This window comes from Cupressus sempervirens, chromosome 3 (genome assembly GCF_028749045.1).
Source record: "Cupressus sempervirens isolate cs-2001-9-10 chromosome 3, ASM2874904v1, whole genome shotgun sequence".
In the NCBI taxonomy this organism is placed as follows: domain Eukaryota; kingdom Viridiplantae; phylum Streptophyta; class Pinopsida; order Cupressales; family Cupressaceae; genus Cupressus; species Cupressus sempervirens.
The window spans coordinates 348895781-348967869 of NC_143120.1; the positions used below are offsets into that span (position 1 = coordinate 348895781).

General features: G+C 36.3%; 1 protein-coding gene across 1 annotated transcript; it reads left to right on the plus strand.

Annotated features, from left to right (window-relative positions):
- The first annotated feature begins 7819 nt into the window (after positions 1-7819).
- LOC149566421 (uncharacterized) lies at positions 7820-51346 on the plus strand. Its single transcript, XM_089819772.1, has 2 exons — positions 7820-8239; positions 50734-51346. The coding sequence occupies exons 1-2, from the start codon at positions 8090-8092 to the stop codon at positions 51112-51114; spliced, it is 531 nt and encodes a 176-aa protein (XP_089675898.1). The 5' UTR covers positions 7820-8089; the 3' UTR covers positions 51115-51346.
- Positions 51347-72089: the final 20743 nt, after the last annotated feature.

Here is a 72089-nt window from a genome sequence, read left to right on the forward strand (position 1 = left end):
ACGATTCCAAGATGAAATTCCAGATGGAAAAACCCATCAACAGGTCTAGAGTACTTAGGATCCTTTTAGAGTCATTTGCGTTAAGGTATTTCCTTCATAGCACTTTAGCCCATTTTCTGTGACCTTTATGAAAGATGCTCCAAACAAACTTGGCTCCCATGGCTAGGTTCATTTGATGCACCTTTCAAACCCATACATCTTTTGCATTGAAAGGTTTTCAATCTTTTCCTAAGAGAGAAAAGGGATCTTATTTTGGTCTTCAAACCCATTCTAGAAAATCTACACATGATGCTAACTATGTCCTCATCAACTACCACTAGGAGTTTGAAGCATACCATGGAATAAATGGGGATAGTAGAAAGGAATGACTTGATAAGGAGGATCTTACCAACTGAGGACAACCACTTCCCATTCCATAGTTCTAGTTTCCTTTTGTAATCTAAGATCAAGTTCTCCTAATACTCTACCTTATTGGTACCACAAATGAGGAAATTCCCAAGAATTTTCCTGGGATAGTTGTAATTCTAAGACCAAGAATCCTTGCAACATCTTGTTATAGATCAGGTTGTACAAATTAAGGAAGAAAAATATCATCATCACTAGTTGATTAGTTGTCTAGAGGCTTTGGAATAACTATCAAGTGAATTTGTGATGATTGTAGTCTCCCATCTACAAGCTTTTCCAAATAGGACCATGTCATCAACAAATTACTAGTGAGTGTAATTCTCAATCTTATGATAAGTTTGCATTCCTTTCCACTAGCCAATTGCCTTGCAAATTGGATAGACCTTTCCAAAGCCTTTGTCATGATAATTATGAAAAGGAAGTAGGAGATGAGATCTTCTTGGTGGATTCCTTTAGCGAATGTGAAAAGACCTTGAGGCACCCTATTGACTAAATTTGAGTATTTAGGATTTTCTATGTAAAATTTAATCCAATATATCCAATCCACACTAATTCCAAATCTTTGGAGGATACTAAAGAGGAAATTCTTAATAAGATTGTATTATTTGAGGATATCCAATTCAATAACCATGCTTGGTGCTCTAGCTTTCCTAGTTGAGTGAATTGCTTTATGTGTTATTATGGTACCTTTCACTATCGATCTCCCTGGTAAAAAGTTTTTTTGCTCCTTCAAAATGATTTTATTGAGAATTTTTTTAACCTATTGGAAATGATTTTGGTAATCACTTTGTAAATTGCATTACACAGGGAAATAGGCTGAAAATCTACCATTGTCTATGTGATCATTTTTAATTGTATGAGTGCAAGGAAAGTGTGATAGAAAACTCTCAAAAACACTTTATACTTTCTAGGTTCCTCAACTACTTTGTGGAGGTTCAAGCATATCAAATCCCAAATGGTCATTTGATAGAGGTGAGGAGGGAAATTATCTAGACTAGGAACTTTGTTTGTTCCTATCTAAAACACAACCTTCCTCGTTTCCTCTTGACTAATACTTCTATACAAGACTTCATTATTCACTAGGATGATCAAGTTGGGAATGTGTTTGATAAATTATTCTTTGTTTGCCTCATTGGTGACTAGGTTATGATTAAAAAGACCTTGAAAATATTCCACCATTGTGGAGTTGATTTTAAGAGTTGTGGATGCCTAAGATCCATCATCCATTATAATTGTGTTTATCCTATTATGATTATGCTTAGCCAATGTGGAACTTTGGTTATGTTTATACTATTATGGTTATGCTTATTCCCCTCCTACAACCATATTTCCCTTTATTTATATTGCTAGAAGATCAGCTCTTTATTGAGGATATCTATGATTTCTTCCTTGAGATTTTTTTCTAGGTTTAAATCCGTTGTATTCATCCCACGTGTGATAACTTTTCCATCAAGATGAACTAGCTCTTCTTCAAATTTGAATTTTTCTTTATTTTATTTTTTAAATTAGTTTCATTCCACTCTCTAAGGAAATTCTTAACATGTGTCAATTTCAATTTGAAATAAGCATCTTAAGTTTATCTTTGCACCTAACCTCATTCCATTATTCATTGATAAGGGATTTCAACACCTTATCCTTGAGCCATATATTTTTGAAGCGGAAAGGAGACCCTCTCTCTAGGATGTTTGTAGTCAAATTTAGCTGAACCAAATAATGATTAGATGTAGTATATGGGAGGATAGTGGCTTCAAAGGCATCCTAGAGATTGGACCAATCCCCACATAGGAAAAATCAGTCCATTTTTTTTGCAATGCTAGTAAAATCAGATTGGTGGTTGGTCTAGGTATATTTGTCATTCTTAATTTCCACATTACGCAAGTCACAAGAATGGGCCCAAGCTTGGAAATCCTATTGAAGTTGGGATGTGTGTAGTGTACCTCCTCTTTTCTCCAAAATATATAAGGTTGCATTGAAATTTCTTCCTAGGGATGTGGGGACATTTAGGCTCAGTGATAGCTACTCTCAAATATTTCCCTAGAGAATTATCTTCTCCAACTTTGAAGAAGGACCATAAATATTAGTAACCTAGAATTCCAAGTTGTTGGACAATTCCCTTCATTATGTTGCCATCCAAAGCTTACTCTTTTTAATAGAGAGTGGGAAATAGAGCAGTGATTTCAAAATAATGTTAGTACTGCCAAACGCACTCATTACCTTAGTCATAAAACCTTCCCATTACAACTATCCCTTTAAATTCTTGGAACCCTCTTGCTACTCCACATAGTTTCCTTGGGTAAAATAATGCCTAAATGACTCTGATCAAGTTGATACTTAATTAAGCACTATTTTCTAGGGACATTTGTACCATTAGAATTCCAAGTTATGATCCTCGTTGTTCCATGGGAAGGGTGTACTACTTCTCATTTCTTAATTTTCTTTGGCACTGTGCATTTGTAGCTAGGACTAGTCTTTATACATTAGATTTTTGTCTCTTCCTTTTGAGATTTGTGAATAAGGATTTCTTCCTTCTTGAGGTTTTTCTCCCAATTCCAAGCTCTATCAGAGGCAAGGATTGTTTTAGCTCGAACTTGTCTTCATCCTTTGATTCATCTTCCTCCTTTGACCATTCTTCAACAACATTATCCAATAGGGGTTGATATTGGTTCCCTCCATCCCTCATTGATTCTCCAAGTGTTCAATGAAGAGGTGAAGGGACATTTCAATACATGTGACTCCCACTAGTGGAACTGAAGGGCGTTGGAAGAGTGGGTCTCATATCAACCTCTATTTGGGATCAGATCATTTGTTATTTGTAGAATCATCGTGTCTAGTTGATCCTTGGTGGGATATGACATGATTAAGGGTTCTAAAAAATCCTTTTGTTGTGATAATTCCATGATGGGTGGATTGACATGTTCCTCCTATTGTGTTGGTATTGATAGAGCCAGGGTGTTCTCCATTTGAGATGGAGGTGAAGCTTGCTCATTAAGGGTTACTATTGTGGTGATGGGTAGGGACAATATCTTATTTTGTACAACATTGGATCTTGGAGGTGAGTTTTCTACTACTTCCATTATTATACATTGTTTCCAAGATCCTATGTCCGTTTAATTCTATAACCCTAGGAAGTTGGTCAAATGGTGAAATTTTGACATCGAATCTTTTGTAATTTCCAAATTATTCATCATTAATAATGTTTTCCAATTCTTGGAATTTCCCTAGACCACATTTAATGTCTTTGATGACCTCCTTTTCCAAATACTCGACTAGAAACTCATATAGTCTTATCCATACCACTTTCTCGTTGAATTCAAATTTCTATAGATTAAAGTTGGGTTCCCATTTGTCCATTAAAATTGAGTAGCCATTAACCTTCTAATTGCCTTGGTAGATGATGAAATCCCTAGCTTCACCTGATGGGAGTGTGTTCATGAAAAAAATATTTAGGAGCTTCCATATTTGATAGTCATAGTTCCACTTTGATTGAAGCCAGACAAGTAGACCCTTTGTCTCTTAAGAACCATCAATCCATTTCATTATGGTGTTGCAATCTCTAAATTTGTTGATGGATTTCTTTATGCCCCTACCTTAGATTAATGGAGATGCATGGTTTGTAATCCAAGTTACCTTGGGGAATGAAAATTTGGGAGTCTTCTTTAGTGTTGACTGAATTCCATGGATGACTTGTTCTATCATCTTTCTCAAATGAGTTTGATTTGCACTAGTTTTTTGAGGAGTCTACACTATGTTAGGATTAGAGAGACAAATAACAATTACATGCAAATAAAACCAATTACATAAAAGAATAAAGCACATAGAAGAGAACACAAGACACAAATGTTTAACGTAATTCATCCAATCCCTAGGCTATGTCCACGAAACAACGAGTACAATATTCTTATTATCCAGTGATTTCAACCTAATTACAATTTGCAATCCCTTGCAACTCAATACTATTGTAGGAAGCTACTAAATCACCATTACACATAATTTTTTTGAAACTCTAAGGTATTTTTATACAAGCTTTTTGCCACTTACAAATTAGGGCTACAATCAATTACAACATGTCAACTCCCTAAAAAAAAGCCATGTATCTGAACCTTGGCAATGATACATGGTGAGTGTACAATACTTACATGACCAGACACCACAAGCTAATAATATCTCACTTGGGGATTGATCAGGCTCTATAGCAATACTACTACCTCACAAGGCTTCCATTGGATCGAATCACCCTAGACTCAATTGTTCATTTATTATGTTTAGTCTAGAAGATCAACCAAAGCTGAAGATGAGATCAACTTCTCCCTTGTCACTACCTTTGTAAACATATGTGATGGATTATCATCTATATGTGTCTTGTACAACTTTAACTACCCATCATCCAAAATATACTAAATTAAAAGGTATCGCAAGTATATGCGTTTTGTCTTTTGAATGTGGGTCAGAATTATTAGAAAGATGAATGACACTTTGGCTATTTGTATACATATAATTATCCCTCTATGGATGCCCCAATTCTTACATTAAAATTGAATCCATATCATCACCTTGGCTACCTCTATAGTAGAAACATACTCTTACCTTTGTAATGGATAAAACATTCACCTTTTGTAACTAAACAATCTAAATCATTGCTATCTTACCAACAATAAATACATATCCTATAGTACTTTGCCCAATATCAAGATCCCCTACCAAATTTGAGTTAACATAGCCTTGTAAATTAGTAACAGAGCCCCCAAAATGTAAATACTCACTTGATGTACCTCTCAAATATTTGAGATTCCAATTGATTGTATTCCAATGCTCAATCCCAAGATGACTCATATACCTGCCAATGACTCCCACTACATGTGCAATATATGGCCTAGTACATACCATAGCTTACATTAAACTTCCTATAGCTAAAGCATAAGGTACCTTGTAAATTTTCTCCTCCTCTTTCTATGTCTTTGGACTTATCTCCTTAGTCAATTTCAAATGACTAGACAAAGGTGTGCTAACAACTTTGGCATTCTCCATATAGAAACATGCAACACCTTCTTAATATAATCAACCTGAGATAGAGTCAACTTCCTATTTTTCCTATCTCTATGAATTTTCATACCAAGAATTTTTTTTGCTGCCCCCAAATCCTTTATAGCAAATGGATGTGCTAACTATTGTTTCAATCCCTTTATGTGATCCATGTTAGACCCAACTACAAGCATATCGTCAACATATAAACATAAAATAATGTAGTTGTCATCATCCAACCTCTTAAAATAAACACAATGGTTTGAATGCCACCGAGTGTAACCATGCTCATTCATAAAATTGTATTTGTTATAACTACTCAACCATTACCAAGCCATTCCAAAAACATAATTATTCAACCATTACCAAGCCATTCCAACTTTCAGGCAAAAAATATAGAATGAAGAGAGCCCTAATTTCTTCATCAAAATTGACATTTATAGAAGATAACTGACTGGTAACCATATTAAACTCATTCAAATGATTAACAAAAAATCCACCTTCTTCCATCTTCATATTAAATAAATGCTTCATGAGAAATATCTTGTTTGAAGTAGAAGGCTTTTCATACAAATTTGTTGGGGTTTGCATCAACTCTTTAGTCATTTTTGCTTTCATAATATTAATTGCCACCGATTGTGTCAGACATAAATGGATACTTCCAAGTGTCTTCCTATCCAAAATATCCAAGTCCTCATCTATCATATTTGCATCTTTCTTGGTCTTTCCTCCTAATAGTCACCATAAATCCTTTTGATAAAGATAATACTCATTTACATTTTCCATAACTAAAAGTTTTTCCCATTAAACTTCTCAACTTTCAGCTTACCCTTGTCTATCATTGCTCCCACTTAATCATAAGACTCCCACTCAACTGTAAAAATTTTCTGTAGAGGATAATTTAAATAACCTTGCTCTGATACCACTTGTTAGGATTAAAGAGGTATAAATAACATTTACATGAAAGTATAACCAATATCAAAAAAGAATAAAGCACACATAAGAGAACACAAGACAAAGATTTAACATGGTTTATCCAATCCCTGGGCTATGTCCACCAAACAATGAGTCCAATATTCTTATTATTTCAACCTGATTACAATTCCCTTTCAACTCAATACCGCTACAAGAAGCTACTAAATCACCATCACAAATAAAAAATCACTAACTCTAAGCCATTTTTATACAAACATTTTGCTACTTACAAATTAGGGCTAGAGTTGATTCGAACATGTTGACCTCGAGAAAAATAGCCATGTGTCCGAACCTCGACGAGGATACATGGAAAGTGTACAGTTCTTACCTAATCAATCACCACAAGCTAACACATTTTGCTTGCATTTCTCATACCTATGTTGTTTCCATTAGCATGAGCTATGTCGCCATTGACCATTTCTATCCTTTGCTTGATGGAAGTGATGTGAGAAGGGTTTCTTCTGAGGTTATTGGAAAATGGGGTTAGGGTTTGAGTGTGGAGCTGAGAGTTATTTATATCCTTTATTGACCTGACATCCATGTTTGAATACCCACTATACATTAGGGTCCCCAATTTTATTGGACTAGTCAAAAGAAGCCCACCTCAAATTTACATGGTTATGAATTTTTTTGATTGGAAAACCTTGTCCACCTCATCACTCAATTACTCCTAGGTATTGCCTCTTCTATTGCCTAGCCTAGATCTACAACTATCATGTTCATCTAATCTAGGGCGTGCGTTAAAAAGAGTTGCTCGTTGCTATGCATTAATGCTTATGTGGGCCTCTATTCTTCAGTTGTTGCTTGCTCCTCGCTTGCCTACTCCTCGGTGTGCCATTTTTACCATATTTTGCTCCTTTGCTACCAACCCTTCTTGTTAACTATTATTACAATAATTGACATAAGTGGTTTTTTGAGTGGAGAGGAGGAATAAGTATATAAAATCCTCTCCTAACCCTGGTTTATGTTTTTGTTAAGCTTGTGGTGAGGACTGGTTGTTCTAGTTTCTTATTAGTAGTTGCCAGTGTATTGCAACTGTTTTTTAGTTGTTAATGTACTTTGAATGTTGGTCTATAGTTTATGTTGGAGATCTTGTTTGTAATTAGATTAACCCCTTCATTTTGACAGCTTATATTAAAAATAAATAAATAATATCAGCATTTAAATAATTTTTAAAAAAAACTTTCCTCATACAAAATATTTATTTTGGAAAAAAAAACTTCATTACTAAATTTATAAAAAAAACCTTATTACTAAATTTATAAAAAAAATCCTTATTACTAAATTTATTTAGAATTAAAGAAATCGTAATTTTTTTAAAATAAAAAAATTTTATCATATTTTTTAAAAACTAATAACTAAATTGAAGGATAATTTCATGTAAACCCCATAAATGCTATTTCAACTGCTTCTACTGAAGAAGGGAATTTTCTCAATCCTACCCATAGATTAGTCGGTCAGATTATTATTATTTTTTATTAATTTTTTTTCGAAAAGTTTAAAAATAGGCAGATGCAATTATTAACCAGTTTGTTACAATAAAAACATTCTAGGAAGGAAGAAAAATGTTGTTCATGGTTTGTCTTTGCAAGCCCACCAAATTTTGAGCAGTGAGCTCCTTTTTGAATGCAACTATCATATACATACTGGGATACACATACAACCAGTAGTAGGAGCAGATTCGAGGGCAATGGATATTGATGAAAATCCCTTAGACCAACAAAATCAAATGGAAAACAATCCCGTAAATCATCAAAATCAAGTGGAAAGCATTCAGTCCCTGCTTGCATTAGCCAGACAAAAGATCAGCGAAGAAAGTCCATCTCAAGCATTACAAGCTGTGAGTCTTTCTTTACACCCAACTAGGCCTTTCGGGCTTTCTTGGTAGCCAAATTCACGCCATGATTGTTTTTATGTTAAGCTTGTTAATTGTATGTTTTGGCTGTCAGATTTTATGTTATGCGGGCTTTGAGTATTATAATCTAGAGGTTTATGAAGTATTTCTTTTCAATAGTGTCATTTGGCAAAGTTGTTATTGGATGCAAATGCATGTTTCTGCTATGTTCAGCTCTGGAGATACTAAAATGAAAATAATTTTCAATTCCGTGTTTCGCCTTTAAAATATTCTAAAACTGTACCATTTGGAAGTAGAATACGTGATTCCATCATCGGTATTCTTCATATAATATAAATTCAAAGGATTTCTCAACTCCTTTCATGACTTCTTTAAGAGCTTCTTGGTTTAGGGTCCTCTTCATCGAGGTCAGCTGGATAGTTCATTATTATTTTCTTTATGGTAATTTTGTACAGCAGTTCTAGCGGTAAGTGTTAGATTGGATTGAAAGGGGCATTTTATGATTTTACTTATAATCGTTGTTATGTATCTCAAAATTAATTTTTAGGAAAAAAATCATAGTTCTTAGGAAAATCGTGTTCATGCCCATGGATTGGAACCCTGTTCTAGTATACATATCTCGCATCTCCTGATGATCATAATTTAATATAGCTGTACCCTGCTTTATATACCCACCTACCCTATTTCAAACTGCATGCATCCCCCCAAAGAACTGTATCTGACGTTGTGTATTTATTGCATATTTCATGGTCTGATTTTTACTTTTAAGTGGCGTAGCTTGAATTCGGCATTCATATGTGGAGAAATTCTCCAGGAGAGAAATATATTCTGCTTATTGCTGGATGTCAATTCCGTTGATGTGAGGATTATTGCTAATCACAAGTGAAATGAACCCAACCCTATGAATGTCAAATGTGCAATAGTTTCACCCTGCTTACATGTAGTGGATTATCTGATGCATTAAGATCAAATTTTTAATTAGCCGAGAGCATATGAGAATCGACCGTCATATCAATAATTCCTGAAATAAGCGGAGAAGCCAGGAGGATTAGTCATATTTTTCTGCTTTAGTGTAAACTATTAAGATAGGAATTGCCATTTTGAACCTCCTCTTATGCTAAATATTGCATAGATTTCATGTAGGCAACAGTACTACAGTAATATATTTTTGGGTAATTGATATTTTGAATTTTCAGTGGGTGAAAACAAAATTCTATATGGAAAACGATCAGATTTCAGCTCATTATTTCTCTTGATTACACTCTCATTCCACCTTCAGCTGAATTAATTTGAGTATATTGTTCAGCAATAATGACAGCCTTCAGTCTCACAACAAGAGTGCACTGCAGTATTATTACTACCTGTTTGGAAATGTCAACATGATTATCATGAGGTGATTCAGCTTTAGGCTCACATTATCAAGGCCACCTGCATATTCCTTTTATTATCTTGTTTGTAAATGACATATCACTTTTTAACATGTGGCCATTTTCGGTGGGTATGCGAGGAAGCAAATAACTCCACAACCATATATGATTTCTTCTGTTCATTGATAAGGCTCACATTAGTTGCCAATAGTACCTGCTTAGAAAGATCAACATGAATATCATGAAGTGTTTCAAATTAAGGTTATATCACCAAGGTTGAATACATATTTCCTCATATTTCTGTTATTTGTAAATGTCCTCTGACATGTGTCCATGATATTTTTGGTAGGCATCTGAGGAAGTAGCTATTCTGCAACCATATAGAGTACTAAATAATCAAAGAATCCAAATAACAAAAAAAGTAATTACTCGTTCATTGCAATGTGTTTTGAATCAGAAGAGTACTATAGTAGACTAGGCAAATTGTAGAGCAAGGAGTGGGATGAAACCTGGAAAGTCTTGTATTGTTGGGAGATATTCTAAAGAAATATGGAAATAACTTTAATAGGACAAAATGTACTCCTTTGGCTGTCGCTTTTTTGTTGCAGTAACAGTTCCTCAGGCATTGATAGATTTACTTATTTAACTTATGAAAATGATGATAACACACAGGTTGTAAAGAATTTTTGATAGGAAAGATGGAAGTCCTATCCAAAGAAAAATAATCGACGATTTCGTATTGAATAGGGAGGAGTGGGATAAGGAATAATAGGCAGTTGCAAAATTGTCTAGAGTTGCAAATCATCTGCAAATCCTTGAAAGTGGGGATTTGAACACAGAGATAGAATGGGCAGTACGGAATAATGTAGGAGGAGTTGAATGTTGCATATGTTATGCATTGTAGTTCGAAAAGTTGTGAAAACAAAGGAATCAAATGTTGCTGATTTTCATCACACTGGTTGTGTTGATGTAATCAAGTATTCACTAATTACACTTTACTTAAGCTTACTTAGGATAATGCATTGCATAGTAGTTTGCATATGAGACACCTAAGAGTTTTTACCTATATTTGCACATGGTAGAGGAGAACTTCCACTTTTGGTGGGTGATAGTTGTAATCATATTCCACTTAATGTGTGAGATCCACCTTCAGTGCACATATCACATTATTATCCTCCACATCTTGCACATACTTCATTGTATAATGGAAGATATCCACTTCTGATGGACATGCGATTCCACCTTGTGTGGGTGATAACTTATCTACTCTTATCATAGTCTCTTATTGCCTTGCTTCTATAAGCATGCCTGTTATCAAGAATAACATTCTTGTATCTCAATGCAATTGTCTTGCCATTCACTTGTGGAAATTATCTCGGTCTCTCATTTGATCTTGTGGGTTTTGTAGAGTCACTTAAAATTCTAACATGGTATCAGAGCTCTTAAGGTGTGAAAACTCCTTCTCGAGAAGTGCAAATTTGGCTTGATTTGATTGTAGGTGTAGAATGAGGCTATTTGGGCATCACCATTGTATCCGAGAGGTTGTTTTGGTGAGAATCGATTATAAATTTGCTTATATTAGTCAAAAGTTGAATTCAAGGCAAAACAAATTAGTGGGCCAAGCGATACAACTTGATTTGTCCCTCTGTGGTATAATTATTCAAGGAAAAGGATTCTTCCTAATTTTGCATTTTTTGCATTTTATTTTCATAGATATTTGTTAGGTATTTTGGCAAATTTCCATATTTGGGGTCTCAAACTCTTGTCCTTGGTTATTGTTAGTTTGTTGTGATTTTAAGCAGAAAATCATACACATTGACGAAGTCATAGTACTAAGCGACCACAATTTCTACCTTCCGGCTTCGAGTTACCAATATTCGTGTGCTGTTGTATTGAAACAACATAAATCGCCTATTAGTATGAATGTGGGATATTTCAAATAGAATCAATGAAAATTCTTCTAGGCAACCTACATAAAAATATAGACCCATTTGATAATCTAGCAGATTCAACATATTTGGTAATCACATTCAAATCGGGCAATACCAAGCCTCAGAACTGCATTTCGACCATTGCTTGTGCTCATCATTAGACATGGTCTGTAAAAAAAAGACAGAGCTTTGGAGTTCCTTGCTAGTTGATTGTGCATTGATGCATAAAAACAAGGAAGAGGCCCACATCCTTGTGAATGTGGGACAATTCCCATTAAGCAGTGCAACTATTAGGTGCAGCTCCCAAGCGACACAGTCCCATAATTGCTTGTCGCCACCTTTGCTCAAGCAGTACACCACTGCAAAACCACCACCATTGCCAATCAAGCGGCGCCACATTAGTTGCAATACCCATCAACAAACCTGATAGTGACATGTGGCCTATATGCCATATCAGCGTATGCCACATCAGATCATACACCTGGTCAGCATATACCAAACACAAATGACATGTGGCCACATTAGTTGCAATATCCATCAACAAACCTGATAGTGACACGTGGCCTATATGCCATATCAGCATATGCCACATCAGATCATATCAGCGTATGCCACATCAGATCATACACCTGGTCAGCATGGCACATCAACATATAGTCTTGTTTTTGTGGCACGTCACTGTCTACAATCCTAACTTTGATGCCCATTCAAACATCAAAATAGGGCAGTTGTTTTTTTTGCTAGGGGTTTCCCTGACGTCAACACAGGGTTTGAATTATTTACCTTTTTCATTTGTGTTTGGGGTAGAACTCGAATTTTCCACTGGTATTATTTTCTGATTTTGGTGGCCAGATTGATTGGACTTTGTAGTCTTTCATGACTGTACCTATCTAATTTTTCTTTTTGCAATTTCTTGGGCTTCGTTTGGACACATAAATTAACATTTCCCCATTCCGTTTTCTTTTAAAGTGCATGACTTTTTGTCTACTTTCAGATATGCTATTAGTTTGTAGCCATTTTGAGTGGACATATTAGTTTCAACATTTGGTTCTTTTTGGGCCTATTTTGTCACTTAATATATTTGGATCTCAATTTTTTGTTTTGCATCAGTGATTTGAAGGGGTGATCTGTTCCATTGTACTCTTTGGTTGTATCATGGATTTGTCAAAAGTTGCACTCCTAACTCCATATATTGTCATGAATGGAGAAAACTATGGAGACATTGTTGTTACAAGTGGGATTGCATAGAATCACTTTTGGTTGGGATATAGAATCCATCCCATGTGTTGTAGAAAGGAGAAAATGGTTTATTGAAGGTATAGAGCTCTTGACACTCAAATTCTCTATCCCTCTTGATTTTCTATATCATATTGCATCTTGTACACATCCTCATGATGTTTGGACTACCATGGAGATTTTTTTTGGTTAAGCGAGATAGAATGAGAAAATTCAAATTGGAGAATGAGCTAATAAGTCTAAATTCTAGTGATTTTGACAATATTCAAGACTTTTCCTCTAAGTTCAATTCTATTAGATTGAAGCTTTCTAATTGTGGGATTACCAAAAAGAATGAACAATTGATTATATCTATTCTTTCCAAGATAGATCCTAAATATTCATTTTTTTTCCTATAGTGTATTCTACTATGAATGGTCTTGGTAGTGCATACAAAATGCCTTCTCTTGATGAATTTGCAACTCACCTCAAAAGGGAACAATCAAAGTTGGCACACATGGGTTAATTGAAGCCTTTAAAGCCTCATGCATTTCTTGCAAATGACTCCACTCCGAAGGCTTCCAATGGCAAAGGAAAAAAGCAACATAAGGATCCTAAGCATCATGGCAAAATTGATGATTCTCCTTCACAACATAAAAGAGTACGAGTCCTCTTCAAGAGAAGAATCATCTAGAAGGAAGAAGGTGAAATGTGCATATTGTAAAAAGCAAGGACATGATAAGCATAAATGTTTCAATAAGAAGATCAACGAGCTCATTTGCATTCTTCAAAATAACAACATAAAGCTGTCGTCATTAGCACCTCCTCCTCCTACACATTTGGCAACTTATTTATCTATGTCATCAAGCATGGATAAGGGAAAGGTAAAGCACTCATGGGTTCTACACATCCTGAATGTGGTCAATGACTTCATGATTCAAGTGCTTCACATCATATGACATCTTCTATGTACATTTTCTCTTCCATTGAGGCTTGTCATTCTCCTAATATATTGATGGGTAACAACACATACATGAAGGTTCATGGGAAGGGTTCTATTGATATGGGAAAGGGCATGCATTGATGTGCTTTGTGTACCATCCTTGACCGCTAATCTCATTTCTTTTTGTCAAATTACTTATGGGGCACAAGGTAAGATTGTTGAGTTCACTTCTGACTATGTCTATATTAGGGACATGGAGACTAGAGATGTCCTAGCTATGGGAGTTGTTGATCATGCATCATGCTTGTATTCCTTTTCACATGTTGTTGTTGATGTACCCACCCTTCTACGACGGTTGAATTATGTATGCGAGGAGAACTTTGGACACTTGAATCATTATGTTCTTGACACAAGTGTTGTGCTTCCTACTCCACCTCCTGCTTCATTGGACATGAGTTCTACTATTCAGCAAGATGACCATAATGCTTTAGATCTTGCAGTGTACAATTAATATTAGGATGGCATTTCAGATATGTTTGTTGAGTCTCACATTTCAGATTTGGGAGACATACTCGAGAGGGTTTCTCTTCTCTTTGAGGACAGTTTCATTAAAGTTGGAGTTGGAGAATGTTCTTCACATTCTTTGGATTGACATTCTTGATTCTTCTCCTTCACCGGTTTGCCACATATCATGGTTCAACTTGATCATGATGTGATGGATTCTCTGAGCTTGGAGATAACTATTCAGTCTTCAGAGATGCATACTTGGAGACTTCCTAACTCATTCTTCCATTTAGACATGGATTGGTTTCTTCATCGTTTGATGTACTTATTTCTTCCTAATGGGGCACATGTTGCTTGTAGGCATTGTATTATCTTTTGTTTGCAGCTACACTTCATCAACATTGGAGCTTCTTTGCTAAGGGGGGACATCATGTCTCCTACTTTCCTTCCTACAGGGAGATAACTGGTTGTATATACATGATGTATGTAGTCCTTGGGGGGTCTTGAGTCCTCTATCCATGCATCTCGTGTGTTTTCATCTCTCTTTTTGGAGGGAATTTTTTCCTATGAGGTTTTCTCCCTTTTTCCACTTTATGAGAGATTGCATTGCATTTGCATATTGTACATGGGTAACTAACAGGGCCTAGTAGCCGGGACCCATCTTGCATTGTGAGTTTAAGTGCATCCCCCTGAGTTGCACTTAAGGGTGGGGAAGCACAATTATATTGAGAGGGGGAATCATAGTAATTTTTACTGTGGCATTAATTGCTAAGCAATTAAGCACATGAGAACACAATGACACAATGTTTTTACATGGAAACCCACTGTGGGAGAAAACCATGGCAAATAATTGCTTATATATAATTCTTTTTACAGTGGCTGTAGGCACCAACCTCCAACTTTATGAGCGCCAACTCACTGGAAGCACCAACTTCCACAAATTGTAGGCACCAACTTATTATTCAATTTTCCACCTTAATAATGTTGCTTAATCAATAGATGATGGATCCACTATAAGTTTCTTCACAAATCTTTTATATTTTTTTCCACAAAAATGTCTTCTGTAATCTGATTATTGTCGTCAGCTATTATACTGCTCATAGAATCCTTCATAAATCTTTCCAGTTATTCTTGCAACCTTCCTTCAGTGATGCTGCTCCATAGTCCCTTTTATCTCTGCATAAAGTTTTTATAAATCTCTTCAAAGATTTTTCTGTTTATTTTTTAATTCTCATACTCCAGTCCACACACTATAATCCAGTACACACACACACACACACACACACACACAGTTATGGTACTGCATTAGTTGATCTAATTTAATTTGTAATTAGGTATCATATTAAGCTGACCTAATAAGTGTTATAGACTTGTATAAAGAAGTGAATTCATTTATGAATTAAAGTGTGTAAGTATCAGATCTGTAAATCTGAATAAAGAGTTCCTTCAATGATGCTGCTCCAGAGTCTCATTTATCTCTGCATACAGTCTTTATGAATCTCTTCAAAGATTTTTCTGTTTATTTCTTTATTCTCATACTCCAGTCCACACATTGTAATTCAGTACACACACACATATATACATAGTTATGGTATTGCATTAGTTGATGTAATTTAATTTGTAATTAGGTCTCATATTAAGCCGACCTAATAAGTGTTATAGACTTGTATAAAGAAGTGAATTCAAGTGTGTAAGTATCAGATTTGTAAATCTGAATACATATGGTCCTTACTCGCTGTACTTCTCCACATCCACACTACTTCACACTTTTTCAAATACCTTTTCATATCATTATTTTTTACCGAATGATATGTCTCTTCCTAAAGAGACACCTTTTGTTATATATATATATATGTTTAAATTATTTAACCCAAAACTCAAAATTCCACTCTTCTGTTATATCCACCGCCTTAGTATAAGTTAATTCTTTCTCCTTTAATCATTGTTTGTGGTAATGACTTCATTATTGCTGAGTTAGTCATGATTTTATTACAATTATAATCACTGTCCTTGTAAATTGTATTAGATAATATTGTTGGCCAAATGTTCAATGCTTCCCTTAGGATTCGTGACAAGGGCTTAACCGTCTCCTATATGCTATAAGCTAGGTTTATTGGGCACTAACTGATTGGTCTTTTGGTGCAACAACCACCCCATTCTAGCAAGGGTATCAGATCTTGGTCATAGGTTCTAATCTTCAGATCCTCGGGTAACGCTGAGGGGGAGATTGTTGGCAAAATGTTTAGCGCTCACCTCAGGATCCATGACAAGGGCTTAACCACCTCCTGTGTACTATAAGTTGAGTGGTTGTATAAGACACTAACAGATTGGCCTTTTGGTGCAACAATGATCCCATTCTAACAAGTATTTGTTTGCACTTTTAATTGATCTGTTATCTTGGCTGTTCTTGGTCTACATGGCTGACATGGTTTCAGGAACCAATAGCAATATGTGACATGTCTTTACCTTCTTTGTTTCATACACAAGGTACATAGACAAGGTTATTGGATTTCGACTTGTATTTGGTCAATGCTCTTTGACTGGTTGTTTTCATCTTCATATTTTAGAAGTTGGGCACATCCTTCATCCTAAATCGGACAATTCTCTGCACTGTCTTAATATAATATGAAGTCACTGTTTTTAGAAGATGTTGTTTCTATATGACCGATGTTCAGTTATCGCTGAGGCAGTCTATCTGATGCATACGGTCTTCAATGTATACAGTCTGTCTGATGCAAGATGTTTTGCCCTGTTACTGCTTTTATTCAAGAGCTTTGTAGATGCAGTGATGATTGCTCTCTTATATATCTGCCTATTATGATTCTTGATGTTCCGTTATTCACAAACCTGGATGCTTCAGATGTCAACCAGCATTAAACAAAGTCGACCATAATCTTTATATCTACACTTTTCTTTTTCTCTAATTTTACAGCTTCTATTGTCTTTGCTCTTAATTTCTCTTCATAGCTATACATTCATTACCTCACCTTCTACATGGCGATATCACTGAGTTAAATATATTATCTCTTTCATGTCTTCTTTTGTATCACTGCACTTGGCCTTCCTTGAATAGGAATGATATTTAATTTGAATTGCTTTAGTCATACTTTATTCAACTATAATGCAATGCCATCAATTACAATATGTCAATAATCTGAACTGAGCATCTTTGACATCAACGGCAACATTTCTATCAAAGGGAAGGGGGTGTTGGTGAAATTAAACATTCACTAAGCTTACTTAGGATAATGCATTGCATAGCAGTTTGCATATGAGACACCTAGAAGTTTGCACCTATATTTGCACAAGGTGTGGGATAAAATTCCACTTTAGGTGGTGATATTTGTTATCACATTGTACTTTATGTGTGAGATCCACCTTTAGGCACATATCACGTCATCATCCTCCACATGTTGCACATATTTTATTGCATAGTGAAGGATGATTCACTTTTTGGTGGACTTGTGATTCTACCTTGTGTGGGTGATAACTTATCTACTCCTTATCATAGTCTCTTATTGCCTTGCCTATATAAGCAGATCTATTATGCACATTTTAATTATGTACATTATCAATAATATCATTCTTGCATCTTATTGCAATTGTCTTGCCATTTTCTTGTGGGATTATCTTGCTCTTTCATTTGATCCCAGGGGTGTTGTAAATTCACCTAGAACTCAAACAGGTTGCCAATCAAACTAAGTAAAAACTAGAATTTATGGTAGTTGAGATCAAGTCCAGTAAAATATGAACAAAGGAGAAGGCATGAGACAGCGCAATGGTTTAAACCAAACTCAAGGAGAATAAAAGATGGAATGAGAACATAGCCTTGTGTTTTATGAACCTCTTCAAAACTGATTCCATTCTAAATGCACTGATCGTCTGTGTAAAGTTAGATTTAACGATCTCTAGATGTTATTTTCATTGTACCAGATTTTGACTTAATCTCAATTCTCTTAGGGGCTGAACCTACTGGATCAATCTGCCAATGTCAAGTCAACATGTTGACTGGAACATCAACCACATTTTTTCTCATGTAAATTTTATTTTCCAGCCTGTATGCTTTGAAAAACATAGTAGATATAGTGAATGACGGTTAGAAAACTCGCATGGAATCGCTCAGACTTGGCACGACTCACAATCCAAAATGAAACCACGACAAGTCTACATGACTTGTGTGCTTGGTCTTGTCTGATTACTCACCAAGCCTTGACCAAGTCTTGTAAAAAGATTATTGAATCCTGTAAAAAAAATTGAGTCCTTGGCATATATTATCTTGAGGGCTGTATGATATATGTAATCTTTGAATTATGATGAATTGATGATTAAAATAGACTTATGTATTCTATGAATGCATTAGTTTCAGTTTTTTTTGTGATTATATTATTTTTTGTTTGCCGAATTTTGTGTACTGCTATAGTGGTAGTGCAGATATGTTGGGTTGGGATGTTGGTCCCAGTTGTGTTAAATGATTGTGACTAAAATCTTATAGGTTTTTTGTTCGAATTTGCAAATTGTCATTTTAGAGTCTTGTGGCCCTATGATGTTGATTATGCAGACTTGGGAGTGGATGTCATTACAAAATTGCTTGATCTTCTGATTTATGAAAATTTGAAATTCTATGCATATTGGGCATTGAAATGTTCATTTTATATTTATATTCTATTTCTGTGATTTCACATAATTTTGTATGCTTAATGTCAGAAGTTGGAACCTTAACAGGAATGCAAACTAAGATCTTACTCATTTCACTATTTCCACATTCATTAAATTTTCATTGGAGTGCACAACCAACAGGGTTCAACTTCATTTCAAAAGATAGTTGAATTCTTTGATTAATGGTTTTATTTTTGAGCAACAAGGTTCAACATCAGTCTAAAATGATAGTTGAATTCTGTGATTAATTTACATCCATCATTGGCATTCTTTTATTCCGAAAGTTTTGGGAATCCTTTGAGCAAACTTCTTTTTCTATCCGTTGCTTCAATTCAGGAAAAGTTGTTAACAGTTTGATTTTTCTATCACTGTAGAAGGAATTATTTCAAAAGCATATACCAGTCTCGAGTTTCTTATTCTTTCTCTGTTTAACATGAACATTACACTATCAGTTTTTGCATTCGATGGAGAATAGTTATCAATAAAATTGCTAACTATTTGTACATCAATTGGCATTTTACTTATCTCAAAGAAATCTCATTTAACTTTATCTCCTTCTATAATTTTTCTAGTTGATGTTTATATATATCAAATCTGAAGACATTTCCTTGAACATCCATACTCTTGTATTTGTTATATGCTTTTACTCGTTCCCAATTCATTATCACAGGAAATTTGCAGAATGAAAGAGATACACTTGTATCAACTTGAGCATCATATAATTTGGCATCTACCATAACTGATATAAATTGAGCAAATATTCCATTGATTAATGCTGCAATATTTTTTGCCTTGGGCTCAGGTTTAGGAGCAGGCAAAGGTTTCCCTGACCAATTTGCAATTACTTGGTTCAAGGATTTCAAATTGTTTTGAGTTGGGCAAGTTTTTTTGTTCTTTAATCTAGACTATTTATACACCTTATGAACATGTATCTTCCTTTTGGTAAGATGTACTGGACTACCTGTTGCATCCAATATAAAATTCTATACAATTTTTTTCGTAATTAAACTGGATATTTCAGATTTCTTGGCACAAATTGTTCAGCAAATTGGTTCCCTTATCCCACTCTATATCTCCTGGTATGAATGATATATCTTCTTCCTGTGATTAGCCATTATGTCTTTGATCCATTTTTTAGGAATATTGGTTTCTTCGAGTACAAGGGATTAGCTGGTGTGGGTAGCCTGGAGAGTAATTTGAAAACAGTATACCTGTTCAAGTGGATTCATGCCTTTCTCTGCATCTAAATGTATTCCTTGTTTAGGGAGATCCTCGTTTCCTAGCTTGCCATAATTCGTTCATCATAATAGTAGACAATTCTTCTGCTTCTATCTTTTTTTAATCATCAACCAAGCTATCGAATTCAGCATAAGATAAATTTATTAATGTTCAACAAGAAATCACAAAGGGTCAAAGGGACTGCCAAAAACAAAAAAAAGGGGGCCAGCCGGCAACAGGGACACCAAACAGCACCCGAAGAAAGAAAACAACTTAAATAAGAGCAAAGAGACTGGTCTTTCCTAGCTTGCCATAATTCGTTCATCATAATAGTAGACAATTCTTCTGCTTCTATCTTTTTTTAATCATCAACCAAGCTATCGAATTCAGCATAAGATAAATTTATTAATGTTCAACAAGAAATCACAAAGGGTCAAAGGGACTGCCAAAAACAAAAAAAGGGGGCCAGCCGGCAACAGGGACACCAAACAGCACCCGAAGAAAGAAAACAACTTAAATAAGAGCAAAGAGACTGGTCCAAAGGTAAAACCTCCTGAACTTCATTAAGGATTCTGAACAACTGTAAATAAGCTCCAAATTGAAGGATAAGCAGTAGGACCATTCGGAGCCTTGGGCCGCTTCAGAGTGGTTCTGGAAGTGGAAGGCCATTGCTGATAGGAGCTTGTCTTGGGCTTTGTAGATCTGAAATAAGGAGTGCGGCCAAGCTGATGCTTAGTACCACATGTTGAGTTAAGCCTTGTGAAGGAGGAAGTAATGAGCTTGACAGGGTGGAGGCATCACTGGATGTCAGTGCTGGAATGTATGGTTCCAAAGCCTAATAGCTTCTTGAAGATAAAGGGAGAGGCACCTTTGGGCCATATATCTGAAGGAAGAGAGTGACTGCAAGCACCTTCCTGAAGAGGCAATAGTACCTCCCAATAATCTTGTAGTATAAAGGGCAGGGAAAGATGAAGTACTCCTTCGTCTCAGGGAAAGATGAAGTACTCCTTCATCTCAACCTTCTCCAATGCTGCAAAGCTGACGAATCCTGTGTACTCTATCAATATGATGGTTGGTCTTGCACAGGAGCCGAAGTGAACGTGCTCTAAATGAACCAAGGACAATCCTGAGTGAATGAGATCAGTGGTGGGATAGGGTGGTGACAATGAGTCCATTTTGCAGCTCCAAAAAGTTCTCTGCATAACAAGACATCTTAGGGCGAAGGCTTGAAGGGTATGTCTGCACTGGGAAATGAAGAGGCGTTTCTCATGGTGGAAATGGCAGTAAGAGGCCTTCAGAGAGGTGCAGGAAGGGTGGTGGAGCAAGAAGGTCAACCACTGGGACATTTGAGCATATTACTAATTTCCATTACATATAAATCAAGTTTAGAATTTAGTACATACCATAGACCTAAAAACAAATTCAATACTAAATAAGTTATATAATGCCACTTCAACTAGCCATGTCATATGTAGAAGTTGCTTCATTTAAAGAGTTCTTTGGCAAGTTGTGTAATAAAAATGTCTAAGTAGTCACACTCAAGAGTTATATGATATATCCTGATTCCGTGTCACCCACTTGTTGTAATCAAGTTTTTATTTGACATATCCTGATAACTAATGGGAATTTGGGAGTGAAGACCCAATGAGGTTGAGGGGTAGTGCTTCTCATAGAGGTCTAGGGGAAATGCCCCTGGTGGGTATTACAAGGTAATTGGTAAATACTTGCTTATTAATAACAGAGACCGAAAGGTCAATTTATACAAAAGGAAGAGACGATGTTTCCTTAGGAAACGATCGTAAAGAATAGAAACATTCTATTCCAGAGAAAGCAAAAAACGAAAGCAAACTAAAGCTAAAGATATTTACAAGATAACCATTAACTAATAATAGACGTCTTATCTATTATTGTAATACCCTCCCTTAATGGTTAATCTATCTAACACACCAAGTTGTCCTCTGAATTTGACAAACTTATCAGGACCAAGAGGCTTGGTGAGAATGTCTGCAGTCTAATCTGAGGTAGGAACATACTGCAGATCTATAGTCCCGTCTTCAACCAGTTGTCGTATGCAATGACAATGAACATCCACATGCTTGGTTCGTTCATGGAAGACTGGATTCCGTGCTAACTTGATAACGCCTTCGTTATCAACAAACAGAGTAGTCGGTCCTGCTGGTGACATTTGCATATCCCCAAGCATCCGACGAAGCCAGACAGCTTCACATTCTGCCTTAACAGTCCCTCTATATTCAGCCTCTGTAGAAGAGAGAGAAACTGCCTGCTGCTTCTTGCTGGTCCATGTGACTGCACCGGATCCCAAACTGAACACATATCCAGATGTTGACTTTTTATCATCAACAGAGCCTGCCCAATCTGAATCTGTGAACCCACTGAGTTTAGGATTAGAACTCCGAGAATACAGAAGTCCATAATCAGAAGTGCCCTTCACATAACGAAGCACACGCTTTGCTGCCATCCAATGATCAGCCTTAGGAGCTGTCATAAAGCGTGAAATATAGCTGACTGCGAAGCTGATATCAGGCCTAGTAGCAGATAGGTAGATGAGGCTGCCTACTAGTTGCCTATACGTAGTATCATCAACGGAAGGAGAATCAGACTTGGCTGATAACTTGAGACCTTTCTCCATAGGTGTAGATGCAGGTTTGCAATCCTGCATTCGGAATTTGTCTAACAAGGCTCTGGCATATTTGGACTGAGAGATGAATATACCAGAAGACTGTTGCCAAACTTCAACACCTAAGCAATAATGCATGAGCCCAAGGTCAGTCATATCAAAAGACTGGCATAAGTGTTGTTTGATTCCCTGAATCAAAGATGCCGAACTGCCAGTGATGATCAGATCATCCACATAGATAACCAGAAGGATGATGTCACTGTCAGTAGTCTTGATGTACAGATTTGAGTCTGAAGAACTCCTCTTGAAGCCTTGATCACTGAGGTACGTATCAATCTTGATGTACCATGCCCGAGGGGCCTGCTTCAAACCATAGAGAGCTTTTACCAATCTGAGAACCTGATGGTCTTTACCAGCAACCTTGAAACTAGGAGGCTGCGTCATGTAGACCTCTTCATGGAGATCACCATTCAGGAAAGCACTCTTTACGTCCATCTGATGGACCTTCCAGCCAAACTGTGCTGCCATGGCTAGGACTAATCTGATGGTGCTCATCTTTGCAGTAGGAGCAAAGGTCTCCTCATAATCAATATGCCCTGACGTTGAGAAAAGCCCTTTGCCACTAAACGAGCTTTGTACTTATCCAAAGTACCATCTGATTTGTATTTGATTTTGTAGACCCATTTGTAGCTAATGGGTTTCTTCCCTGGGGGAAGATCAGAAAGGACCCAAGTGTTGTTCTTCAGCAGGCTCTGGTGTTCAGATTGCATGGCCTGTTCCCACTCTGGAATTCCTTTAGCCTCGGAATATGTTTGAGGTTCAAACACACTGTGAATGTTGGCCATAAGAGCAAAGTTAACAGAATCTATAGTTTTGCTCTTTTTCCGAGTAGTTCTCCCATCAATGAGCTCATCATCATGAAGATCAGCAAGTGTCTTAGCCCACCACTTAGGCCGGAGAGGAGAATGACCAACAGTAGTACTAGGAGATGCTTGATCAGCAGGATCCTGATCAGAAGAATCTGGATCAAACTCAGGTGAAGCATCTTCAAAACGAGGTGATCCTGTAGGAGAAGCCGGAGGTGGCTGTATAGGTATCACTGGCAGGACTGGAGCTGTAGGAGCTACTGGAGCCCTCCCATCAGGTGGACCTAATGGAAGCCGAACTCCCAAATCATGAACCTGCATAGGCTGGATTGTTGGATCAGGAACAGGAGAAACAGGCATGAATGGTCCTCACTGCTCATCAAAGACTACATCGCGGCTGTATATGAGACGAGATGTCTCAACATCAATAAGGCGGTAGGCTTTGTGAAGACTGCTATATCCAGCAAGCATCAGTTTCTGACTCTTGGCATCCAACTTGGTGCGTGAAGCATCAGGGATCCAAACAAAAGAAAGAGAGCCAAAAACCTTCAGGTGACTGATTCTGGGCTTGCAACCTGACCAGGCCTCTTCCGGAGTTTTACCTTTGACCGCCACTGTGGGTGACCGGTTCAACAGATAAACTGCAGTGTTAACTGCTTCTGCCCAAAAACGCTTCGGAACATGTCTGTGTTCGAGCATGGAACGAGCCATCTCGGTGATTGTCCTGTTCCGACGTTCAACTACACTGTTCTGTTGTGGCGTGTGGGGTGTGGTGAACTGGCGTTGGATGCCATGTGTATCCAAGAAGCTGGAGAAAACATTAGAACAAAATTCCCCCCCATTGTCTGATCTAAGAGTAATAATAGATTTCCCAGACTCTTTTTCAACTAAGGGTTTAAACTTCTGAAATACAATAAATGTATCGGATTTCTTTTTAAGGAAATACACCCACATTTTTCTACTGAAATCATCTACAAACAACAGAAAATACCTGTATCCAAGAACAGAAGGAGTGGCCATAGGGCCGCAGATATCAGCATGAACAAGCTGAAGTACTCGAGAAGCTCGCCAAGAATCGCCACTGGGGAAAGGTGTGCGATGTTGCTTCCCAGCCTGACATGCGTCACAAACTCCAAGGTGTTGGGTTTGAATCTCTGGCAAACCAAGAACAAGCTCATCCCGAGCAAGTTGTGAGAGATAATGCACATTTAAGTGCCCATATCGCTGATGCCAAAGTGTGCTGATGGAAGATCGCCGAGCAGCCATAGCTAAGTCCTGAGAATCACCAGAATCAGTAAGTCTGAAAAGACCATGATCCTCAAGACCAACTGCAATAGTAGACTTAGTCCCCCGATCAGTGATGGTGCACTGATGTGAACTGAAGGTGACTGCCAAGTGTGGAGAATGTCGCAGCAACTGACTGACCGAGAGTAGATTTAGTTCCATCCCTGGAACGCAGTACACATCAAGGAATATGAGCTTCCTCCCAACAGACTGAATTTGAATGTTGCCTTTACCAACAACCGTGTACTCTTCTCCACCACCAAAGATAACAGAATCTGAATAAGGCTGGTAATCAGTAAACCAGTCTCTGCGGTGAGTGAAATGTCGAGAGGCACCTGAATCAATGTACCAGGCAGATGACTGTACATGCTCTCTGGGTCTTTTAGCCATGAAGGCATAAAAGGCAGATTCCACCTGCTCAGTGTGCTCTGCACTGTTCGCTTTGGGTTGCGAACTTGATTGCTTAGACTGGGCAGCTAAGCGTTTCCGACATGCAACCTTCATGTGACCATACTTGTGGCAATAGTTGCATTGAATGTTCTTCTTTTTGGTACCATCGGATGCTGGAGCAGAAGACTTCTGCTGAGATGGTTGCTGAAACTTGCCCTTATCCTTCTGAAAGGATTTCGCAGCAAAGGCTTGCTCAGTGGAGGTGGAACTAGAGCTGCTACCGAACTGTTGTTTCCACCGATCTTGCTGAAGTAGCAGGGTGCAGAGATCAGTGAACTTTAGATCAACACCAGTAGATGTGATGTTGAGAGTCTCGATAAAATGCTCATAGGAATTTGGTAAACTCCGAAGAGTGATTACCACAATATCCTCTTCATCTTGCGACCGATGGCAAGTAACTGATCACGGATTTCCTGAATCCGATTCAGGTGTGCCTGGAACGAGGTGCGCTCATCCATGACAATAGAAAACAGAGTGTTTTTCAGAAAGAAGGCTCTGCTCTTGTCGGAAGTCTCATGAAGACTTTTTAGATGTGTCCAGATTTCGGCCGCTGTCTTGCCGGATGGAATCTGAGAAAGCTGGTCATTAGCTACGGAGAGTTTGAGAAGCATTACTGCCTCTCGATTGTTCAGATCCCATGTATCTTGATCAGGACCCGGAGAAGTTAGACGCTGCTTAACACCTAGAACAAGTTGATCGGTGTTTCGATATTCGAAGATTGCGATGATGCGTTGCTTCCAAGTTCCATAATTGCGACCATTGAATTTGGAATTATGCTTGAGCAGAATATTTGTCAGAGATGCCATGGCACGTTTTTCAATGAAAAATTGTGAAAATTTGTGAAGGCACGTTCTTCGAGGCAAAAATACGGAAGACCCAGAAGAATCAGAGAATGACCCAAAAGAGAGCTCGAAAAACCCAAAAGGAATCTGCTGTCGTTTTCTGAATCCGCTGGCTTGAAAATCGAGGCACAAAAATCGAGGCACCCAGAAAAAATGGACGACAACCCAGTTGAGCTCTCGAAAAACCCATCAAGAATCTGCAAACAAAAATTTTTTTCGACCCCAAAAATTAGGGTTTCGAAAAAAAACGGCCATAGCTGAAAAAAGCTTGAAAAAACTTAAGATTTCTTGATGAAAAATGGTCGAATCTGCTTCCCAGAGCACAATGACAGACTGAGACGGCTAAGAGCATGAAGATTTGATACAGAAACATGCAGATTTTCACCCCAAAAACGTGAGTCTCCAAAAAATGGCCACGATTTCCATTCGATTTGCAGACCCGTAATTCGGGAATTTCTCCAAGCAGAAAAACCCTAGGTGGGTTTTGGAGAAATTAGCTGAAATAATTTTGGAAAAATTTAAACAAATAATTTCAAGAAGAAATTATAAATTTTTCCAAAAAAATTTAAGTATTTAGCTCTGATACCATATTACAAGGTAATTGGTAAATACTTGCTTATTAATAACAGAGACCAAAAGGTCAATTTATACAAAAGGAAGAGACGATGTTTCCTTAGGAAACGATCATAAAGAATAGAAACATTCTATTCCAGAGAAAGCAAAAAACGAAAGCAAACTAAAGCTAAAGATATTTACAAGATAACCATTAACTAATAATAGACGTCTTATCTATTATTGTAATAGTGGGGTCGAGGAGTAGCACCCCTTTGGGGTTTTATGCGGTTAAGGAGTAGTGCTCCTTGTGGGGGTTTGGGACAACAGTGCTCGCAAGGACCATCCCATGCTGCCAAGCAAATTAAGGCTTTTGAATCCTTTACCACCAAGGCAAAAATAAATAAATTATATGAATCCTGACTAGCTTTAGTTCAGTACAAAACTCAGGTTTTTCACATTTACTTGGCAGTTTTATAGGGAAAACATTGCTACAAGTTTTTCAAATCCTCATTGTAGAGTCTTCGGGTGAGTAACTAACCTGGTATTTTGAGTTAGGAGCATTTGCCAGTCAAAAGAGTTTTTGGCAAGTTTTTCAACACTGATCCAGATCATTCTAGTGGTTGGCTCCTACCACTTTTGCTACCATTACCATGCCTCCACTTGACATAATTACACTGCTTCCCCCACTCAGCCTAGTAATTGATATACTTTTTTAAGTTTTGTTCCTTTTCCTACTTAAAGTTTGATATACTATTATATACCATGTGATTCCAATCCCTATTTGCACACAGCCAGTAGTTGTGCATAATTAAGATGTGAACCTCAATTCATTTCTGCTTGTCTTACTCTTATATTGTTACTTTGTCTACAACTTGCACGTGTTCACTTACAGCTGTAATTGGCATCAACCCTGTTGCCCTGCACTCTTGTTATCTAATGTTTTTCTTCAATGCCATTCTTAGATCCCACTGAGAACACTTTCTATTCTTTTTGGTCTTCATCCAACCTGTGATGTGCTTCAAACTTGTACATGTGTAAGCTCCTTGCCATTTTTCTTGGTTCATTGTTGCCACCTTTTTGGTCTAGTACCACTCTTGTTCTGGGATCCATCATTGGTAATTTTGCTAACCTCTACCTAATGCATCTGGACATTTTATTCACTTGATTTTTGGTTACCTTACAGAATCTCTTCTGTTCATAATCAATGGCAATGGCCCCATCTTCCTTCCATGTAGCTCAAGTGCTTAAAGAATCTAGTCCTCTATCCTCATGGTTTCAATCCCAAATCCACTGTTAGTTTTATATCCAAAATGGAACGGACTCAAGCAAAGTATCTCTTGGTCCAGCCCGAAGAAAATGTATCTCAAACTTCCTTAGGACACGTGTATGTTGAAACTGAAAATTCCAGCAAATAACTATTTGAAAGGCCTTTCCAGCAAACATTCATCTCTCTTGTCAAAATATTGTCTGTTTCCTGCAATCTTTACTACCTCACAATTATCCAGAAGTACTTATCCCAAGATTTCTCATTTGATTTGACAGTTTACTGGGAACTAATAAAAAATTACCTTGTTAACTTAGAAAAGAAGACTTCCTGCAAGGGACTGAAAATCTCTCTCTCCAGCCAGGCCCTAGGCTTCAAATTATTACCATGGGCAGCTACACTTTGATTATACTGAACAGATTCTTAGTCAAATCAACACTGACTTGTTCTAATGTAAATTGATCCTTGAACTTTCCATTTAGAAAAACCACCAAACCCTTACCCCAAGTGAACCTACACCAATAATAATTCCCAGCAAAATCAACATATATAGTCCCAACTTGAGATGTTCTTTGACCTACAGCAACAAATAGAGTAGTTTCCAGCAATAGAATCAAATATTGGATGGGTGTAATCTTCCCGTTGCATCCAGGACCACAAGAATCCAACAGGGCAAAGTTACAACACTGGCCTATCTCTTAGATGATCCATGCTCATGCTTATCTCCTATCTTATGGTTATTCTATCAGTCCCTCTCTTGTTTGACTTCTTATATATATATATATATATATCACTGACAGTCCATTTTTCCCTTTGGCTCTGCATCTACTCACAGGTCTAAAGGCTTCTGATTAGATGACCTACATTTGATCTTGAATGTTTGCCTGAGATTTATTCTTAGAATACTTGGCTAAGGATTATATTCACTTTCTCTTCCAGGCTGTCCTATCATGTCATCCACATGTAGACAACTCATAATTGCTTGGACAAATCTTTTTATCTGCTCCTTCAGAGAGATGCTTCCTTCTTGGACAGTTTTGGCCTTGCTTGTACTTTTCCCTTCTTTGGGTTTTTTGAATTAGCTTTCAGACTCATTTGACCATCCGTGCCCTGGCCATGCTTTCCTTGTGTAGTACTTTGCTCACCCAAAGCTTTTGGTTTAAACGATCTCCTGTAGCTTTCCCTTGTGCATTTCCATCAAGTTCTTGTGCAAGTGTTCACTATTCTTTAACAATATTTCTTTGTTAACAATCTTGTATAAGAATTAGATTGATTTTTCAACAATTATCCAATTAGTGATTTTTGTGAATTTGAATAAATTGCTAGGATTTGATCCAAAGTCCTTTGCATAGGTTACAACTTATGAACTTACAATATTGGGGCATGCATCTCCTTGTGAGACAGCCTAATGTTTTTAGGTACAAGGTAAATGCATCAATATACACCTTTCAAATGGTTGGTTGCTGAGCTAGCCTGACGATCTATCGAACTTGATGGATGATCCAAAATGGATTCAGTTAAGCTGATCTAGAAAATCAACAACCAAGCCAGACAGTTCTTTGAAGCTGAGTTACCGATTCGGACGTGGAGTCAGAAGGGGATTCGGGATGTGGGATTTTTATTTGGGCAGATGCGGATGCGTATATAATATGTATATATGTATATTTTGATATATATATATATATATATATATATATATATATATTTATTAGCCAATAGACTTTTACATTGGGGCAAAGTCTGTCAAAAAAGTCTCACGTTGCTGCTTGTTATTGCCGGTTTTAGTCTCACGCAACGTGATGGAAAAATAATTTGGGCCTTGCGTTCGATGACTCGTTACAAACAAGTTTCACCATTGCATCTAGAAAATAGTTGTGAGATTGGTAGACGAAGCAAAGAAATTGTGACCAAGATTGAAAGCTTCACAGACGACATGATAACTCTTAAATGTACCGAAGATGACATTTCTTGAAGGAGAAAATCTCCTAAAGCATCCATGGGGGATGAGATTGGGGATGTGGATGAGCATGAACATGAGCATATGCATGCAGGGGAGAGCCATAGGGACTCATCTCTGTTGATGTCAGTTTTGTACCACTACATTACATATAGCAATTGAACACTTGATATGGGATATCAAACACTCAGTTCCTCTCTTGAAAAGGTAATACTCATGAAGACATGAGAATAACTCCAATGTTCCTTACACCTGTGGATACTAACTCAGTTATCGATGTGATTTGCTGGTAATCACGTAGGTGGCCTTACATTGTTCATTCAAGGATGACTTGGACTTCTGATGTGATGGTGATGATATTGTATGCGTGCTAGATGATGTTGACGGTGGCGGTGATGGTGGAGGGTGTAGTGCCAAATAATGTTGGTTGCGCGAGGAGGCAATAATGCTTCTAATGACTTTTACCTTCCTAACCTTCTAGAATGAAATTCGACTACTCAACTACTTTCTATTCTACTCCTACTCCTATGAACGGAAAGATTAGCAAATGGACGGTGATCGAATTTGATGAAAGCTAACTAGTGGCTCTACCTCCATAGATGCAATGATTCAAGGGAAAATGACTAGATTACTACACAAGGCTTCCTAACAGGCCGCTAGGATGCTAGTGGTCTAGTTCATATATCCCTATCAAACATCCACTAATATCACCATGCAACTATCCATCTACTCTTACTCTTACTAACTTTCTTGAAACAAAATCTACTTTAACAACTTCAAAGGAAATCTAACTCTAACTATTGGAAGTAGAAATCATGCAATAACACCAAATGTTCTTAATCACCATGCAAGTTACAACAATGATAAAGAGAGGCAATTTTGGTATTATCTTAGCAACAATTTTCTCTGACCCTTTACAAATGAGAGCAAGTGGCCTTATATAGAGGCCGAAATTACAACCGACGGTAGAGATAAAGAGGCAAAACCAATGATCTAGCTTGGATCCTAGAAACCCTAATCAGGGTTGCCACCCCATCGGCCAATGAGAAGATGCCACCTCATCAAATGGACCAATGAAAAAAAAGGAAAAGTGGCAACCAATGAGAAGGCACCAAAATGGTAGCCAATCAGAATCAGACACCTATCCTACCCAAGAAGAAAGAGAATTTGCCACTTGGGCTTACGTTAAATGATCTTCTAATATAGTTCTACCCTTTTCTTTCATCTTGTTAGCCAAAATGATGAACTTGGCTAGCTTGTCATTGACTTCCTTCATGGGAGGGCAATGTGTATGTTTCATCTTGAGCTCAACTGAATTCATCATGTCGCTTGCTGCTGGGTACTTGCTTCACCCTTTTGTTTGATCGACTCCGCCAGACCTTCTTTCGGTTTCATCTTCTCATAAGCAAGGTGTACCCTTTGGCTTTGTAATTTCCTTAACTTCTCATTGTACTACGACTTGATGTGCAAATCAACTATCCTTGTAACTGCCTCCAAGGAAGGATCCTGCTGATCATCCCAATCCATTGGATTCAACTCCGTTCCATCCATTGTATCATAATCTTTTCTTAGCACATTTTCATCATCTTCTAGTTGATCAGGAATATCAAGGCCTCTCCATCTGATTGCCCTCATCATGTTTACTGACAATCTTGAGAAAGCTAGCTTTCTCACGTGAAAGTCATCTCGTGCATTGGCCTAGAAATCCTCTATAGTAGGAACATGTTTGAATGTATTCCCATGAGATGCCTTGATAGGACCATTAGGATCAAATCCTTGCCTTGCTCTATACCATGCTAGATGATACCATTCCAATTCTTTCTCCGTAGCTGCAAAGGCGATAGGATTGGGGCAACTATCATTGCCTATTCAAAATGAGAAGGTAATGCCTGTCTCACCCTTAAGTTTCATCATCTTGTCATAATGCTCAAGTTGCCTAGCCAATTCCATCAAAACTACCTTGTCGAGTGGGTACCTTGGAAGTCTCTTGGGACAAACTGTGCTTCCTGCTACTCTAATATATGTGAATTGCGGAAATTGGATGAACCAACTTGCATACTCCTTAATTTTTGCTTCTGTTTCTGATGAGAGCCTCTTAGCAGGTGTTCCTTGTAATACCCTTACTGTCTTCATGGCAAAGGCATCACAAAATATCTTATAGTCTTTGTTGTTGTGCAAGTGAAGATGTGGATAGCACTCATGCACCAAACATTGCCCCAACCCATTGCCAATTACTCCTAAGGCCTTGAGTCTAGGGTTTTCATACAATCTCGCAATTAGATAGAACATATAGGACCCCATGTAGAATTGTTTTTGATTTTGAACAGTCTTAAGTTGCAATTCTAGATTTTCACTTATGATTCTAGCCCAATCAAATTTTCATTTTCTTTTTTCAATTTCATCAATAAAGAAGTACATCTAGTTTTCGAATTGCATACCTTGAGCTAAGCCCATGATCCGGCTGAGAAGCACAATGAGATCGCCATACTTTGATTTGAAATCTGACATGGTGAGCCTTGATGACCTGGTGACACCCTTCTTGCCCTCGTGCAGCCAATACTGCTTTAGATGAACGAAATAAGCCTCTTGGTTATCTTGGAATAACTTAGCTGGTTGATCCATCATTACTACCGTCATGCCTTTGTACTAAGGGATATTAAATGCTTCTTCAAACACTTGTCCGCCGATGTTGGCTAACACTCTCTTCCCTTCACCAAAAATGATGGACTTACTAACCAAATCAAACCGGGATGCACACTCCATTACCAATTCTGGACAAGGCAAGGTAGGAGGGAAGGGTGCAACATGTACAATTTTGCTTCTATAAATTTTCTTTGCCATGGGGGATTGTGCTTCCTTCAATTTGTCCTTTAATTGTATCATGTTTACTGTGCTGATATTGGTATCACTTATTCGCTTCACTTTCGAGAAGAAGGTGGTCTTAAGCATCATGTCTTCCTTGTCTTATTTGATGTTCGTCCCCTTTGGGTTCTTGCTTGCACTAACATCTACCATCCTAAACACTTATTTCTGCCCCTTCGTTCTAAATGATATTGAGTACACTTATCAATCTCCAACCTTCTTTCTATTGATGGAATCTAGCTTATTTCTACCTCGCCAAGTCCTATCTCTACACTTATCAATCTCCAACCTTCAACCTAGGGATGAGACTACCACTTATTTCCGCCTCTTCATTACCTTAGGATGGACTACACTTATATCTCCCAACTTCAACCTAGGGTGGTCTAGCTTATTTCTGCCTCACCAAGTGTCCTATCATGAAATCTGCACTTATCTCTCCAAACTTCAACCTATCAATGGGATGATGAAGTGGTGGATGATGAAGAACATAAGGAAAATGGAACTAGGCAAGAACAAGAAGTTGAATCCACCTTTAACAATCTTCACCTCTAAAATGAGTAGAATTTTACCTTAATTTTGTCTTTACCAATAATCGGGCCCTTTTCAAGTTCGGACCAGATCTAGGAAATGTTAAGCCTCCTTGCAAATAGTGATGCCCTAGCAAAAATCAGAACTTTGACCTCTTGAAATTGTCCATATATTTGCCAAAAATCAGATCTTTGATCATGTATCTCCTTCACCAAGTAAAATCGCCCAAATCTAGGGCAGAAAATTGCAGCCTCTAGCAAAAATCAGAACTTTGAGAAATTGCCCAAGCAAGAGAAAATATTCAGATCTGCTCCCCAAATCGCTTAGGGTAGAAATTCGCCCAAATTGGAAGGAGGAGAATGGTGCCAAGCAAGGAAAATCTGCTCCAACAAGAAAATTGCCTCTCCAAGAAAATTCGCCCAACACATGAGGAGGAGAAAGATGGAATGAGGAGATAAGAGGGGGAGGGGGCCCTCTTATACCAAATTTTCCATATCTCTCCAAGCTGGCCGATTTGCCCTGGAGGAGAACAAAATTAAATTAGCATCTTTATTAACGGCCCCGATTTAAATGCCATGCTAAATATACTTAGCTTAAAGTGAAATCAACCCATTTAATTGCTGGTTGTGATCGAACTTTGCAAAATAAAATAAGGAAAGCCTAGGAGATGCCAAAATTTTCATTTAAAAACATTTTAGCAATTAAAATATCACTAAAATCGAATTTAGCAAGCTAGAATCGATTTTCAACTTTAATTTACCAATTTCTTTCAACATTTAAAAATCTTCTAGGCAATATTTAATGAAATTTTGCAATTTTAATCCACTTTCAATTTTGCAATGCAATTTTAATTTTTAACCAAAATAATTCATTTCTCTAGCATTCAAAATCAATTGTCCAATTTTAATTTCACTATCAAAAAATTTCTTTCTTCACCAAAAAAATTCGAGATTTTCCAAAACAATTAAATCTAAAAAAATTAATTTTGAAAATGCTCAAGTCTATACAATTATATCCAGTTTTTCAAAATCCGTTTAAGTCCAAAAATTTTGCAAAATTATCCTGCCGAATACTATTCTAAGTTCTAACCATCGAAAATGTTGTCTTTGAAATTTGTTTGGCCTAATGATAAAATTTACATGCTCCAGAAAATCAAGTAAACACCGGGTGAAATAAAAAAATCACATCAAATCCCTCCTGGTCCGAAGGCATCCAAGGTGTAAAAATTTCAAATCAAAAATTTGCTGAGGCAACTGAAAAAATTCCAAAAATCTGCGAAAATTGCCAAGGCTTGCCCGAAAAAGGGGGTCCCCAAAAAATTTTGGGGCGATGGTGTGAAAACCTCGCAACAATCTCAAGACCACCGTCAATGCTCAATTCAGCTGAAATGAAAAAGGTGGCAATTCAAAGGAGACATAAAGACTATTCTCACATTCCTAAAGATTTGAGTTTGAATGTGTATCACACTCATCTTTCTCTTTTATACACTATGCAATCACCTTTTCCTTTTTCAATTTGCCATCTGCAAGTTCTTTCTCTGTGAAATACATGAATCAGAAAGAGAACTCTGATTTAAATACCCAAATTGGAAGACATAAATTAAAAACCTCAGATGAAAAGTCGAAATTCACAAGCTGTGATTTTTCTTTTTGCTTTATTTTGAGCGAATTAAGCTGTGTTTAGAGAAAGATCAGGCATGGCTATAAAACAAAGATTTAAAATGCTGATTTAGTTTGAGTTTACCAACAAGAAATTAGGTTTGTTTTTCCTTTTTAAAACAAACTCAAATTTTATAACCCAATAGTTTTCAGGGGTTCGTTTTCTTTACTCCAATGGGAAAATTTGCAGGATTTGGGATTTTCTTTAATCGAGGTTGGCATATGATAGTTAGAGACGCAATATTGTTCGGAATTGTTTCTTGTTTAGTTACTCTATTTTTAGTTTATAGTTTTGGTTTATTTTGATAACTGTATTCAGCAATATTTGAAGTTCCAGGTTGTTCGAATTTTATAGGTAATGGTGGCTTAATTACACTGATTTACAACTTTGGTTGAAGATTTTAACAATGACGTAGACCAAATCGTCCAATGTGTTTTCACATTCTCAGTTCTTTTAAAGATCACTTAAATGATAAAAAATGTATGTTCAATCACGGGTTTATGATTTTAATCAATATTTTTAATTAGTTATAAATAATTGAATCTAAAAATAATTTTCTTTTATTAATTATATTTCCAAAATGGGTTATGGTTAATTTAAAGATTAATAAAGAGTGATTAAATAATAAAGTTATACTAGAAAGCATCTTTGTTAGGATATTTTAATCACAAGAAGCTAAATGAGTTGTCGATATATTAATTTCTTATTGAAGTGTTCAAGTCAATATCCTATAAAACTATTCAATTGTGTGAAATTGGGAACCTATCTAGTTACACTTGAATCATTTGATTGTTAAGCAAATGCAATGGACATGTGTTTCAAATAGTTTTAAGAATCCATTTCGATAATGTCAACGAATAAACAATTTTCTAGGGCAAATAAATGCAGTATTTCTCACTGAACAAAACCACCATGGTAGGGATAAATGACATAAACTTGCACGCAAGAATAAACTTCTTTATTTAGAAACAGAGCTATGTAATTATTATGAACAGAAGACAAAGATCATTAAATTTGGAAGTCTTACCCAAAAGAAATGATGAATAATGCAAAATCATGTCATGAAGAGAGAAAAACTACATTTCAGCATTCTCTTTGAGAAATAACTATTTAAATAGGTTGCATCAAAATGTTTTTAATATCTATCATCAACTGACTCTTCTATAGAACCTATTGTTGTAAATTAAGAATTAACTTGACCAGGTCCAACGGGCCTTCCATTATATTGCAATGTTAAGAGCTGATAAAATTTCTAACAATTTTAAGAACCACCTTGTTGGTTATATGGTTTGCATTCTAATGACATTTTCAATCTATGTAGCAATCTTTCTGGAGGCAACAATCAGCAGAAAACTTATTTACTATTACCAATTGGAAGACACTTTTGAGTATTAGAGTTTAGTAAAATTATTCACTATTACAAATTGGAAAATGCTTTTAGGTATTAGAGTTTAATAGTTTGTTTCTACTAGTATTCTTTGTTTTTCAAGAGTTGTGAAATAAATTCATGAATTGTTGGTGTTTGTTCTTAGTCCAAACTTTAGCTTGCATATTTGTTTGTCTTATTTGAAACTAATACAGACCAAACTATACTTAACGATACATTTGATTAGTGGGGTTATCAAAGCTACCTATTGCTGTTAACTGAAAGGTACTGGAATTGATACAAGAATTTAGAGGGTGAAATCTTAAAATGTACCATACAAGTTGCTTCTTTTTCAATTCAAAATAGAATCCCTACAACATAAATATACAATTGAAATATACAACTAAATGATTCCTAACTCAAGAATATAGTTCATCTGATCTCAGTCGAGGGAATAGAAAAATTTAAGCTTTTGTTGCATCAATTAAGCGCAAAAAAGGGAAAGAGGATGAAATTCTTTCCAAGTTGTAAAAACCCATGTCATCAAATATTAAAATTATATCACCATGAAACTCATCGTCTATGGAAGCTTGTTGACACATTTTCAAAATGATAGACCTTGTACAACTATCAGCTATACCCTTGCACATATTCTTGGTGCAAGCTCTAGTTTATATACTGTTATACTACGTATGCAAAGAAATGAAAGAAATATACAAAATTAAAACATTTGATAGCTTGTAACTTCACCAATACATATTCAAATACTTGATAAGATAATAAAATATGAACCATATCAATGATATGAATTTCACATGTGTCCATGTTCATGCTTCCAGTGCAAATCAACAAATTATCACAACTACAAAATCAAAATATAGTTTATCATCAACTACAAAATCAAAATATAGTTCATCATTCAATGTTTATCAATCCGAATTTGTTTGTATGGATTTACAAAAAGCTCATCATCATTTCAAACATTTCTTGGTTCCATGTCCTCCAACTGCTGCAAGTTCAAGATCAATTGAACCCAAAATGGTTCCATTTGTGGTTGATACACCACGTGTCATGATGTTATCAGCATCATCATCCACCATTGTGGTGATTGGGGGATGTAGAATCATTTCCTTCCAATATGGTGATCTCACCAAATTGAAAGCAAGATCGTTGGCATAGAGACATCGTGCAATGGGTTGATCAACAAGCTTTGAGACATCGTGCAATGGGTTGATCAACAATCTTTGTTGCTGCCTTTGTTGTCGTATGGCTCTGTAAAGGAGATGTTACATCTCCTACTTATCAATTGGCGAAGGTGTTGCAAATAGGGTTGCATGTAGAGTGGGTTTAACCATGGAGGAAACTCCGTAGTTAAGTGCGCTCAAGTTGGAGTAGTATTGGGATGGGTGACCTCCTAGGAAGTCTTGGTGCTTCACCTGTATGAGCATCACCTAGATCCAATGAGTGCTAAGTGTTCCATTTATTCTTATGAGAGATGGATTCGTGTGAATCACTGCTCATGAAACATGGTTTAATGAGTTTGACTAAAAAACTACATAGTTAAATCCTGATAGCAATATCACAATTGCTTGCTGTAGAAAATATCTCCTACTTATCAATTGATGAGCTTAAGGGGCTTTCTAATGAACGGTTCATAAGGCAGAACACTTGGTGAAGGTTTTGCAAATGGGGTTGCAAGTGTAATGGGCTTAACAATGGAGGAAATTCCGTAGTTAAGTGCACTCAAGCCGGAGTAGTAGTGGGATGGGCGACCTCCCGGGAACACCTGGTGCTTTACCTCCGTGAGCATCACCTAGATCCAATGAGTGGTAAGTGTTCCATTTATTCTCATGAGAGATGGATTCATGTGAATCATTGCTTAGGAAACATGAGCCAATGAGTTTGTCTAAAAAACTACATGGTTAAATCCTGATAGCAATATCACAATTTGACTTGCTGTGGAAAATATCTCGTACTTATCGATTGATGAACTTAATGGGCTTTCTAATGAACGGTTAACAAGGCACAACACTTGGTGAAGGTTTTGCAAATGGGGTTGCAAGCAAATTGGGTTTAACCATGGACGAAACTCCATAGTTAAGTGCGCTCAAGCAATATCACAACTAGATCCGGATAGCAATATCACAACTTCAAAACTTTTACATCCCAATTTTTGGCTAAATTTTAAATGTTCCTATATAGCCATTGAGGTTTCATGCGGAGTTGAGTGATTGGTTAAATTAATTATTTGTTATGATTTTATGGGAAAATTGAATATTGATCAATCATTATGACGATATATGAATCATAAATGGATAGCTAATATGATTATATGCTATGATAGTTTCAATTTCATAAACTGATGAGCAATTTGTAGGAATGCGATAAATTCTCACTTGTAGGAATGCGATGAAGTGGGGAAAGCATTGATAGAGAAGCAATTAGGCATGGGGGCACCACCTATCATTGGGCAAATAGGTATGAGTCCTAAACTACCACGGCTAAAGGTAAACGACTAGGCAAGCAAGAGGATACTTGGATGACCATGAGCTAGCCAGGTCAATGTGTATATCATTAAAATTATAAAAGAAAAATTACTAGGCGTATAGTAAAACTAAGAACTAATGTGTTACCTTATAAATTGGATTGATATTAGAGCCTCCTGTGATATCTATCATGTCTTAATATAACAGTACCATAGTCTCTACATATACTTGCATGTGTATGAACACATATATGTATGTATGTGTGAATTCGAATGAGACGTATGCATACACCCATTAAAAATATGATATATACACTAGATATGTTTGTTAGAATGTCACACACACACACACACACACATATACGTGTCTACGTGCATACGCAAGATTAAGTAGGTATAGTATGATATTTTAATATTAAGACATTAGTATGAAGTTATTATTTTTCCTTGGCAATAGTTTAATTATTTTATCATGAGTGGCCATATATCTATATTCTTTCATTCGACTCTTATGTTGTTCGGTTGCCATTTTAATAACATTGCCACATATGTTGCCGATGGCTTCTTGGTTGTAACTCCTTGTCACCTTCATACTTTCTTGCTCGTAACCGGGCATGCAGCCTAGTAAGGCAAAGATCTTATTTTGTGTGATGGTTCATATTGAGTAGCATTCGAAACATCACCATAGTGTTATCACAACTTCATACTACTTGCATTGCATTCTCGTATTGTTTTCACACTCTCAATTCGCTTCTTCATACTACCTCGCACTCACATACAGTTGTTATTTTCATTTGCCTTGGATTATTCTTTTACCTTAAATATTGAATCATGCATCACTGTGTTGTGTCCTATCCACCGAGAAATCTCTTGCACATATCTTGCTATACTGTGTCGGGCTTTTGCTGGAAGACACAAGCACGTAAGTTTCTTGAGACACATTAGAGGCTGTTTTCAAATACTTCCCTGTTCTATGTTGCAATCTTGGTCTCGCTTCAACTGCTTAGAGATCGATTGAGCATTCAAGGAAGTGACATTACAATCAGGTCATACAATACTTCTGCTTATTTATGTTCTTTACAATTAATATAAGAGGCTCGTAAATTTTAGCCTAGAATTTAGAAGGCAACTTTATCATAGATAGAGCCTTTGATCTGAAATGAACTATTTGTTTTCACTTGTATAAGATTTGTTAATATACTCTAGACTGAGCAAACTGTGGCAACCTGTAATAACATCTTTTCAGAATTATTGCTTAACTTGGAGTAACATCCAATAGTGCAAGCTTATACAGAGGTATCTGCTATATACTCTCTGAGATAAGAGACAACACTCTTGTGAAAAGCCAGGAATAAATTTCAAGTATCATGAATCTATTTTAAGCCATAAGCCTAGGTCGGGCAAGATGTAATTGGCTGTGATTTTACAATGCTTAGACAGTCACCCCAGAAGTTCATCAAGGAAGATCAACAAGGTCGAGATGAAGGGTGTGTAGTGATAATTATTGAACCCCGAGTTATCCTTGCATGATAAGAGAAAGAACAATTAGTAACAAATATGCAAGTAGTGAAAGTGTTTTAAATTGAGTCAGCTCATGGTAGTCCATTGTAAATAGGTCTTGGTGTCAAGTTGAGTGGTGGGTCAACACTGTAACACTGGGATGCTCAGTGGCTAGACAATAGTGTCCCAAGCCTAATCCTAGGGTAGGGAGGGCTTTTCTCAATTGAGATTATTTGGGGATACTTAAGGGTCTGTGGTTGGAAGTTTAAGCCCTTGGCAATGCTTTTCCTCTCCACCAGATGCCAAGGCTTGCATAAAACAGATCTGCATTCAAATACCTTCTAGTAATAGGTATTTTACTTTTATAAAATTCCAAGTTGAAGACATGTTAGATGGTTAATAATGTTTAATCAACTATTTTCATTTTAGTTACTCTGTTATAGCCGTTGATTCTCTTCGATCTGAATATGTAAAGTAGTTGTAAAACTACTTTCATGTGATTATGAAAAGTAATGTATCTTTATTAGTAGAAAATGATCTCTCTTTCCATGAAGTAATGGTTAGCTATGATGGGAGCGATATATATTGCACTTGTTGGTTAAAATGGCCTTTCAATTGTTAGTTAAGGCGATTCAATTAATTTGTTCTAAATGTTGATTTCTTTTATGAAAATGTAAAATAGCTGTATAACTGCCTTCTCATGCTCATGGATATGAAAAGTAACCATGTTCAATGATATGGTAGTTGTTAGTTAAGGCTGGAAAAATGGAAAGTTACAAAAACTGTCACCTGCTTGGCCCACTAAACATTGACTACTGGTGATGACCATCTATGAGAAATTAAATAAATTTAAATTAAAAAAAAACTATGAACATCATGCATATAAGTGCAAAAAAATGATAGAAAACTATTTAAATGGATTGCTAAACTTCTTGCTTAACTTTGTTTGTAAAAAAAGAAAAAACTTGACAAAATTCATGAAAGAACACAAGAATGGGATTAAATGTTTACCTTAGTTGCTTAAAACTCGTTTGTGGAAGCTATCCCTTGCTCCACAAACGATCCTCTTTGAAAATAACCAACTTTCCTTCAAAATGCAAAAATGGAGAGCAAAAGAGAAAAGAGAGGAGCTGCAAACAAAATGGAGATGGTAGTGGTTGAATGGCCTCTTTCAGGGTTTGCAAGGAAAAAATAGATTAGAAAATCTATTTCCCATGTGTGTTTTTAAGTGCTTTAATTGAAAAAAAATCATAAAACACTTTCAATGCATTTTTGGGCAACTGTCTTGTTTCAAAGCACGTGGATGCTCTCGGATGCATCTGGGAGCCATTCCCGGCCAGCTAGGTTGCAACTGGAGGTCTCCGGCTGGCCAGGAATGGCTTCCAGCCAACTTCCAAATGCATCTGCTCCTGCCTCTACATATACTTGCTTTGGCTTGTGAATCCAGCCTCTAGGGTGCCGCATCGGCTTCTGAGCTTTTAAGACTTGTCAATGCCTAGGCATTAAATAAGAACCATTTCCCTAAGTCACATAGTTAGTGAGTTGCAGGAGACATGAAGGCAGAGAAATATGTAGAAAAGCCACCTGGGCGATTTATACATCAAAGAAATTTCTCATCAAAAAAAAAATTAGGCATCTCTGATAGTGGTGAATAAATTGCTAGGATTTGATCCAAAGTCCTTTGCATAGGTTAATATTGGGTTATGCATTCTTGTGAGATCCCTAATAATGCTATCAGTAATAAGGTCAACTTATTAATATTTGTCTTACACATGGGTAGTGGTTGCTGAACTAGTAAGGGGTCCTACTGACCTTGTTAATGATCCTAAATGGCTCATTTAAGCTGTTTAAGGAGACCAGACCAGACACTCCCTTGAGTACTTCCCAATGGCTGGACATAAAATAAGAAGCATTTCCCAGAGGCACATAATCGAACAGTTGGGAAGGACACAGAGGCAGAAAAATAAATAGAGAGGCCACCTGGGGGATTTATTCATCCAAGGAATCTCTCATCATTAAAAAATTGGACATCTTTTATAAGGTTGACAATGGATGACCCTATCACTGTCAGAGCAGAACACAGGTGACATCACCTATATGAGATATGTCACACAAGACAAATTGACAAAGTTGTTTCCAAGAAGAGAAGTTTGAGTCTCCTTATCTTATCATATCTCTTGGCCCTCTAAACAACTTTTTCTTGAACTCTTTTCTAACTCATGAACTTATTGTATCCCCTTGAAAACATGTAGAATGGGTTCCTTTAAGATTATAATTTCTGCAATTCTACAATTTTCCAATTGTCTGGCATTTCTGTTTCGGTGTTTAAGTGCAGAAATCACTTTGTAAGGTGTCTGTGAAGGCCTGTAAAAGTACTCCATTTCTGTAACCAGTAGAGAAGATTGTGGTTAGAGCCTAGAGGAGCTAATACCTCCCTACACTGGACTTCGCACCTAGTGGATTGTAATGCTTGTACTCCATTACTATTGTTATAATCTTCACTGTTGTGTTTGTACTAACGACTTTCACTTTAAGGATGTTGGTGCTAATTTACATGAAAAGAAGTGAGAAGATTAGTCAAATATTGATTGGAACAATTCAAATTTGTGTGGAATCTGGATAAAGCAAGCAGTGAATATCCATCTAGTTACAAATCAGTAAAGTTTAAATGTGCATTGTTCAATGGGTTAGCGTTTAGAGATTCATACCTCTTGTATTCTTGTTTTTATGTCAAAAACAATACTTGCTCCACATGAAATGGAAGGAAGATGTCACCAATTTAGTCCATATTATTTTCCGAAGTTGTGGTCAGAGCTTCGATAGAGAAGCCTGTGTTCCTATTTTTGCTCAGATTCTGCTTGGGAAAATTCCTTGTTGACACTTATTAGTATTGAAGCAGTCACAGTTGGAGACCTGTATGATATAATATTGTATACACCATTAAAATTAAGCTTTTGAATTGTATGTGTAACAGCTAATTTTTCTAAACCTTAAATACTCTTTATCATACCAAATATATGTGCACTAGTTACCCATTCACTTGAAGAGAATTAAGGAAAATAACTGACTAACTGCATCTTCATGATAAGTCTTTACTACCATTTGAAAGATTAATTAACCTTGGAAGAATGATCAAGTTAGATTAACAAGTATGTTACACATGAAAGAGAAACGATATATAACTGCATCATTATGACTGCCATTTCATGTGAACAATAAAATAACTGCATAAGATATATAATTGAAACTAGATTAAGATGCTAAAGAAAGAAGGTAATGGAAAGCTAGTGAATTTCAAATCACACCATATCAAGGGATGTAGAATCCGATCGGTTTTGTACAAGTCTTGACAATTGGAGGAGAGGAGAAGCATTATTAGAGGCTTAACCTCCCAACCATAGACCCAATGTAATCCCCACTCATGCTCAACCGAGAATGGCCCTACTATGCTTGAGATAAGACACGTTACACCATCTCATCCTACCACCTGAGCATCCTGGTGTTAGAGTTGTCAATTGCATAGCCGGCTAGATTGCAAAACCCTCCAACAGACTATCCATCCGACTATTAGTTATCTTGACCTCTTGTGAGCATAGCAGCATCAAATCGCCACTAAACCTATCCTGACCAAGGATTTCAAGGATGCTATGTGCCTGATCACCCAGCACTCGACTTGACAGTCTCGACAATACCCTTTTCCCACTATGAGCTGACTAATTAATCATTTTCGGTTTGTAATTCATATTAAGTTCTAATATATTTCCTTTTTTCTTGCAGGCTATTCATGCTGTCCATTTAATATGGAGTACACCATTCATCTCTGCTATTCTTGGCTATCCCTGATCAATTTTGGTGTTCTTTCCAACTTTCATTATGTTAGATAAATGTAACAAAGTAACATCTTTTGCCATGAAGAAATTTAAAATAAGATTGAAAGATAAAGAGCTATGGTTTCAATGCAGCTACCCTTTCAGCCATGGCTAGGCTTCCCTATCTCGGAAACATATGAGGTCGATGCCTCTGCATTGGGAAGCTCATGACATACACTCAGGGTCATTCTCATATTAGTTCAGTACCAGAAGTGATTATAAATAAAGAAAAATCAGAGATCCAATATAAGCTCGTTGGCTCCTTGTATGACTGTTATAACAGTCCGATCCCAGTTGAACTGGCTTGCAATGCTTGAGTGAGTCCAATTGGACCTTCATGAATGGTTATTGCATCATAATTTAATACCAATCAAGTATGACATACTTTGGAAAAGATTTAATAGAAATCAACCTGACAAGAAGGCTGCAAAATATCTATAAATCACTTGTGTTCTTTTGCTGACTGAGCTACGAGCTCCAATGATAATAAAAGAAAACACAACCAACAGATGTTAGCTGTTATTATTGGATTGGCAACAATCAATGGTTTCCAATAAGGCTTCTAATGGCAGCACCGTTCTGGGCATACAGGCTGAGTACGAACATAATAATAATGGAGAGAAAAATGGGTAGAATGCTTGTAGGAATATGAGAGCTATGTGCATCAACCTCTGCTCAATTGCATTCGCTAGAAATATAGAAGCAAGCTCGGCTATCAAAAGGAAAAAGAGAGTTACGTCTGCATGCAGAATAACAAGGTGGCAAGGCATGCATTCAAAATCGTGGCAAAAAGAATATGAAATAATAATAAAGTGGCTGGAATATTAAATGGAACATAAGAGTCTGCTAGACTTTATGAAATAATTTAATTTGTTTTGGTATTTGGTCATGTGAAATATAAATATATATTTATCTTTTAATTTATTGACCTAGTCAGCTCATAGTGCACATCTGGCATTATCTAGTTTGTCCCAGTCTGCTTTTCCCTGACCCAAAAGGTTTAGATGAATACCTAATAGCTCAATGGCAGGTTGGTGCTCGTGCCCTCTTTTGTCTCTGCCAATGTTGCCCCCCCTTTGCCGCACTCCTGCAAGGAGGAATAACATGGTGAAAGCATATTTCCAAATCATTCAACTACAGATAGAGGCTAGTGTACCTGCAGTTAGACAGTTGGAGGAGAGTGACCTTTTTGTACCTTTAGGTGGGAAATTGGACGAGAGTGCACCGGTATCGTTGTTGATGGTGGTACCTGTTGTAGGCTTACCAAAGCCTCCAAAGGATCTTGGTGATGTTGAGCGGTACATTGATGAGATGGCGGCAAGAGATAGGCATATAGTAGCCTCTATGCGGTCACAAGGCGAGGAGTTTGCTTAGGGGTAGGTAGAGACCTTATTGGAGTTTGTTAGGATTGGCTGCAAACAGGAGTTTCATCAATGATTTGAGTCCAAAGGGTGGCCAACCATAGACTCTTGACATGATGGAGAGTTGGGGCCTTTCAAAGGGTTGGGGTGATTCCCAAAGTCGGGAGAGTTGAATTCAACCTCTACTCCGGAAGGTGGAACAGGTATTTAGAGAGGGTTACTATGAGTTGTACCGGTCTTGACACATTGTATCAGTAGTTGAGGTCCAGAGATTATATGGTCATAGCTTGGGAGGAGTTGACATCTCGCCTCTAGTTCATTGAAGAGCAATATAGATAGGAGTTATCTTAGGAGACGACTGGATGGACATTGGAGAGGGAGGCTTTGATGATAGAGAAGGCAACCATAGCAGCTTGGTTAAAGGAGGAGATTTGGAGAGGGAGGCTCTGATGATAGAGAAGGCAACCATAGCAGCTTGGTTGAAGGAGGAAATGACAAAGAAGGCTTTTCTTGAGAGCCTCCTTGCTAGTGCCTTGGAAGCAACAAAAAAGATGGACAAGTATGTTCTTGAGGCTGCTTTTATGGTGAAGACAATGATGGAGAGATAGATGCTGGTGGAGTGGGACTTGAAGCTGAGGACATGTTAGGTGCATGAGTTGAGAGCTCGTTTGGAAACACTTACATCACCAATAACACCCTCTTTATCAGGCATGCTTTCTTAGCACCCTTTGTCATTATTTTTTTAGTAGTATATAGCGTCTCACTTTTTGTTGTGTGTTTTTTGGAGACAACTTTGTTTGGGGCCCGATGATGATGTTGTCAGTAATATAATTGTTAAGATATGATTAGTTGGTCTGAAGAGGTAGGTAGTTGGGTAGTTGGTTGGTCGGAACGATTCATCGCAACCCTTCGACACTTTATATTCTCATTAACTTGTATTTGATCATCATCATTGTGAATGAGAGGAGTAATGTTGTCATTGTGAAGTCCGAATACATGAATGCAAACATTTTCTAAAGTTAATACCAAACTTGACAAGTTCTCTGAATATCTTTGTTGTGTTGCATTTTGTATTACTTTCTATTACTATCTATTTTGTAGTGTCAAACCTTTACTCGTAGCGGTAAACATGCTCCATTTCACCTCCTTGCAAATGCCCTATCTCCTAGGTACTATAGCGAGGAAATACTTGCTAGGCTAGATAGAGTAGTACCATATGTGGATGGAGAATTTGCTAATGGACAAAGACTCTTCCAAGATGATGAAATACACAAAAAAGTTAGGACAGAATTTGGCTTAATTGTTTCAAGAGGGAAACTTAGTCCAATTGTAATAAAGGACCAAAATGACATGGGAGCTATATCATGGTACCTCTATGATCAATCATTTAAGCATCTACAACCTATTGCAATTAAGGTCCTCTCACAAGCAGTTTTATTTATTTATTTTTATTTACCACTTGTATTCTACAATTTAGTGATATATTCATTAACTATCTTTTCATTTTTATGTCTAATTTTGTGAAAACTATCTAGGTCACAAGTTCTACTGATGAATAAAATTAGAGTACATACTCCTTTATACACTCAGTGAAGTGTAACTAGTTGGGCTTAAAAAATGCGAAAGAGCTTGTTACATTGATACCAACTTGCGTCTTTTGTCACATAAGGAGGATCATGGTAAGGAAGGGACCAAGTTTTGGGTGTAGCCCCTAAGCGTGCGAACTTGGATACATTGTTTCAAGATCGTACTACATTCATCGATGATGATGATGATACCATTATGACACATAGCATATCTAGTGCAAGTGGAACCGCTTTGGGTTCAAATGATCTTGAACTTGCAATAGCTGGAGCGGTTGGAGATGATGAGGATTTTTTTGCGAATGCATATGATTCAGATTCAGATTGGTGAATCTTGGTTCTTGATTGATGAACATCTTAGTTGCTGAATTTGTCCCAGATAGGCCGGATCTAGATTCGTGCTTGGATTCTTGAGGATTTGGGTTGGATCCTTGATTCTGCTTGTGGATTGGCCTGCGGATCCTGCTTAGATCCTCAAGGATCCAAGCCACAGTCTGAGGATCCACAGGCAAAATCAAGGATCCTACCAGGATCCTCAAGGATCATAATTTCATTTTGTAGTTCGGTAATTTAATTTGAATGTGTTGATTTTCTTTCTAATCATGAAAATAAATCAATTATCAAGTCTACCAGATTCATAGATCCATACTAGAATCATAGATTCATACTATGAAATAATTTAGTTTTAGAATTATGTATATTTCTCTTATTTTTTAGTACACACACACACACACACACACACACACACAATTCCTCCACGAATTACAATTGGGGAAAAAAAGTCCCGAGTCCATGGATCTGATTCATGTGCCTGAATTGGATTCGTTTCATGAATCAGCAACTAAGATCAACATTGAATCATGAACTAACATTTTGATTTTGCAATTGTAATGATTTTCTGATTTGCATTGGAATCGTGAACATAGACGTATATGATATGAATTATTTAATATTTATTAGATATCTTGATCAATGGTGAAGCATCATACTATCAAATGATTTAATTTTGTGTCTTTCTTGCATTTCTTTGAAGTTTGCACATGTGTCTGTTTGTGCCCAAAATCCCCCCCCCCCCCCCCCCCCACCTCCCAAAAAAAAAAAAATATCGGGCATCCACGCACGTGATTCTCACACCTGCATCTACATCTGCATCTGCAACCGCAACCGCATCAGCAACTTAGGAATAAAGATGTGCATGGAGCTACATTCTAAATGAACATATAGAATAATCCTGTTGTGTGATTATCTAAAACATCTAGTTTAGAACACTATCCTATGTTATTAATAAAAGGTACTAGCCTGTGTTGCTGTCTCATCAATATATCTGTCAATTTTGCTATAATACTATCTCATGTGAATATATCTTAATAAAAGGCATGAGGCCTTTTTTCCATGTCTTATCAATATATTTACACATAAAACAAATAGTACATGAGCTGTATGTAACAACCTTTGAATAAGGGTGTGACTGCTACTGCAGACTCAACATTTGTTTGCTGGTGCACGCTTGCACACTCATTATGCTGTTGTTCTTTGTAGATAATGGTGATTGATTAAAATCAAATGGGTAGTGATTCATTGATTTGTTTTTTATACGAATCCTCTTACATAATCTATTAGTACTAGCAGTTTTGCCCAAATCACTGAGATAATGCGAGGCACTCTATCCAAAATAATCTCATTTTTCAAATTTTCTTGCATTTGTATGCTATCTAAGACACACATGTTATTCCCAGCATTAAGTGCAATGCACAGGTCTCATTTTGACAACAGATTTCTATAGATATAAGTGGATAAAATGATTTTTTTTTTCTGTTTTATGGACAGCAGACAAATTTGAACATCCCAATGAAACATTTTTCCTTTAACTTTGAAAAGAAACATGTTGTTAGCTAGTTTAGTTGTTAATATTATAATATATGTTTTGGGTTATTTATGGCAATGTAATTACAAATTGATTCTCACACATTTGTGGGAAGTTGTAGAAACTGATGGTATTGTCAAACAACTGTCAGGTGCTTTATATATGTAAGGAAGACACCGAGAATGGGTTACTTTTGGTACAAATGTTACAGGGAATGAAAGTTATATCCTTCTGCACATCTGCCAATATTATGTGGAGTGTGTTAATTTTGAGTAGTTGTTTTATTCATGTTCTGCTTGAATCTCTGTTTACTCTGCATAAAACTAGATACCCCACAGGGAGTAAGCATGCTTTCTATCATTTGTTTTCTCTAAGGATATTTTTTGTTATGAACAGCTCAAGGTGCACTAGCTATTGGTTTCTCATGGGCTAGGTACAACTTTCTCTTTATAAAAAACTTTGTTAATTTCTTATGCAGAAATTTAAAATAAATATGAATTTACAGGCTTAGTTGTAGATACGATTTTCTCGTAGTATTAGAGAAGTGGGTAAATTATATTAGAACGAGTAGTAATGGTGATATTAATGCTTGATACATACATTTTGCATTAATGAAGAGGATGCTGTTTTTATAAATTTTGGGAAGACAAAGATTGGTATTTCAAAATGTGGATATGCGATATGTTATTTCTTCTGTTGGAGGTTAAAGTTAACACTGTTTTAATCATAATGCTAGCATCTTAGTGAACTGCTGAAAATGAGTCTCATATACAGTTCCACCTTTGAATTGTGAAATCTGTTAATGATAGAACTATTGTTGTAACCAAAGTCCCTGGAAACCAGACAAAACTCTATGAGCTCAAGATCATTAAAGTGCATTTTAGGCTGACGTTTGACATTCTTTACTACCTTTCAATTGATCAATTGACGACTTCCAATCAAATTTAGTTTAGTGGCCATAAAGCTTTGCATGTATCAAAAAATTTGACTTACAATTACCAATTTACTGTGCAATTTTCCTGTTTCGCAGATGTTTTATCATTTTCTGTAATTCAATTTGATTGTTAAGTTATATTTATTTACAAATAGAAGATTATGCACTGTCTTTTTTTCTTTACATTTCATACATTGAATCTCCAAGGATGATTTCTATAATTTTCTTGCAATTATAGGTGCAGGGCTGGAGACAATTCACCATTAATTTGAATAATAAGTTTATTAATCTTTAAATTCCAAGTAAATAACTCAGCTTTATTTCAAATATTGCTAACAATAAACTTGTAAGCGGGTAGCTTGCTCTTATTCCATATTAGCATGATGGCTAACAAAAATTTATGGACATCATTTATATGTTTAGTCCAATTTGGTGGGCATCAGTCATGATGAAAAAATTCTATGAGTGAAAGTATTAATAATTCATAATCAACAAGAATGTTGAAAACACCTGTCGAATCTCAGCCATGTGCTTACAGTTTCTGTTTGTAACTAATATAGAAATTTAAATATTAAACATTTTCAGATTGTTGTAAATCTTTGGTTGGTTTGAGAAGTTCTTATGTATATCAGCTAATATTTGAATTCAATCTCAGCAAAACCCATGTGAAAATCATGTAACAAAGGTTTTTTTTTTCTCATTCCATGAAAGATTTCCTTATCATTTGTATTTCTTCTGTAGATTGGCTAAGTGGACTGATTGGAGCTGGTTCTTGCAGGTGGTGATGGCACTGAAAGCTGCAGGAGGGGAGTCGGCAGTTATGCAAACCTTGCATAGGGCCCGGGAGTTGTATAGTAGGAGGAGGGAATCAAATCTTTCTGCTGATCAACTTGCATCATTATTTGCAGAGTGCGCAATTACTGAAGCATCACCTAATGCACATACCAGACCATCGCCTTTCAATAGCAATAATATGAATGCCACATCTCTTCTGGCAGATACAAGTGGAACGTCCATATTAGCAGAAAATGGGAGAATGCAAATTGTAATGGATGCTTTTGAAGATGGCAGCAGTTTTATTTGCTTGCAATGTGGAGGCCTTGTGAGCAATGCACGCAAGGATGAACACATTGCATATTGGTGTTCTCCAACTTCTTGATTTGGGATTGCAGAAAATTGTCTCAAGTTTTATTTATATCTGTCGCTATAATGTCTATAGGAGAGTTTAACAGTAGTGGTCATAAAATTGAGCACATGTGCACTCTGTAAATTTCTATGATGTAATATGTAAAGATATTACCTTTTCTGACAGTATTTGTTTTATGACTGAACTTAGTGTTACTGTATCTTTTTGCAATGAACATCAATATTATTTAGTATCTTTTTGTTAACATCCTTCACAGGGAGTCATTATATGAATTTAGTTTGTTCCAGAGATAGATTTTCTTGTCAAGTTCTATTCTTATTATCATTTCCATTCAAGCTAATAAATTTAAAATGATCTAGTGCTCCTCTGTGCCGTTGATGCTTGAAATCCTCTTGTTACTATTTCAGCAATGGAGGGATGCCTTGGTTCGGGAATGTTTCTGGTGTCCCTACAACAGACACACTGCGACTAGCAATATAAGCCTCTTCACTGATATAGAAAAAGAAAAATTAAATGAAGAGCCAACCACTCGACTTACCTGTTTGGTAGGATTGTTTCCTATTCATAAGCTCTAAATGTTTTTCTTTTGCAAAACCCCTTTTAATTTTTGGTCTCTACCAACAAACAGTCATGTAAATTTTCTGATCATGATTTTATTGGTTATTATTTGGCTTGTTGATTGATTTGACAATCTGTCAGTTAACCACAGAATATTGTTGGGATTTTTCAATTGAGAAGCGTTAGGTGGATTGGTTACAGTCTGTGTGGTTATTTTGTTTAACTTTTGCCTACTTTAGTTCGGAGCCGGGAAATTTTGCTTACTGAATCTATGGCAACTATGACTTGAATCTGTTCTACTTGGTGCTTATCCACATTGCATTCATAAGTTGGTTATGATTTTCTGTGGAACTTCATTGCATGCAATGTTGCTGTAAACAAATTTCACAGAAGCCATGCGATAATCTCCGTCAATATCCAAATTGCAGTAAAAGGTAAATCAATGACAAATATGGATCCCATTTATAACAAAATTACGCAAGTTCTATGCTATTGAATGACCATAGCTTACAATCAAAAACTATCTGCTAACCAAAGAGGGTTCTGGACGGTGCATCTCATTGAGAACTGTAAGATATGGAAGAGGTGGTATTACTGATATAATACAGTTCTAGAAAAATGTGCAAAGATGTTTACCATTTCAAAGCTTTTACTTCGCAACCAGCTATGCTTAAACTAGTATGATTGTACATAAAACTATAGATTTGTTCAGGCAATAAACAGCTTGCACATTATATGTTTGTCCTAAATGTACATTTCAAGAAAAAGCAGTGCAACATTCCAATTGTTTGGGGATGTCTGAAAAAGGTCATGATTTTGTGAGTTTGCTAAGCATCACGCCTAGTATTAAATGTTAGCTTCAAGTTGCAGCACATCAAATGTACGTAAGAAATAAAGATCTATTTGGAAGGTGGCAAGGATTAATCAAATGACTGTTGTGAAAGGATCAGGTCCAGGGTATGATATTTTGTATATGGGCAATGCTTATGGTTGATTTATTGGTTTTTGTTTGTTGCTTTTTGACTTTTTAAGGATTTAGTAGTGTTGGAATGTTCGGATGATTTTTTCAAAGCTTTGGCCTACCTTATACACCATTCTCTATTGTTTCAGGAAGGTAACCATATCCTAGGTTGTGTATGGCATCAAGTAAGACATCCGCTTGCTTGAGAGAAAAATCATGGCAATCATTTGTGGAAGGTGCAAAGAAATTTTAGTTGTAGAAAGTTCTAGATTGAAATTTGATAGCATGAAGCTGATTCTCATATGATATATTTTCAAGTTCTTATCTATTTTCAGTTTAATGTGTTTTGGTCCCAAATCTCTTTTCAGAAAGGTTTAGGAATATTTAAGTGGTTAACTATCCTATGGACAGGGTCTAGGAATAAAAAAATGGTTGGGTATCTTATCAATCACTTGTCCAAATACTTTCCATTGTTCTCGTCAGCTTAATAATTTATGTCCGTCTCCTTGAGTATTGTAAAAATGGATGCTTGGGTGTGTTGATTTTATCATTGATCTGCATATGGAATCCAGCAGGTACAAATATAGTATGAGTTTGTTCACTTCATCCCTCACCCTCAGCAAGTGATTGGAAAGATTACTTAGCATTGACACAATTATCTTGGAAAGTTTTAGTTGGGAAAAGTCGCACAATCTAGTCTTTAAGGTCATTTATCTGTAACATGATATACAGTAACACATCAGATCATATAGGCTTAGTCAGTTGAAACAAGAGACAGTGAAATAAAGTGAAAAGTCAAGTCATTAAAGCACTTGCTGCCTTGTATCACTAGCATTTTTGTGAGAAGAGTCGAGGAGCTCAAAGGGTGCTTGGTTTGCCTTAACCAAATACTCTTCGATTTTATCCTATTCATGTTGGACCAACACATACATTTCTGATATTTTCCTCATTTTGACGAATTATAGGGAAAAGGTGAATTTGTGGATGGCAGATCCGCGTTACATCATTTACTCCCATTTGTAAATGCAAGCCCCACGAAACTTCAAAACAAGTCCCATGAACTTTTTATCTTCAAAAACCATGCTAGTATTCAATTAATGTTGCCATTTTTTTCTCATATCACAATAAAACAAAATTAAACAAAAAGTTTTGATGTCCTTATGGCCAAATATAGTCTCTTGGACAATAGATCCTCTCAATTTAGCCTTATTAATTGTTGATCTTTTATTTTTTATTTTGATCGACTTGATATTCTCAACTTTATATTCTTTGAACAAAACTTGTATAAAATTGTTGATAAAGCACTCATGCAGTTGGCCCAATTGTCTTTGAAAGCTTTGCACTTCAAAATTATATTCTTTTTCTGATTCAACTACTTCAGCTAGGCCAAAGATGTACTGTTTCCTCTCATTCTTCTTTAGGCCTCTTCCAGCTGTATCAGGCCAAAGATGAATGAAGTTATTCTTCAGTTGGGCTGTGAGTGTCTTTTTGTCTCCAATCGATATTTATCACTAGATAGATCTTTTATTGACGATCACAAGTGGGATTGAATTCATCAATGGCCCACACAGACTTGAATAATTTATTCATAAGAAATGACTATTTCTTTCTTATTAGTAGGATATACATTTAAACAAGAAGCAAGTGTTCTATTTGTTCATCCACTTAGATCTTCCATATTATTCAAGGCTTCTTTCTATTGTTCAGATTTCTTTTGTGATAACTGTAGATCATTTATTTGGTATTGACAAATCAAAGTGATAATAACATCAATAGGGAAGGTATTTGTTTCAATTAGGAGAATCTCATAAAGACCCAATTTTCTCTTCTTATGATCACACCTTTTGAATCCTCTTGATTTTCCTTCATTTTAACTCTGAAGTGGTTCTAGACCATGTTTCACATCCATAAAGCACCATTATAATTACTAATATAGGATTTGGAAAATTTTCCAATCCCAGAACTGTCTTTTTTTATTTGTCAATACAAAAACTGCTCTATAACCTCTCAACATTCTTTCCTTCTGTAAGTTTCCCAACCAAGTTTGCTTTAAAGTTGATTTCCATAATGTCACTTCTTTCTGGATACTCCCTTCAAAATACAAGAGAGATTGATTTTTTTCTATTGGACAAGACCATGCATGATCTTGGTTTTGCCAGTGCTAACTTGCATGCCCACCACTTTGTGAAAATGCTAGACATAGAATTTCTTTTGTGAACCTAATAATCCAAACAAGATACTCGACATGACACAATTTGTCTCACAACATACACTCCCAAAAGGAGATAGTAGAATTCTTTTCCCTCTGCAAATTTAGCTATTCTTCTATTTTGTCAATAGATAAGCCAAATAGCATGGTGGATAGGATAGAAGACATAGCATGATAGATAGAATAGAAACCATCTTAACTCCGAAGTTGCTTATAAGCTTTCTATTAGGTCTGCTTGAGTTTTTAATATTTATTCAAAAAACTTTCTTTGGACTGCCGTTCTATGCTACTCTAGAACAGCAAGATTCTTCAAACCCTTCTACTCTCTTATATTATTCGTCTACCCACTTGGTGATTCTATGTATAACTGTGCTTTCAAACAACTTTGAAAGATTGTCTACATATCGACTTTTAAAGAAGACTGCCACTTAATTGAGTGTCCAATCTCTTAGGCTGGGGTCCTAGGGTGGCTTAAGCTTCTATTAAAAGGAATGGGAGGTCTCATGAAGAAAAAATGGAATTGTTACAGGATAAATTAGAATTTTGCCCATTCTACATTTTTTTTTATCGATAGGAGTCCCTACATTGTAGGACTGCATATCTGAACAGAAAAAAAAAGTGGGGCTAAAATTTTCCCCACCAGCTTAGGATTTTTTTTTGCTGTGTCAAACATCAACAAATTTAGATATATGAAAAAAACTCTAAATAGAAATATCTAAAAAATCTAAATAGACATATGCACACAATAATAATTTATATTAGATATAAAAAATCTATAAGACCACTAGCCTAAATTTTTAAGCTGGTTTATATGAAAAATTCATGGACCTGTTAGATTTAAATAATTCCTAAAAATTCTCTACAGTACCTGCTGAATATTTTTAGGACCCTCTCTATGAGACCCTACCCTTAGAAATACATGTTACATAATAATACTCTTGAATTTTTTTTAATATAAAAGATTTAAGTTTTTCCTTCAAATATTCTACTGCATTCTATTTATTTAGTATTTCAATATTATTTTAATACATTAATTGCTGTTTTGAATTATATAGATGGTTTGGCTAATAAAATATCAAATATTTATTAGTTGAGCAGGATTCATGCCGATTAAAATGCTCCACGTACTTGCAAGTTCCTGTAAAAGCATCCCTCGTTTGAGAGCTTAAAATTTAAGCTGTTGCAAGCAACTTGGCGATCAAAAAGCTTTTGTGGATTGGTATTATATTTCAGATATTCACAAACCTTTTTGGTCTGGAGATTCCTTGGTTAGAAGAGAGGAGTTGCAAAAGAAAACAATTATGATGCGATGGCTCAAGCGAATTTAATTTTTATTAATAGTTAAAAAAGCTAGTGCAAGGACTATTTAGGCAACGCATTTGATGTGCATATTAAAAAGTATTATAGTGTTTTGAGTGGGGTATGTTCGAATCAAATGAATGATCTCTTCTTGTCTCTAATCTGGTACAGCTTGATATGCATGGTTAAAATGGGATAGGCAAGAATGAAAAGGATTCATGTAGCGAATTGTTAATCTTATATATCTTTAATCTTCTACAAATTAATATGTATGGGTGATAAAATGTTCTTTTTACTTATTTTTAAATAAAATGAAATATCAATATGAAATATCAATAGACATCCAACATAAAATGTTGCAGTTGTTGTACTATTATTGAATATTGATAGTTTAGAATGATAGTCGGGTCATTGTTTTAATAAAATAATATTGTTTTCCTTATATATATTTGAGGTGGTTGTCTTATCTTATTTGATGTGGAGTCTAATCAAAATTTAGATAAAAAGCCGAACATTAACAATTGATATGTTAGCATAATTGCAACAGATTTTCACAATCCATGATATTATGTTCATGCTTCTGGATGAGATTGTGTAATTTAATCATATTCAATGATTCATCATCAGGATGAACACGGCAATAAGTCCTAAAACTATTAAATGAATAAATCACAATACATCAAACTTAAAGAAAGATACATATTTAGGACCAAACAAAAAAATCCAAGATTTAAAGTATACAGAAAATATTATATATATGTATATATCAAAGAATGAAAGAGAATATGTCCAATAGGTAAGTGAAGTGGACACCATTGAAAACTACTAGAGATTAATAAAAATATATATGGAATAGTGTATGAATTGCTATTATATATCAACCTAATATGAACATAATTATAAATGCAAAAAATACAACAATAAATGCTATGACTATGAATATAAAATAACCAAAAGGGGGGCTATATATATAGATACAAGCAAGAACAAAAACAAAACTAAATAAGAAAACACAAATGAACAAAGAGAAAAAGGAAATACAAACTAATTTAGAAGATTAAACAAGAAACCTATGTGGAAAAACTAAAATTAAACAAAAAAAGAGGAGGACAAATTAGAATGAGAAAGAAGAAATGAACACAAAGTGCTAATAAAAATCAACCAACCTAAAAGAATAAAAAGAAATGTGTGTGTGTGTGTGTGTGAGATGACTGATCAGGGAAGTACTGTACATACTTCATAATTCTTTGGGGGCAAAACTCTTGTATAAAAGGAACTTAGGGTTAGGGATTTAATAAAGTGTGATGCAAAAATTGCTTCTTGCGGCGGTATTGAGCTATAAGAGATTACAGATTGTAATCAGGTTGTAATCACTGGATTGTAATAATATTGGACTTGTTGTTTGGTGGACGTAGCTTAGGGATTGGGTGAACCACGTTAAGTCTTGGTGTCTTGTGTTTTCTTCTGTGTGATTTATTAGTTTTTGATATTGTTTATATTTGCATGTAATTGTTATTTCTGTTTGTGGTTAATCCTAACAAGTGGTATCAGAGCAAAGTTTTATTATTATTATTATTAAAAAATTTATCAGTTATCCTCTGCAGGAAAGTCTCATGATTGAGTGGGAGCGATGGCAAATGAGGGTAAGCTGAAGGTGGGGAAATTTAATGGATAGAACTTCCAGTTATGAAAGATGCAAATGGAGTAGTATCTTTATCAGAAGGATTTATGGAAGCCATTGGAAAGAAAAGTCAAGAAATAGGGAACTATGACAGATGAGGACTAGGAGATCTTAGATAGAAAGGCACTTGGAAGTATTCGGTTTTTCTTGACACCATCGGTGACATTTAACGTTACAAAAGCGAAGATGATGAAATAGTTGATGAAAACCCTAGCGAAATTGTATGAAAAGTCCTCTGCTTCAAACAATGTATTTCTCATGAAGCATTTATTTAATATGAAGATGGCAAAAGGTGGATCTATTGTAGATCATTTAAATGAATTTAATACTATTAGTAGTCAGTTATCTTCTATGAATATTAATTTTGATAAAGAAATTATGGCTCTCTTGATTTTGTGTTCTTTGCCTGAAAGCTGGAATGACTTGGTAATGGTTGTAAGTAATTTTGTTTTTGGATCTAATACTCTAAAATTTGATGATGTGATTGGTGTTATTTTGAGTGAGGAAACTCATAGGAAAACCTCAGGTGGATCTACATCAGGAAGTGCTTTGAATGCACAAAGCAGAGGCAGAATGAATGAGAGATGAAATAATTCTAGAAACCGTTGGAAATCAAGAGGAAAGTCAAAGGGAAAGAGGTCTCAATCCAGAGGACCAAGAGATTGTTGGTACTATGGTAAATCAGGGCATAAGAAGAAAGATTGTTGGACTCGAAAGAACAATGAAGGAGATAAGCCAGAAGGGAACAAGGAAGCAAATCTGGTAAGTAACAAATTTGAAGAGGTTGCTTTGCTTCTTTATTTAGAAAGTGTTGATGATTCATGGGTTTTAGATTCTGGGGCTTCATTTCATGCTACACCTCATAGAGGTTATTTTATTGATTATGTCCAAGGGGATTTTGAGCTTGTTTATTTGGGGGATAATGAACCATGTCAGATTGTTGGAAAGGGAAAAGTTAAGATTAAGTTGTAGAATGAGAATTATTGGCTACTACATGAGGTAAGACATGTTCCAAGGCAGAGTAGGAATTTAATTTTAGCAGGGAAACTTGGTGATGAGGGTTGTGTAGTTACTTTTAATGATAAAAATTGGAAGGTTTCAAAAGGTTCCCTTGCAGTAGCAAAAGGTGTGAAAGTAGACACCTTATATCTTTGTACGGGTCATATTGTTCCTTCTACTTTGATTGCTTCAAAGAAAAATGGATGTTTAGTAATAGTTGCTATAGTTGGGCAAGGAGAACAAACACATGTTGTAGATTCTGATACAATGCTATGACACCACAAACTTGGGCACATGAGTGAGAAAGGTGAGAAATTACTTCATTCAAAGAAAGTTTTACCAGGTCTAAAATGTGTTAATATGGATTTCTATGAAAGTTGTGTGTATGAAAAATAAAAGAGAGTTAGTTTTGGGAAGAGTGAGAAGGAAAAAAAAAGTGAGAGATTAGAGCTTGTGCATACATATGTATGAGGACTAGCTCAGGTATCTTCCCTTGGTGGCTCTCATTATTATGTTACATTTATTGATGATGAAACTAGAAAAATATAGGTTTATTTCCTTAGATAGAAATCTGATGTATTTCAAACTTTTAAGAAATGGAAATGCTTGGTTGAAAATGAGACTGGTAAGAAATTAAAATGTCTCATATCTGATAATGGTGGTGAGTATTGTAGTCATGATTTTGAAGATTATTGCTCCACTAATGGTATTCATAGATAGAAAACTGTTCCAAGTGTAGACACCTAAATCTGATTACATCAATAGGTAATCATATTTAGTCATCTCTTAGGACATTATTGATTAAATATTTACTATTTAATTAATTAATTGTCATCCCCTAGTTAATTAATTAATTTAATTAACTATAGTCCAATTAATAAAATCAAATGATCACCCAAAATCAATTTATTAATTAAATCCCTCTTCCCCTATTAAATTGAATAAATCATTAAATTTATTCAATTTAATTCCATACTCCCCATTTTATTGAATAAAACATTTAATAAAATATCTAAAATCCTCCCTATCCTAACCCCTAATCCAACACAAAAGCCTTACTAACCTCACTTAGCCACCTAACTAACCCATCACATCAAATCTAAGCCACTTACCCCCTAACCTCCCTTCTAAGTTAATCCTAATCTCCCTCCTAAACATGTGACAACTTTAAGTAAGGGTTAAGACTTGCTAACCCAAGCCAAAGTCAACAAACTCATCCTCACCCTCACCCTCCAACATAAATGACCCTCAAATATCTCTTACACTCCTCTTAATGTCTCTTACATCCTCACTCATGACTCTTACATACTCAACCACCCTCATCAAGCCTTTGACCAACCCTTATCCTATCCTCTCACATGCATCCTCCTTGTGACAAGTGTCACCTCTCCATTGGTGCCAAACTAGCACAATCCTTGTGCTCCTTTTTGAGTGCATCCTGACCCTCCCTCACTCATCATCTTGACATCTTGGCCCTCCATTCCTCCAACCCTTGGCCTATAAATTGAATCTCCCTTCTTCACTAAAATCATCCATCCTCCATGCAAAGTTATAATGCTATTTTGAGAGCTCATAAACTACCAAAATACCATTATAATGTTAGAATCACTCCATGAATCCATTATTGAAACCTTGCCTCATTCACTTCATCCATCCATCTAAGCTTGAGCATAACTTGTGAGCATACATACCTTAAATTAGGGAAAAATCCATTGCATCATGATGTTATACCATTAGGAGCCTACCATTCTTGGGTTGCTTCCTTTTGTGGTGACAACAATTAGTCCGATCTTAAGTGTTTGCTGATTTAGTATTGTTAATGGTTTCCTTAATAGCTAGTATTCAATTTGCACTACTAAACTAGGTGATACACCAAGGACTCCACAGGAAAATGGAGTGGTTGAATGCATGAACAAGACTATAATGGAGTGTGCAAGGAGCATGAGATTGCATGCAGGGTTGCCCTTAACATGTGGGTAGATGCTGTCAATACTTTTGTATATTTGATTAATAGACGTCCCTCTACTCTTTTGGGTTGTGGTATTCCAAAGGAAGCATGGACTGGTAAGAAGGTGAGTTATTCTTTTCTCAAAACTTTCAGTTGTGAAGCATTTTCTCATACAGAGTCTACAAATAGAACCAAGCTGGAAACTAAGTCAAAGAAATGTGTATTTGTTGGATATCACATTGATGAATTTGATTATAGGCTTTGGAATTTTGAAAATCATAAAATTCTAAGAAGCATGGATTTCATATTCAATAAGAAAATGTTGTACAAAGATCTATTGCAGTAACATGAGAAGAAAGAAGATGATTATGTAGTGTTGGATGATGCTCAAAAAGATGATGTTCTAGCAATTCCTCATGATCTGTAACAACTGCAACAACAAATACCAAACACTCCAGTGAATGTTAGATGGTCAACAAGGCTAAGTAGACCTTCAGAAAGATTTTCTCCTTCTTTGTACTCTATTTTACTAATAGATGTTGGTGAACCTAAATGTTATGATGAAGTTGTGTAGGTGGATGCTAAGATTCAATGGGAGTTTGCAATGATAGATGAAATGGACTCCTTGCTGAAAAATAAGACTTGGGATTTATGCAAGTTGCCTGTTGGTAAATGAGCCTTACAAAATAAATTGATTTATAGGTTGAAAGAAGATGGAGGTAAGAAATGATTTAAAGCTAGGATAGTTGTAAAAGGATTTGCACACAAAAAGGACATTGATTTTGATGAGATATTCTCTTCTCTTGTAAAAATGACTTCTATTTGCACTATTTTAAGTATTGTGGCTTCTGAAGATTTGCATTTAGAGTAGCTTGATGTTAAAATATTCTTTTTTCATGGTGATTTGGATGCAGAGATATATATGACACAGTCAATGGATTTGAGGTCAAAGATAAAGAAAACTTAGTGTGTAGATTGCTGAAAAGTTTATATGGCTTGAAGCAAGCACCTCGACAATGGTATCTAAAATTTGACAATTTTGTGCATAAGCATGGATACAGTAGGTGTCATTCAGATCATTGTGTTTGTTTTAAGAGGTTGGATGATGACAACTATATTATTTTATGTTTATATGTTTATGATATGCTTGTCTCTAGGTCTAACATAGATCACATTAAGGGGCTGAAATGTGAGTTAGCACATTTATTTTCTATGAAGGATTTGGGGGCAGCAAAAAAAATCCTTGGTATGAAAATTTGCAGAGATAGGAAGAACAAAAAATTGACATTATCTCAAGCTAATTATATTGAGGTGTTGCAACATTTCTCTATGGAGAATGCTAAAGTTGTTAGCACACCTTTACCTGTTCATTTGAAGTTGACTAAAAAGATGTGTCCCAAGACACAAGAAGAGGAGGATAAGATATCTAAGGTACTTATATTTCAACTGTAGGAAGTTTGATGTATGTTATGGTATGTATGCGGCCAGATATTGCACATGCAGTGGGAGTCATTAGCAGGCATATGAGTCATCCAAGAATTGAGCATTGGAATGTAGTAAAATGTATTCTTAGATATTTGAGAGGAACATCTAGTAAGTGTTTACATTTTGGGGGCTTTATTACTGATTTATAGGGCCATGTTGACTCAGATTTGGCAAGGGATATTGATACTGGACAAAGTACTATAGGTTATGTATTATTGTTCATTGGGTAGCAATGAGCCGAGTTTCTCAGTTGTAGAAGGTTAATCCTTTATGTACTACAGAGAAAGAGTATGTTTCTGCTATAGAGGCAACCAAAGAGATGATATGGCTTCAGTTCTTCCTAGAAGAATTGAGACACCTATAGAAGGATAATTATTTATTTATAGATAGTCAAAGTGTCATTCATCTTGCAAAGAATTTTTTAATGTATTCAAAGACAAAACACATACAGTTGCGGTACCATTCCATTCAGTCAGTTTTGGATGATGGACAGTTAAAGCTAGACAAGATACATACAAATGACAATCCAGGGGATATGTTTACTAAGGTAGTGACAAGGGAGAAGTTGAACTCCTCTTCAGCTTCGGTTGGTCTTCTAGATTGAACAAAATAAAAGAATAATAGTGGGAGCCCCATGTGGTAGCAATATTGCTACAACATTAGTCTCCAAGTGGGAGATTATTGTTTTGCATGGAGCCTAATCAATCCCAAAGTGGGAGATTGTTAGTTTGTGGTGACTGATCAGGGAAGTATTGTACATACTTCATAATTTTATTAAAAATTTTGGGCCGACATGTTATAATTAATTATAACCCTAAAGCGGCAAAAATGTTGTATAAAAGGGGCTTAGGGTTAGGGATTTCATAAAGCATGATGCGAAAATTGCTTCTTGCAGCAATATTGAGTTGTAAAGGATTACAAATTGTAATTAGGTTGTAATCATTAGATCATAATAATATTGGACTTGGTGTTTGGTGGACATAGCCCAAGGATTGGGTGAACCATGTTAAATCTTGGTGTCTCATGTTCTCTTTTTTGTGATTTATTAGTTTTTGATATTGTTTATATTTGCATGTAATTGTTTATTTTGTCCATGGTTAATCCTAACAATATGATTATACATATATACATATATATGTGTGTGTGTGTGTGTGTGTGTGTGTGTACATATATATGTACACATATATATACATACATACATACATACATACATACGTATGCATATGTATGTATACACACACACACACATATACATATATGAATATTTGCATGTATATACATATATGAATATATGCATGTATGTATGTATACATACATACACACACACGAACACACACATATATATGTGGGTATGGGTGTGGGTGTGTGTGTACATACATACATACATATGTACATACGTACGCACATTTGTGTGTGAGAATGAAGAATTGGGATAGTATGAGAGGCTTTACAAAGTTTAAAAGGAAGAAAACCAAGGGCGAGAGAAAGAGAAAGAGGATGAAAATAAATGAAGAAGAGTTGAAATTAAAAATATAGAAATATAGAAAAGGGTGTGGGTGTGAGGGCGAAAGGAAGGGACCACAAGAGAGCAAGAAGAAACACGAAAAGGAAGGGCACGATGAAGACAAGGGGAAGATGGAGGGAAAGAAGAGAGAAATTGAAAAGAGGAAAGAACAAGGAAACCAAATGAAGTAAGCCAAGGCCAAGAAGGGCGGAGGGGTGGAGGGGGTAGAGAGGTGGGGGGCAAGGGGGAGGAGGGGAACAATGAGCAAGAGGACAAGTACGATGGAGACAAATGATACAAAGATGAGAGAAAACCAGTGTCAAGAGAAGAAGGGGGGAAAAACGGTCAACTAGGAGAGTTGATGGGGTCTCTTAATGGAGGATAATAGCAAATGCTAAGCAAGGCTAAGGGCCCAACCTTCATCACGATTGTGATTAGAAGGGTGATTAAATATTTCAATCATCTCCTTCATCTTTCTCTTGTAATAATTATCCTCTTTCATGAGGATATGAGTGTTTTTCAAACAAATGTGATGTTTGGTGGAAGATGAATGCTCGGCTAAAGTAGATTTAGCCACCATTTCATGCTTGATGTCAACACTATACTCCTTTATTCTTGTGGTAAATGATCTACATGTTTCCCCAATGTAAGGTGGCCCACAAGAACATAATACTTTGTAGACCCCAGATTCTAAAAAGGTGTCTCTAGAGTCTTTAAGCAGGGGCAAGTGATTCCTGATAGTGGAAAGGGGTTTGAAGGCACAACAAACTCCTTATTTGAGAAGGATTTTGGAAATTTTGTGCGAGATGCCTTCAATGAAAGGAAGGATAGTGATGGGGGTAGTCTCATGCTGGGAAGGGGGAGGTCTCGAGATAGAGTGAAATGTCCTAGCTTTCTTAAAGGCTTTGGATATATGATTGTTGGAATACCCATTGAGCCTGAAGACTTGACGAAGGTGAGATAACTCTTGGTCAATGTTGTCATCATCACAAATGCGAAGGGCCCTTAGGGAAAGGTTTTTAAGCACTCCTACTTTTTGGCAAGGGTAATGGAGGGAAGAAGAATGGAGATACAAGTTAATGTGGGTGGCTTTGTAGAACACTTGATGACCCCAGGAGCCATCATGTTTCTTTGAGAGAAACACATCAAGAAATGATAAGCACCCAATCAACTCAAACTCCATAGTGAAGGAAATGCAGGATGATACACTGTTAAGGTGAGTAGAAAATTCTTCCAATTTGTCAAGCCCATGAGGCCAATAGATATTAGTGTCATCTACATAGCGCTTCCACCACTTTGGCTTGAGGGGGAAGGAGTGAAAATCCATTTCTTCAAAGTACTCCATGTAAAGATTGGCAATGATCGAGAATAGAGGGAAGCCCATTGCCACACCATCAACCTACTCATATATAACACCTTGGAAGGAAAAGAAGGTGGATCTTAAGCACAACTCCACTAATGTGGCCACCTCTTCATTGACCTTGCATCTAATGACTTCAATGGAGTCAGGAATGGGAACCTTGGTGAAAAGGGAGACCACATCAAAGCTAACCAAAATGTCACCGCTTTCTAGTTTGGCATCTTTGATGAAGTCAATAAAATTGTTGGAGTCCTTGATAAAAGAGTCACTTTTACCCACTAGAGGGGAGATCCGCTTCGCCAAGAAAGAAGCTAAAGCATAAATGGGTGAGCCAATCGTGTCAACAATGGGCCTAAGAGGGACATTGGCTTTATGGATCTTTGGGACTCCATAGATGTGAGGGATGACTTCTTTGGCAGGAATAAGATGTCTCTTGGTGGATTCATCAAAAGAGGAGCCATTGATTGCCACTTTGAATTTTTTGAGGATTTTGGAACAAGGGTTGTGAGCTACAATTTTGTAGCTATCAATATCTGAAAGGACGACTAGCATCTTAGAGATGTAGTCTTTCTTATTCATAATAACCATGGTGTTTCCTTTATCGACTCTAGAAATAATAAGGTCATTATTACGCAAAAGGTTTTTGAAAGCAAGAAACTTGGGTTTAGGAATGTTTCTCTTAGGAGGCTTAGCATGTCTAAGAGCAATAACCCAATCTTGTCTCAACTCTTCATGAATCTCCAAAGCCAGAACATAGATGGCATTCTCAATTTCAGCGAGGAGCTCAACAATAGAATGAAGTAGGGAGTGGGTGAAAAGTTGAGACCACACTTGAGGAAATTGAAACACAATGGATCTAAGACAACATGTGATAGGTTAACCACTAAATTGGATTTCCAATCATTAATGATGAGATGATTGGTCTAGGGAACTTGGTGGAGAATGCTATGAGAGGGGTGGGGAGGCCTAGGAAGAGAGGAAGGGGGAGAAAGCATGCAACCATTAGGGAGCAATTGGGGGACTGAAGAAATAAATGCCTCTTCCATCGAGGGTAGAAAAAGAATGGAAGGGGGAGACACATTTGAGGCCAAGTTACCTAGGGGAGGAGAAAATGAAACACAAAACCCCATGCTATCAGATACATGAACTGACAAGGGAGGGGCTCAAGATTGAACAAGATCACATAAAAAAGAAGAATAATAATAAATGAAATGAGATGTTGAAAGAGAAAAAGAAGAATTAAGTGAGGATGTACCTATAATTCCCATTGAAGAGTCATTGGTGACGAGATCATTCTTGGGAAATGCTTCTTGAGAGCTGTTGGGGCTAACTTGTTGCATGTGAGAGCAACCACTAATGTCGATTGGAACCATGTCATAATTATTGTGATGTATAGTAGCACCAAGAGAACTGGAGTATGGTGAAAGAGCTACAGACAACAAGGTGAGGAGACGGATGGGAGAGCCCACGGATGGAGAGGAGGCATGTTGCTTAGGATGAGATTGGAGGGAGTTTTTGAGAGAGCTGATGCAAGTCTCACCAAGATGCATCGATGAAGGAAGAGATCTAGTGTTGGGATCAAGACACTACAATGAAGATGGGTGGAGTTCACTATAGGAGTTGAGAGAGGAGCTCACTACTGGTTTTGAAGAAAGATATGCATTATAATACCCGAAGGGGTTGGAGAAAGAAGCCAAATATGTGGCTCTATGCTTGCAAAGGAATCCAAAGAACTTCTTCTTTTTCCTATCAATTGAATCAAGTTGATGACCCTGAGCTTGTGCAAAATATGATGTATCAAAACAGATCCACAAGTCCGGCCTGAGCGAGGTAGAAAGCTCCAAATGAGGTGGTAAAAGTCTAGAGTTAAGAGCATTAATCATACTCCTGGTGGAACTAATGACAGGTCTAGGGAGGGCAAGGCCAACTTGGAGGAAAATGTGATCAGTATGGACATTTTGCAAATGATGAACAATGGAAACAAAAGAGGGTATCAACTGAGAGTCTCTGTATCTTTTTTAAAAGGCTAGGTCTACAACATGATTGAAAAGATTTATTCTTAAACACTCAAAATGCTTGCAATTCATTAATATTTCCCTCCCATGTAGCCTCTCATACTTTTTTATCCTTATTCTTCCTTCTCTCTCACACACACATGTGCTTACATACGTACATATGTATGGATATATGTATGTATGTACATACACATATATATGTATGTATATATATTCACACACACACACACACACACACACACACACACACACACACACACACACACACACACACAATTATAAATAGATAATATTGAAGGGGGGGTGGGGTGAATCAATATTCTACAAACTTTCTCCCAAAACTAAATAAATTGCTAATTCTTTTATAACTTGCATATGAAAATAAACCAAGAATGTTGAATATAAATAAAACCATATATATAGAGAACTCATAACACCATTATTTGTTAACTAGGGACATAGAGAACTCATAACACCATTATTTTTTAACTAGGGAAACCTTAGCCAAGGGAAAACTCTGGTGGGGATGACACCCACAAGATGATCCACTAAACAAAAGAATTTTGTTAAGGATATTTACCCTGTTAGGAGTCTATGAAATACATATAGTGTCTCGAGTCCTTGTTAAAGGACTAAGCCTTGTTAAAAGCCTCAACCCTATTAGTAGTTGCTTCAACCCTGTTATGAGTTGGTAGATCAAGTATAATGTATGGAATAAAAGTCCACTATCGTAACATGCAATATATAATTAAGTTCCTTCACAAGAATAGATATATATACAATATTGTCTTACTGTTGTAACTCGCACTTGCTTTGATCATACATCATATCTCACATTACATAAGGCCTACACATCATTTTAAAATTCTTCACAATAGCTCACATCACATTCATTCTTCCATTATCTATGCAAGATATGATCTTTACTTATATCTCCCAAATTAATAAATCTTTGTTTAGTCGGCTTTCATGTTTTTGTATGCTTAACTGATTATAAAACCACTTAGGGATTAACATATAAAATGTCAGCCCATTATGACTAAGTAATTATTTTGCTACCAAAATAATTCCTTAAGTTGTACAATCCAATATATTGCAATGCTCTATTTTTCTCTATTAGTTACCTGAACTGATAAATCAATTGTAACTTGCATCATAGAGTTTGTATTGTTCTATGCACTGACATACATCATCAAGACATTGTCTTCTATCAATCCTTAACTGTGTATGTCCTAACTCAATATATGTCATTTTTGGTGTAAATAAGTATTCACTATTTACACTTTACTTAATTTTACTTAGGTCAATGCATTATTTTATTATTTCTTAGGTGAGACACTTTGGAGTTTGCGTACTCTTATGAGTTGTCATGTTGACAACACTGGAGTAAGCAACTCTAATTTAGCATGTGGTGTCTATAACACTGGAGTTTTCATAATTAACTGAGTTGTTATGTAGACAACACAATTATTTGCACTCTTATTTTAGCACATGGTGTCTACAACATAATTTTGCGTGCTACACCTTTGTAGGCTTATCCTCTCATCATCACACTTACTCCTATGCTTAATGGAGGATAACCCACACTTGGTGGACATGTGCTTAGTTGTGAGCCTTATCATATGGCTAACTCTTAGACATTCTAGATGCATCTTAGAGGCCTTTATATATAGGTACCTCTAGTGTACTTATTGTATCAATTCAACATCAATCAATTACATTGAATGAATATCATATCATCATTCTGATCATACTCTTTTGGTCTACTATTGTGCTTGTGCTTTAGTTCCTTGGTCTTGGATGATTTTTTCCTAAGGAAAATTCTTACATGGTATCAGAGCTATACCAAATTCTTACATGGTATCAGAGCTTGGGGAATTTCTCTTCACATAGCCATTCGAAACCATTCTTGCTTTAACACCTCAACCCAGATCTAGAGAATTCACAAAAATTGAGTGTCTAGAGTCAAAGCGGACCTCACCATTGCATCTGGAATGTTGATTTGATGAAAATTGACTATAAATTTGCCTATATTGGGCCATAGTCAAATTTGAGGCAATTTTTTTTGCAAATTGGCACCTGAAGGCCTAATTTGCAAAATTGGTATGATCATTTTAGATCTCTGAATTTAAATTTCAAATTTGCATATTTTATCATTTGAATCTCTACTATTTTTTCGGATCTGCATTATTTTCTGGAAATTTTTCAGCCATTAGGCTAACAGGAGAGATTTTTTGTAGGAAAAGATTGGAGCTTGCTAGTGCTAATAAGATATTGGCATCATATTTAGAAGGTCAAAAAACCCCCAAATTAACTTTTGTTTCATCAAAATTGGACATCTGAGTTGAAATCTAGATTCAATTGATTTTTGGAGTCGCGATAGTGGCGATTCAAGAAAAATAATAACAGAGGTGATTTTCAAACAACGATATGTCCCTCATACAGACTCTTTTTTTTGAGATTTTGTTTTGGGGTAGAATTTCATGATCTACACATTGGTGTAGGTGGTTTGAGATCTCTATTCCTAAATTTTTTGACAACTCGCAAATTTCAATTTTTGCCACTTCAAATGCTTAGTACGGGCTCATCTGGACACATAATTAGGTTACACTTTTTTTGAAAGTGCATAATTTTTTGTCTACTTTCTAGATCTATAATCATATTATAGGCTTGTGTGGACATAAACACTTCTTTTAGAAATAGGCCCTAAATTGGCAAGTGGCTATAAAGTGCCTGAATCATCCATTGGGGGGGGGGGGGGTTATTTGATTCTCTCTTGCATTTTGGGGGTTACATTTATTGATCTCATGGAGTCTTGTCACATATGTCAGTCTGGTTTAAGACCGAAGTTGACACCAAGGAACTATCAGAAATGGAGTGCCTTAATCATTGATCATCTAAGAGAACATCATGAAGTGTTTCCTTATCTCTACTCAAAGATACTGCCACCTAACCCTAATTGGGCAGATCATCTTCATCTTCTTATTCACTTTATGTATAACAATATGAGTAAGGAATCTTTTTCTCCTCTTTGTATGGAAAGTTTTCCTCATGATGTTTGGAAGGCCCTTTGGGAAGCATATGGAGATCCACGAGTCCCTCCATTTCCAGAGGAAATTCCCTCCTTAGTCGCTTCAGTAATGGTTCCTTCACCTCTAGATAAGATCACACCTCCTGATGCCCCTGTTGCTACTACTGATCCAGTTCTAGCCATAGTTGCTTCTAATTCAGTGCATCAGGAAACACTATGTCTTCCTACTTCAGCTTCATGGGATGACTTCCTTTCAGATATTACAGGTCCATTCATGGAGTCTCACATTGAAGATGTGGGAGACATCATCGATGATATTCATCTTCTCTTTGTTGAGGAAAATACTTCATCCATTGCCACAATGATAGGTTCATGTACTTCAACACAACAGGGTACACCTTGTCTTCTAGCTCCAGCATCAGTGGATGACTTCTTGATAGATATTTCAGGTTTGTTTGTGGAGTCACACATAGCAGATTTGGGAGACATCATTGATGATCTACATCTTCTCTTTGATGAAACAAAATCTTCTTTAGTTGTTACGAGGGCTCACTCTGAACCTCCTATCCATTCTCCACATAATCTGTCTTCACAGGTTGATGTGCTTGTGGATTCTTATATACAACAGTTGTAGGAGGTCTCTTTATCATTTAAGGAGATAGTTGGTTCTTTGGAACATGTTCTACATCCATCCTTACTAGATCCAAACATTGTTCTTTTCAATAGCATCGGAAGAAAAACCATAAGTATCGACACAGGGACAATTGAGCAGGTTTCAGAGGCATCATTGAGCATTGGGATTCTTTCAACACATAGGGGAAGCATCTAATTTTTACCTATGATATTGTTTCTTCCAAAGGGAAGGACCATTATTTAGCAGTCATGGATCAACTTCTACATTGGAGCAACTCTCACTGATTGGCACTCTACATTTTGGGGGGGGGGGACTACCTTGTCTCCTTCTTCTTCTCTTTTATGGGGAGGATTTTTTCCTCTTATGGAGTTTTTTCCTTCTTCTCTTTTGTATATACTTGATGTATGTCATAATGGGGGGTCTTGATTACTCCATCCATCCATGCATCTAGTTTTTCATCTCTCTTTTTGGGGGAAGGTTTTTCCCATGATGTTTTTCCTCTTTCTTCACTTTATGAGAGATTGCATTGCATTATGTACATGGGTACCTAGCATGGCCTGGTAACTTGGACCCATTATGCATTTCATCCTAGATTTCGTAAGCTTAAGTGCATTTCCCTAAGTTTCACTTAAGGGGGGGTGTTGGTGTAAATAAGTATACACTATTTACACTTTACTTAAGTTTACTTAGGTCAATGTATTATTTATTATTTCTTAGGTGAGAAACTTTGGAGTTTGCGTACTCTTATGAGTTGTCATGTTGAAAACATTGGAGTAAGCAACTCTAATTCAGCACATGGTGTCTACAACACTAGAGTTTGCATAATTAACTGAGTTGTCATGTAGATAACACAATTGTTCACACTCCTATTTTAATACATGGTGTCTACAACATAATTTTGCATGCTACACCTTTGTAGGCTTATCCTCTCATCATTACACTTACTCCTATACTTAATGGAGGATAAGCCACACTTGGTGGACATGCACTTAGTTGTGAGCCTTATCATATGGCTAACTCCTAGACATTCTAGATGCATCTTAGAGGCCTTTATATATAGGCACCTCTAGTGTACTCATTGTATCAATTTAATATCAATCAATTACATTGAATGAATATCATATCGTCATTCTGATCATACTCTTTTGGTCTACTGTTGTGCTTGTGCTTGAGTTCCTTGGTCTTGGTGAATTTTCCCTAAGGAAAATTCTTACATGGTATCAGAGCCATACCAAATTCTTATAGTCATAAATATTGTATTTGTCTCTGCACTGCTACAACCTATCTAACACTTCGACAATTT

Bases quoted from the DNA above. Each gene is read 5' to 3' on its own strand.
- LOC149566421 (XM_089819772.1), top strand. From the start codon at position 8,090: ATGGATATTGATGAAAATCCCTTAGACCAACAAAATCAAATGGAAAAC. The intron at 8,240-50,733 runs GTGAGTCTTTCT...TGGTTCTTGCAG, and splicing joins CATCTCAAGCATTACAAGCT to GTGGTGATGGCACTGAAAGC.